At 42.9% G+C, this 72,089-nt stretch overlaps 2 protein-coding genes across 3 annotated transcripts; one reads left to right on the top strand and one right to left on the bottom strand.

Annotated features, from left to right (window-relative positions):
- Positions 1-3,551: 3,551 nt before the first annotated feature.
- LOC141800318 (teashirt homolog 1-like) lies at positions 3,552-42,282 on the bottom strand. 2 transcript variants are annotated; one of them, XM_074682755.1, is made up of 3 exons: positions 42,147-42,282; positions 39,571-40,130; positions 3,552-8,353 (listed from the first exon to the last, which is right to left on the bottom strand). In XM_074682755.1, exons 2-3 carry the CDS (start codon positions 39,608-39,610, stop codon positions 4,815-4,817), a joined length of 3,579 nt encoding a protein of 1,192 aa, XP_074538856.1. In that variant the 5' UTR covers positions 39,611-40,130; positions 42,147-42,282; the 3' UTR covers positions 3,552-4,814. The 2 variants fall into 2 exon arrangements, with proteins under 2 accessions (XP_074538856.1, XP_074538855.1); XM_074682754.1 differs by lacking the exon at positions 42,147-42,282 and adding an exon at positions 40,330-40,630.
- On the top strand, positions 41,387-47,496 carry LOC141800319 (prostaglandin reductase-3-like). The gene is made up of 2 exons (XM_074682756.1): positions 41,387-41,984; positions 44,207-47,496. The coding sequence occupies exons 1-2, from the start codon at positions 41,701-41,703 to the stop codon at positions 45,135-45,137; spliced, it is 1,215 nt and encodes a 404-aa protein (XP_074538857.1). The 5' UTR covers positions 41,387-41,700; the 3' UTR covers positions 45,138-47,496.
- The last annotated feature ends 24,593 nt before the right edge of the window (positions 47,497-72,089 follow it).

Here is a 72,089-nt window from a genome sequence, read left to right on the forward strand (position 1 = left end):
ATAAAAAAAATTAAAAAAATCCTGTTCAACAACCGTACTGATAGTGAAATATATTGTGCTGGTAGGTGTTGTATCACTTAGTTTGGTTTCTGAGCCTGCTTGCTTTCTGGTTTTCAAAGTGAAGTTAATGAGAGAGAGCTGCCAACAGTGGTATCTACAATACAGTTAACATTTCATGGTCTTTTTTTCTGTGAAAAACCTGAAAAGGGTTTTTTAGTTATTATTTATTTCATAAATAGTGTTATATATTTCATTAATAGTGTTATTATTTATTTTCTGATTTTTTTTCCTGTCAAGATCCCAGAAAGGGTTATTAATATATGGTTATGTGTGGCTTTCTGGGAAACAATAAATATTTATGTTTGGACACCTCTGTGATCGTCAACCCTTTTTTTTTTTTTTTTTACAGACTGACCCTGGCCCCCAATCAGAGAAGGGAAAAGTTGTTTGGCCCTCACGGGGAAAAGGTTTGGGGACCTTTGCTTTAAAGGATCCCTTTATCATGCATTAAAAATACTTACTGGTTGAATTGTGTGGAAAACTTGTATTCAATTTTCTTTGAATTCTTGTATCATTTTGTTGAACTGTCTGCAAAAAAGTTATTATTGATGCAGTTTTGACAGGTGCAGGCTACGTAAATAGATGTGGCTTACCTTTTATTTATCTCCAGTGATGAAGCACTTTAAGTTAACATTTTCAAAACAGCCAACAATGTTGTATTTTGTTCATTAAAACTCCTTTTTTTCCTTTTCAGATTGAAAAAGCCCTGCAGACCCAGCAGAACTTCTCTGGCAGCAGAAACCTGCTCAGTTGTTGTGTATGGAGAGCATGATTGTCAAAGATCCCGAGCAACAGCATTAATGAATCAAGTCCACAAACTGACTCAAATCAACATGAAAATAGAGCGAAGCAGGTATCTTTGGAAAAACGTGAATACTGATAACTTCTCTCTGAAAGCAGTTTCCACAATGAGCGGTTTTATCAGGATCCGAACAGATTTCTCAGACTTTAGTTCTTGATCCAGCACAGAAGCTCTCCGTGGTTGTTGCTTTGTTTGCTGATTCTCTGTCAGACATTGTTTGTTTGGTTTGAGGTATTTTAGAAGGGTATTAAACCATACGTCAGAGTTGGGTGCAAAGTTGGAGGCTTTTTATTCGGTAGACACACGCCAGGGTGCTCAGAAGGAGCTTTGTCTTTGTTTCATGGTTGACAATGATCCTCATGACGCTATCACATCCAAACCAGGAACAACATCCCTGAAAATATGAAGTCTGACAAAAGACTGGTTGACTGTTAGGTAATAACACACCTGAAAGCTTCAGAGGGGAAGTTCCCTTACTTCATTTCACTTCTCAGTGACTTAATACGGTGACACTTCTCCATGAGAAACTTAAAACACAGGAAGGTATTCATTCCCAGGCAAACACCAACATTTCTCTGTTCTATCAGGGCAGAGGCAGACACCAGTTATGCAGGTTAATACTCCCTCCCCGTGTTCCCACCAGCCCAGGTAATTTTGTTATTCCGATTGTGCCCTCTGTCTACACCCACCCCTGTCTGCTGTACATAATGGTCCCAGCCCTGAGAGGAAGCAGGCATTTACTTATACAAAACCTAGAGGAAATCCCTACCAATCCTCAGGGCTCACGTTCAGCAGCGCCCAAAACACAAAGGCTATGCAAATCTGCCCAGCCTGCGTTTATCTACCCTCGGTTTCCGTTTGCACCACGGGAACCAGCATTGTGCCGTGCGTGGCGATTATCGCATGTAATTTACATAGAATACGCACAGGAAACAGTGCACTGATCTCTAACAAAGCAGGAAAGAGTCTCTATCGGCTCAGCAGCTATCTGACGGCACAGCAAAATTACAGGTTTAGCTGTGGGGTATTAAACCTACAAGGTGTTTTTTATTTCTGGTGTGGAGGGAACACTATCTCCTCCAAATGTTGCTTGTTTATCTGCCTTGTTTGTTTTATAGCCCAAGTCTAGCAGCCCCTTTCCTGAGGAAGCTGCATCTTCAGCCAGGCTAATCTGCCCTCTGCCTGTGTTTCCTTTGTCACTGAATCCGTGTATCAACACAGCGAGGTGCAGCCAGATCGAGGAGGTGTGTAATTGCACAAAGACACTCATGCTAATATAGCCGGAAGAGTGAGTGTGTGTGACTGACTCAGCCGACATGAGACATGTTGTGAGTGTGAGGAATGGAAGTCATAACACTGCAGCATGGCGTCATCCGTACAAAGGCTGGTACTGTAAGTACTCTATCAGAAACTTGAGACATGAGGGCAAGATGAGAGATCAAATTCCTGATGAAGACGCTTTACCTGCAGGGCTGCCTGAGGAAGAAAACCCCACAACTCGCCGCTTACCTTTGGCTGAGAGTCATCCAGAGGTCACTTTACACAATGAATCACTTTCAGCTCGCTCTACAGCAACATTAAGGCTGTGATATATCTAAAAAAGGAGTTCGACCCAAAAGAAGACAAAATACTATGGCGCACAGAGCAAAGGAAAACTTCTGAAAAGCAGAAAGATGAATCAAAAAACTTTGGCTCAGGTGTTACAACAGAGTGAAGCACTTTGATGATGTATAACCTGCATGATTAGTTTAAAAGGTGCAGAAATGTTCTGTCATGCTCTGCAAGCAGCTATGCAAACATTCACATAAATAAGATAAACAATCAGTGCCATGGTCAAGGTGGTGTGATGGATGCCACCTTGTTTTAAAAACTGCTATCTGGAATAAAAAGAAGTCATACTATCATATGAGTATTTGATTGTTCGCAAATATCAGCGTCATTTTCAAACTGTGAACAGATCAAAGGCGATTTGCATGGAGTTTATTTCCTTGTCCCCAGTGGAACAGTTTATCAGAGAAAGGACAAACAGCAAAGCTTTCTGCTCATGTATCATCAAACTGGTTTTTGTAAATTATGGGTTTGTTCACAGTAGCCAGTCAGGAGGGAATCTCAAGCAGAACAGACACCCGTCTGATTTTGTTCCAAGAAGACAAGCTAAAGTACACTGCCGTCATTAATATAACACTGATTCTTTCAGAGCAGGCCCTCCGAAGGCCAGTCACAAGCCTAGCATGGGTTTCTTACAGTACAATAGGCACCCTCACATCTTTATCACTCCAGCCATCTTCATCATCATATTTATCATCAGCAGCATGATGCGGCTCAGTCATCAGTTTAAAGTATGACACAAGTGACTTTTCATTTTCTTTTGAAACATTGCAAGCACAAAATTTGGTCTGTTACAAAACACAAAACATGCACCTAAAGGAACTTAAAGATATTTTCATCGGAGCATAAACCAAAAAAAATTTAAAAAGGAAATCCTCTGCGGGTGGAGTGAGTTAGGATCTGATGTGCATGTGAGTGTAAGTGTGTATGTGTGTGTATAAGTGTGTGTGTGTGTGTAAGATTGCCGCAATGCAAATTCTAAATACAACAGCTGTATACATTTGATGTTTTATGCAACAGCATGACAAATGAACACACAACCACAAATGCATGACTGTTAACAACTGCTTTGGGGTTTATTTTACAATTGAGAAAGAAATGAAACAAACTAATTGGTGCTAAAAACTTTTTTTTTTTTACAATATTGTCGATAAAACATTGAAATGTATAGTCATTGTGCATCGCTTATTTATTTTCCACACCATTTCATGCATCAAATTGGATGCAAGTATAATTAAAATCATTTCTGTAAACCAAGCCAAAGAAGCTAAATTTGTATTTTCTTTAAAAAAGGACATTTTTGTAGCTCTACAGCATATATCTATATACACCATCTGTTTTTATTTTTTATCATTTTTGTATATAAAATGACAATATAAAAGTTAGAGAATGCACACACCTTAAGATACAAAGAATGTTGAGCCGTTTCAAATGGTAAGATATGTCTTATGGAGTACTGACATTTCACTGGTAATCATTTACATGTAACGGACTGTTCTCTTTACAGTTGAATAAAGCGACACAATTTAGAAAGAGAAAGTTGTAACAAACCATACAACTGGAAAATTGCTATAAGGTGATACTTCACAACAAGGAAAAGTTTTTTGAGCAAACTTGCATACTGACGGCCATTCATTTTCACTGATTGACTCGTAACCAGAAGCAGCATTTCAGTTTTTTGAAATGTTCACATGGTCTTTTTTCTATTACGCTGACAGATTTATTAGCAGGCCATTCATCATCAAAACATCGCAGTGACAGGAACCAAAAAGGAGAGGGGGAAATGATAAACTTTGATCTCTTAAAATCAATCTGATTCTGACAAATGCTATTGAAAGATACTTCAAAACATGTTCTCTTTACAAATTCAAAATTCATCTCTCTAAGGTGCTACTTCAGTCTTTCAGGGTATTCTTTCATTCTTTTGGTGTATACATTTAATTTTCACCTTCTTCATATCAAGTATTATACAGTTTTCTCTTCGACCAATTCTCTTTCCACTCCGCACTTTGACCATAGAAGCAGTAGTTGTATTTTTGCCATGAAAAGATTAAAATCTTGAGTTTAACCTTGATTCACTAAAATACATGCACAGATCAGACAAATAGCATATAAATATATTACAAAATAAGTGTAAAAAAGCTTGGCAAAATGAAAACAAATCAACATGAAAAGACATGGTCCAGTCAGGCAGTTATCACAACAAAAGAAAAAAATAAGACCGATTTTTTTCCTGGCGGCTCAGTTCGGCCCAGTGCAGTAACTGTGAACAATGTCATTTAGTGCAATGAAATTCTAATCAGTTCCACAGCTGTCAGTCTCTAACCTCAGCTCGAGACCCCGCTTAAACTTTCTCCATCTTGTCTAGCTTCTCCAGTTTCTCCAAAGCTGTGACAAACACCAGGTGGTCCTCTGGAGACTTGCCATGGGTCTTGCTGAGGTGCAGTTTGACTGCGTGTTTGCTGACGAATGTCCGATTGCAAAGTCTGCACTGGTACACAGAGCCTGTGTCGTCCTCTGGCGTGGTCAAGGCTGACAGGGGGCTGCCGAATGTCATTTTGTCTGTGATCACCTTTGAGGCAGCCTGCTGCTCCCGTAGGTGCTCAGCTGACAGTTTGGACAGGTCCTTCAAGCTGAAGCCCAGGTGAGACTCCAGGTGGCCGATGTAGGCGGAGGGAGTCCTGAACTGGGAGGCACAGTCACCACAAAGGAACACGGGCTGGCACGAGTCCATGTTCTTGAGAAACTTGGTGCCCCCAGTCCGTCTCAGCTGGTACTTCACGTTAGCCAGCCAGTGGGATATGGTAGTCATGGAGAGGCCTGTGAACTTACAAATGTGGACCCTTTCCTGGGGGCCCAGGTCAGTCATGGCGTAGCGGCCTTCAGGGGTCTCCCTCAGGCTGGAGGCAAACTGTGCCTGGAGGATGAGGAGGTGCTGGGGATTCCAGTTAGATTGCCTCCCTTTCCTTTTCTGCACCGGGGAGAGATCCTCCAGGGCATCCTCAAACGCACTGCCGTCAGCATCTGACTTCTCCGAGATGGAGGAGGGAGTTGAGGATTTGGGCGTCAGTCTTCCAGTGAGGTTTTTGACCATATCTGAAATGTCCATCAGAGCGTTCTCTCTCAGGGGAGAGGAGACCGAGTCAGGGAGGGAAATGAGGGGTTTGTTACCATTTACACTATTGTTGTTCAGGAGCACACTACTGTTGTTATTGTTGTTATTGTTGGTGTTAGTGGAGGTCTTGTTTTTACTAAGGTCTATGGGCTGGTCATTGTTTTCAAACAGCGGATAGTGGTTGACGGGCTCAGCCGGCTTGCCCTGAGGAGCTGGGTTGAAAGCTGGCTTATCCATCATGCTGTTGCTGATCTTGTAAAGCATGGATAGTGGATCTGCAGCTGGACTCACTGGTTTGGAGGCCTTACCCAGGTGTGTGTTCATGATTGACTGGAGTGCGCTGAGAGGGTTGATGAAAGGACTTTCTGGTGAGTGATCGGTGATGATGCCAAGACTGTTGCCATTAGTTACAGGGGACTGGCAGGCCTCTGAGCCGTTCTTTGAATGGCTGTTGTGTCCGTCTACTAGGCTCTCTTTAGGCTCCTTCTTGCAGATGAGCTCTGAATCTACACTACCTGGGCTGCTACTTCTCATACCAGATGGTTTACCTACAGACAGGTCATTTGGAGATGCTAAATGCTCTCTCTGCTCTCTCAGTGCAGGAGAGGGGGATTTGACTAAAGATGGGGGCCGGCATCGCTCCAGACTCACCATCTTCTCCTCCTTTTCCTTCTTCACAGTGGCAGATTTACCTGTCACCTTCTCCACGAGCTCCTCCATGGCAGTGACATTACTCCTGAGGGGGGTGGGGGAGGAAGGACTGCGGGGTGAGTGGATGACCGAGTTGGGGTCACCCACTAAGCCTCGTAGTCCGCTGTTAAACATGGGCTGCATCTGGACGCTCTGGACCATTGGGGGTAGAACAGTAGTGGAGCTCTTCATGGCACCCTGCAGCTGGTAGGCTGCATGGATGCTGGGATAGCCACCCCACGTGGGTGTGCCTGTCTGGGCTTTGCTAATGGCACTGGATACAGTGTTCTCCAGGGATTTAAGTATATCTAAACCCCCTTTTGGTGTCTCCTCCAAGTCTTCCTCTCTAAGGTATTTATACGATGTAGTGTCACTCTCAGACTTCTCACCCGAGTCATCTCTCTCCTCCTTGATTTTCCTCTCCAGTAGCTCACCACCTTCAACTTTTTCGTCCTCAGCCATGTCCCTCTTTTCCTCTGAGGCAGAGGACAGGGCAGGGGACACTGGCTGGGACTTTACACTAGGAACAGGGAGTCTTGTGGTGGTGGGTGGCAGTGGGATGGACTGAATTTTCTCCTCCACCACTGGGTCAAAAACAAGCTGTTTGCCCTTCTTGGATGCTGAATTTGTAACCTTTAAGAAGTGACCTGTGACCATCATGTGGGCAGTCAGCTGCTGCAGAGTATCATGGGAGCTCCCACACTCCATGCACTTGAGGATCTGAGCTTTACGAGCCTCAAACTGCCACGTATAGCTGGCACCATTCTGGTAACCATAGCGGTTGTTTGGTGTAACATAGGGGTTAGCTACAGCTTTTGAGTCTTTGCCAACATCCCCTAGGGATACACTACCACCACCACCACCACTACCAGCATGTAAAGAGTCTGGGGAGCACGGAGAGACTATAGCTTCTTGGAGAGCTCGTTTTTTAGCTGAAGTGGGCACCAGTTTAGTGGCCAAGGCTGGCACTGGTTCTTTGAGAGGCACTTTCTGGTAATGCTTGGTCTTGATCATATGAACACTGAGATCTTGAAGAGATTCAAATGAGTGGCCACAGTACATGCATTTCAGGACCTTCTGGGCATCCTCTTTTCCCTCCATCTCCATCAGGGAGCGCTTGCGAGGTTTAGACCAGCGCTTCCCGTGCTCCTCCTCTTTGTCCTTGTTGTCATCTCGGTAGTGGCCTGTCTCATTCATGTGGACCGTCAAACCCACCAGTGTGTCGTAAGCAGCGCTACAGTCTTTGCAGCGAAACTTGCTTGCACCAGTGAAAACAGAGCCGTACAGCTTGTTGTTCTGCCGGTAGAGCTGCACTGTGCTGAAGAGGCTGGGCTCTGGTAAAAGGTGATAAGGAGTCTGCTGAAGAGTTTTAGCGAGTGCTGCCTGGTGCCAGTCGTAAGCTACACCACCACCATTACTGGCCCCAACGCTGCTGCTCCCACTGCTGCTGGTTGCACTGTGGCTGCTAACAGAGCAAGCTGCTGTGCCATTAGTGCTGCCACTTGTGCTGCCTGTGTGGTTGACAGTGGTGCTAGAGCTCCTACCATTATGCTGACTGGTAGCCATGTTTACCCCGCTGCTCTTGTTTGTGGTTGTGGTTGTGGAGACAGAAGCAGTGGAGGTGGGCTCAGGAGTAGGGAGGGCACTGTTGACACTACCAGCTGCTGCAGGCTTCGCTTTCATGATGTCCATTGTGATACTGGACCAAGAGGCATCTGAGATGAGGTTTGCATAGACGGCTTTCATCTGTGCCAGGCTGTCCTGGAAAGAGAGGCCGTTGTTAGGGCGGAAGGGCAGACCAGTGCCTTCCCTCTCCTGACCGTCCCTAGAAGAGGTGCTCTTGAAGTCCGTAAGTCTGTCGCTGGCATCGCTGAGTGGAGACCCATATCCAGCATCAGGGTTAGTGCCATTGCTGAGCGGAGAGTCTCTGTAGCTCGGCGGCTGGCCTCCATCTGCGTCTTCCTCTTCCTCGTTGCACAGGAACTCATTGTCCTGGCCGTCTAATGAGAGGCCGTCATCCTGCAAGTGCTCTTCCTCATCTTGACCGCCAACCTTAAGCTCATCTTCGGGCATGTACGCTGGATATAGAAAGGGGATAAAAAAAGGGAGGGAAGGAGAAAAGAGAAAAGAGGTCAACTGAATGAAATAAAAGATTTACAGCACACTAACAGGACCACTGTCAAAATAACATTGAATGAATACTAAATGATGGGAAATGTAGGCTTTTATTCTCATCCAGTGTTAGTGTGTGTGTGTCTGTATGCATGCATGCGAGGCTTTGTGTATATTTTACACACATGTGGCTCTGGAAGTCAGTGGTGAAAAAAGCCTCCAAGGGAAAAATAAATCACTGAGCTTCTGACAGTTGTCCTTTTCCTTCCCAACTCCCTATTCCTCTGCACATGCCTGATGTTCCCCAGGAAATGACTGGCTCTTTGGCCTTGTTAGCCAGCTGCACGCTTGCATGTTCAACTCCCCTTGTCTCTTTCTTTCTCACTTCCCTGAGCTTTATTGCCTTTAACTCATTCACTCCAGAAAGTTCAGCTCCTCACATGTTCAGGTTATGCAACTCATCAGGGAGTGAAATAAACAAGACACTAACTCTGTGATGTTGCATATTTTCCAATCCCGAACTGATCTGCTTAAGGTCAAAGAAAGAATGCAATGGTACTTGGTTTGAGAACGCCACAATGACTAGTGAATAAATGAGTCTGAGGCCGACAGTTTATCCATTTGCAAAATATTCCCTTGTACTTTGATCCAAATGGCAAAGAAAGTACTTCAAAAAATGATGGATTCAAAGAGAAAAGTGAAAACAAGATCAAAGATCTGGGCATAGAAAAAGGCAACTAAACAATGCTGAGATGTAACAGGTTTACCTGCAAAATGTATAAAGGCAAATGAGATAGAAGGCTAGCACTGAGCGTGTGTGTGTGTGTGTGAGTGTGCATGCTAGGGGAAGACACAGCAAGCATCAGTAAGTAGGAGAGACAGGAGGTGGTTAGGGGGAGAACAAGTGAGTGAAGAGAAGACGTGGGGGAGAAAGAAAAAGTGAGCAGGAGGTGGTGGGTTTGATGGGTGGGGAGAGGGGGAGTACGAGAAAAGGGAGAAAGAAGGGGGGGGTGAGGGAGGCAGGGAGACAGGAAAGACGGCCCCCTAGCTTCTTCCTTTATCTCCTTCCTGCATGGTGAGATGTGTGTCCTAGATGCCAGTATCAGTCTCTCCTGATGAAACAGATGTGCTGTCAGCTTCAAACGGCACGCTAACCTGTCATATCATAATCTAAGTGGACATAATACCTGATATATATACACTGGCACCATTTACTGCTGCCTGAGAGGAGATGGGTGGAGGAGGTGGGGGAGGTGAGCAGCTGCACCATCGACTGTGACTGTGCGATGATGTGCATGCGTGTGCGAGTGAGTGCCTCAGTAAGTGCCTGTTTGCAAATGCATGTTTGTCCGCATGCTCACCTCTCCGTGCCTATGTGTGTACTTTACACACTCTGCAGCTCATACATGCTCACCCGCTCGGTGCAAACCTGTACCCACCGACCATAATATTGCCTATAAGTCTGAGTTGGCTGTGTGCTACTGATACACCCTTCTCCAAATGAGCAACATACTCCCCTAACGCTTGACAGGATTTCAGTGAAATGAGAGCACTACAGGAGAACCTGGCTGCGCTTCAATCCCACTGACAGACTGAGACCGAGACAGTTTCTAAAACTCCTGAAAATCCCTAACACAGCAGATTAGCATTATGTGCTGTACACTCTACAACACATCTGCAGAGTGTCTTCTGTTACAGTGCCTTCCCCCTGGCTAACCTGCCTCAGGAACAGGAGGCTATCGATACATATCAGGCGTGTAATATCCAAAGCATCCAGCAGAAAGGTTATCCAGACACAAACAGGGCACACATACAGTAGGAGTTACCTATGTGAGTCACCCTCAGCTGCTGCAGCCAAAAAGAGCTAAACCTTAATAATTGGCAGTGCTTAATACACACACACTCACACACACAGCAGGAATGAGAAGCAGCAGATCAGAAATATCCCTGGGTGAGTGACAAAACACAGACTGCAGCAGGGAGGGGCTTGGAACAATGAGCAGGTCGCCAGGGAACCCTTTGACGATCCCTGTCAATCAATGCCTGTCCTGCTATGTTGTCATGGAAACAACAAAGAGGGAGATATCAAAAGCACACAGACAAAAGACTGGCAGAGACAGACATCTGTAAAAATCACAGGCAGCAAGTGGACGGTTTTGCAAACCATAAATGTGAAATATTAGTGATGAAACGTGGCTAACGTCTGTCTGAAATAAATGATCTCTCCATCTATTTTGAGATGACGCATTTATTCTGACAGGATGCTAAAACCCCGAGCACCAAGACGGAGGAATATCAAGAGATACAAATCAGCTCTATCTGTCCAATCAGTGCAGCCTGAAGACGTGTGATTGTGACTGAAGACCAGATTAAGCTCCTTCTCTCGTCCTGGACGCACATATGCAGATCAACACCAGCAGTGGGAGAAGGGGGGGGGCGGGCTCAGGAAGGGGCAGGGCTGGCGTGCCGTCCCTGGCGGTTTGGTTTGCCGAGTGGGTGATGGCTGTGAGCAGGGCCATCTGCACGGGCGCCAAAGCGCCTGTCACTTTTGCTCGGGGACGTGCCGCCATCAAGGAGACAGGCGGCAGCGTGGCCAGGATAGCACTGCAGACTCACTGTCAGAAGCTGCAGCGATCAAGCCCGCCACCAGCCACGCCAGATCACCGACAACACACACACCGCAGCAGCGAGAATTAGTCATCCCACTGTATCTCGCAATACCTACGCATATGGTTATTTCACTGTTAATAAAAAGGGATCTAAAAAAAGGGTTTGTAGACTCCCCTTTGGTTGATACACAAAACCTTTTTAGAAACACAGAAAGCAAAGGAAAGATTGACGTATGCAGCTGTAAAACAAGTGTTTTCAAAGGTTTTTATGAATCGTGTGACCAAAAAGCTGGGAGAGACTCTTCTTTTGCAAGAAATAAAGGCCCAAGTTGGTGTGCCTCTTTTTGTTTTCTTTATCCATGTTTGTTTTTCAAAAATGAAAGTTCCCTCATGAATCCGATCCATTCTAACATAACTTGAAAGATTTGTTTGCATTCTTACAGGTTTCCCACCAACAGCCTCCTCGGGGACCACGCCACAGCTGAGTGTGAGCTCAGTCCCGTTTTTCAGAACACACAGTTTGACCTGATGTTTTCCTGATGAACCCACTGTGGTGAACGCCCTCAATCCTGCTTCAGTACAACGCAGGGCCTCACAACAGGACGTGATCGACCTATGTACTGATCATCCCTAAAACATCCTCCCTCACACACGGCCTGATGTTGTGCTTGATGTGATTTTTTTGTAAATGATACCTAATGAAATACAACCGTCAGATACGTCAGCGTTTTGGCACAGAGTGCAGCAGAAACATATCACTCCTTTTCAAAACTTTGCTATCTCTCCCCACCCTGTCCATTTTTTTCACCGTCTCCTTTTTCTTTTCTGAGAGTCTGCTGGTTGTTAAATCAATAAAACTCTCTGTCAGGCTCGCGGAGCTTCACCATTTGGCCGCTGTCAAAGCCAAACAAACCAGATAAGAAAGGCAGAAAGGCGATGAAACGAAAGAGAAGGAGAGAAAAAGAAGGGGATGAAACCAGTCAGCCTCCCCCTTCACCGCCGCTTCCACCACCAGCTCCATTTCTCCAACACCCCTCTTTCTATTTATTTACACACATTTCTTTATTTATTTGATGTGAGTTTGGGAAGAGGGGGCAATCACAGCAGTCATTTGCGGCACTAATGTCCAATCACGGGCCCCTTCACTCATGTGATTTAGGCAGTGCAGGAGTGGGCTCGTGGCAGAGGATGGTGGGGGTGTAGTTGATGGGGGGGGCACAGGCCGTTTAGGCCGGGCCCTAATAGGAAACTGGCAGTCTTATTCCTTCCCCAGATTCTGTTTGTCACCCTGCTCTCCATTACGTGCCTCTCAACCCTGATGGCTTTGGACAGGAGCTGATCAAAAAGCCATCGCTTGACCTACACGCCGTGGCAGAACGAGACTCGCGCCCTGCACAGGGGGGGAGGCGGGGGAGAGAGGGAGATGAGATAGAGGAGACGGAGGAGAAGGAGGAGGGGTGTACGGCAGTGTGTGTGCAGAGAGGAGAGGAGAGGGAGAGCGCATCGGTGAGGAGGGAGGAAGGAGGAGGCAGGAGGAGGGAGGGTAGGGAGGGGGTGATAGCTCTCGGACCGGGACAAGAGGGCTGTAAATAAAATGACATTATTATTTCCTCTGTCCCGTCATGTAGAAAAGCCAATTATGGTAATGCTGCTGCCGGCGTGTCAGAGGGAATGCTGGGATGTGCTTCCCGTGAAGCGGCTAACATGAGAGCAATGCCCTGATCAGGAACACAGGCCTCAGTTTGACAAGAGACGGTACAGATAGGGAGAAGAAAAAGAGACAGAGACAGGGGGGACATGAGCCAGGGAAAGAGATATGAAGATAACACAAAGCTGCATCTGGGCCTTGTTGTCTTAACAGATAAATATTTAGCTATCTGCAGGAGAAAAGAGTTTGTGAAACCCAACTCCTTACAGCTGACAAAATAAAATTGTGGAGACCCATAATTCCCTCTTGTTGCCACCCTAGTATTCTTGAGATAGTCGAGCAGTGTTTAAACGTGAAAATCTATTCTTAATTTGCTCAAAACCATAAAGCTACAAACTCCAGATAGTGCTGAAGTGTGTTGTGAAGAACCTCTGTGGGTGTAGCTCTGATAAGAGTATGATTGAGAAGCCCAAACCTAAGAAAAGCTATCAACCTGAAAAAGTTCAGGAGTTCGTGAATTATACTCTGTCACACCTCAAAATTTGACGAGATGAATTATGCAAAGATGACGGTAAGGGAGCCGGATATTGAGGGTGAAGGCGATCATTTACTTTAGAAGCTAATTCGTTCTCATCTCGTCTTAGGCTTCTCCCGGTATCCCGTTCTTAAAATTCCTCCTACGCCTGATAGGGGGGCTCTCCTTAAAATAATTCCTCAGCTACCTTTCTCCCCTCTCTTCCCTCTTTCTCTTTTAATTCCCACCCTCCTCCTCTCCCTCCTCATCCTCTCTCCAGCCTAGCTCTCATGCCCACATGGGCCCCTCCCAAGCGGAATAATGGGAGCATATGGCCTAGGCAGCACCTACAGGGCCTTAAATAACTGCTGCAGCATTCCAGCTCGCTGTACCAATTTATCTCTCAACCCCCCCTACACCCCATTTCAAAACACTTCCAGCCTGAGTCGAGCTCTGCAGACAGTGGCGGATGGGACATGTTGTTCTTCAGACACGCAGCTACATAATGGACTGACGTAGAAGGTGCTGTGAATGTGAATAAGTGCTGTGCAAACAGGATTAGCAGTGAAATTCTGTATTATTGGCAGATATTCAGTGAGTCAACCGGCAGCCTTTTCCGCTGATCGCTTGCGCTGGTGGCTCCATGCAAACACTTCAAGTCATGTTGATTTACAGTGGGCAGGTAGCATTATGTAAAGGCATCGCACTGATCTGCTAGAGAGCGCTTGGCTGCTGTGTTTTGCACTGCAAGCAGGTTAGGAATGTTCTAGTGGCTGTAAGTCCATCTGTCGAAAAGCTGGGATCTAGGAAAAGAGGCCACTGCACATCCATGCAAATAAACGCTTAATAATCTCCTTTTGTACTTTAAATGTGCACATTTGATAGGAGATTCCTTGCAAGACAATTTCACGACTATACTTTTCTCCAACAATCAAATGCTAAATTTAACATCAATAAATGCACAAATCTCAACAAATCTGGCTAACATTAGCAGAGCTGTCTCTATCCACAACCAACCACAACCTGATAAAGCCTACAAACAACTTTATTCTCATTTTTCTGGTTGAAAAAACACCAAAACATCATAAACTTTATAAAAAAAAACAAAAAAAAAAAAAAAACGCTATCTGTCCATTAGGGCTTACTTACAGCTGGATTGTCAAATGTTATACAAACACATCACCTGTGTCACGTTGGGTTGCTATGCTACAGCTATGACAACCTCCATTTGAGGTTTTCAGTGATAAAAATATGAGGAATTAGTTGGTGATAATCAATAAATAAATCTGCACACACAGTAATGTGGCTGTACTTCAATGTTCTTGTCTCACTTTAAGTGTTGATTCTTAACGTTTGGTCTATAGTTTACAAAGTGCAGGTCAGACACAGGTGAAGGAAAGTCTGTCTGGCCTTTTCAGGTAGGGTTCAGGTTCATCTGCTGCTCTTTCATCAGCATCATGGGGAAGATGATCATACATCGCAATGCTTACACTGCTTACACAACTGATGTCTTATCAATTGTTTTTGTCTTTCTTTGAGTAAAAATTGTCTTGCTATACTTCTTATGAGCCACATTCATCTTATCAGTCCAGAAAAATAACTTGTTTCAAGTGGTTTGGAGACAAAAATTAGGTTTGAATGGTTTGCAACAAGTTCCAAAAATCTGCCGATGGAACAAGAAAAATTTTCTTGAAACAAGAATAATGTCTTAACTCAAGTAACTTTTCTGTTACATCATAGGCAGACTTTTATAACTTGTTACAAGCAATTTAGATGAGACGTGCACCAAGGAAATTGTTACCGATCGATCTGTGACAATTTCCTTAATTTTGGGGGATTGGTGATCGGCCCATCCTTGCATATGAAACTGATCTTCTATACCTCCGGGTAGGTCTGACTGCCAGCCATTGTTGCCTTTTGCTCTGAGACCTAAAATTCACGACACTTTATCAGTTGTTAAAGTTAAAAAATAAAGATTTTTACCTGTTTCACAGGTATTGTTCAATGAACTTTGTTAAAATAAGATCAGAACATTAAAGGTTTATGCTGTCAGTTATATAAAAAAAAAATAGAAAAGAAAAAAAGAAAAAAAAGCATTGGTGCACCCCTAATTTAGACCTCATTTTTGTCTTTTAATGACTTGAAATAAAACATTTTTCTGGACTGGTCAGGTGAATGTGGCTCATATTAAGTCTAAAAAGACATTTTCTACTGAAAATAAGACAAAAACACTAGATAAGATTTCCGTTTTTTGCTGTGTTTAAATGACAGCATCATAAAAATACCAAACTTTGTCTGTCATGGATGTATTTGTTAAATTCAGCTGACGAGATTATTGGTCTGTAATGTAAGGTGGGGTCAGAGGTCAAACAGGTACCCAGTGTTAATCTGGTGCAGGTCGTGCTCTCATGTTGTTGCGTCAATACGTCCCTCAAACATCCTTCTACCCGACCTCCACACAATGACACGTGGATTGATTGGAGGTTTGTGTGTGTTTTTTCTTTTTGCATATGATGCAAAGCATCAAAGTGTACAAGCAGGTGTAAGATCCAAGAGGAATGTGGGCAGGTTTAAATGTGTGTGTATGTGTGTGTGTGTGGGTAAGAGAGGGAGAAAGGGAGAGTGTGAAAGGTGCTGCTGTTTTATTTATAGAGCAAGCGCTATTTATACCCAACTCAAAGATCAGTTCAGAGAAGCAGCTCGTGGGCCACAGCCAAGATCACTCTCCATTACTGTGCATGCACAAAACCAAACACACACACACACACACACCACACACACACACACACACACTTGAATCAAAGCTGGGGCTGTAAGCACTATCGTCTCCGCTCTCTTCCCATGCATGCAGTATCAACACACAGAGACATTTACAGTATATGCAGCCGTGTGTTAGTTTGTGAAGGGGTGGATGAGGGTGAGGGGGGTTAAGGGGTTTGAGGGGGGAGGCACAATGACTGACTGAGTGTTCTTCATGGAGTACAGCAGGCTTTAACATGCTGGGGGATCAATACAGTGAACCAGCGCCAATCGATTGCAATTCATCTGGCTTTTTTTTTTTTTTTTTTTCAATTTCATTCTCACCCACTCACACTCTGCATTGAGCTGCTGCTGCTGCTTCTACTGCTGTCCTGTGAGGCAATACATAAATAAACATACACACATATGCATACACATAAACACAATGACACACACACACACACCTGAGTGGCTGGAACGATCTCACCCTCTTTGCAAACACAGGTTCAATAAACCCCGTATGGAATTTATTTATTTTTATTGAGCATATCAGCCCATCCTGGTCTTCTCTGCATAACAAGGGCTGTATAATTAAACCATAAATTTCAGAGCGCTCCTTTAATTACCACAGACAATGTCAGGAGGCAGCAGAGTAAACAAATGGCTTTGAAGTGAGCAAGAAAAAAAAAAGCGCTTCGACACAGCAATGGAGAAGCTGTTCGTTTTGGTTGGGATGTTGTTGCACTTGAAAAGGATGAAATGTTCAAAAGAGTTTTTCTTTTTTTTTTTTCTTTCTTAACGTGCACAGGGAGTACAGTATGTGTTTTTCTTTTCCCCTCCCGACTTTTCCAAGAATGCTTTTGAGGGATGCAGGTTTGTCAAGAGTGAAGGAAGGAATAATCAGCGGAAGTGTATCGCTGCGAGCATGACGGTGTGCAAATATGTATATTTGGATGAGCAGGGCACAACTGCAACAACTATAAAGTATGTTAAGAAGTGTGTGTGTGTGTGTGTGTGTGTGTGTGTGTGTGTGTGTGTGTGTGTGTGTGTGTGTGTGTGTGTGTGTGTGTGTTTCTGTGCGTGTGCTCCTTTTGTCTTTCTGGAGCATACAGACACAGGGGGTGCGTTTGTATTTGTATGTAATTTACAAAGAGCCAGGGGTTCTTGTCCCTCTTGACCATGACTGGAGACATCTGTGTGTCTTATATAGTATATAAGAGCTTGTTTGTGTGTGTGTATTGTGTGTGTGGCAGTGTGTGTGTGTGTGTGTGTGTGTATGCTTTAGGTCAATGTCAACACACAGACCTGCTTCCCAGCAGCTTAGCTAATTACACAAGAGCCCTGAAGGCCACTTAGAACAGGTTAGCTAATTAACAAACAGGCTGATTGCAGATTAATTGAGAGGTGTTCCTAATCTTCACCCCTAAACGCAATGACAAACGCTAACTGGCGCTAATTAGACCGGTATGGAGAGCTGAGAGTGGAGGTTGTATTTACAGTTACTGAGGCTCATATGGACTGGTGGATAACATCCAGCTGTCTTTACACATCTGCAGGTTAAACAAAGAAAACCTGGGTGAGAGCACTGTGGCTGTTTGTTAGCAGCCTTTTTGGGATGGTGCATGTGTGTGTATCTTGTTAATTAGCTCTATAATTGTATACTTATTTTATTATCATCAATTCTTGGAACAAAGATGAGAATTCTTGAGTATCTTTTCTTTTAATCATACATGTTGACTTCTAACTTATTAGGTCATACTTTAATGCTTAAAGTTATCTGTGGTGACAGCTCATAAGCTGTACATTAGTTTAACACTTTCTCTGACTTCTGGCTCTGAGTGTTATATAACAGCAGCAGTAAACACTCAAAGCTCCATGTCAGCTGTGATGATAACGCTCTTCACTTACTTTGAAAACTCCCTCTTGTCTGTTCACTGATCGCAGCGTTAAGACTGTAATGTTTGCAGTTGACCTTTCATGAGCGTGTGTAGGGGAACCGGGGTCGATGCGTTTATGTTTTCTCTAACATGAATGGCTTGTGTGGAGCATGTAACTTGAAACGTCTGCAGCACAATAGGTTACAGCGCTTTGCAACGGCAAATTGAGGAGGAATAGGCCCCTCGGCAAGGATCAGAACCAGCACCCATCTGTGTGCTGATCACCTGCCAATAGAGAAAAAAAAAGACCAACCCAACCCCCCCACACACATGCACACACACACATACACACTCAATCTTGCAATTTTCACAGCCACTAAAACTACTCCCCAAGGCCCGACTTCTTCCAACTTCCATCTGCCGGGATAAATTTATCATCCAGCTCCCCTGTCTATCACACACACACACACACACACACATATACACTCAAACATACACACCTGTGCTCCTAAAGCTACCTACTTCCCTCAAACACACGCACACAATCATATCCCACCTGGCCTCCTTCAACCTCTGACCCCACCCTCACCTAAGTCCCCCCCCCCCACCTCCTTTAATCCCTCCCTTCATCCATCGTCTCCTTCACTTCTTTCTCTCCTCTGAAACACCTGCGCTTTTAAATCCCCACACCAGGACGGACCACTTCACCTGGACACACACATCCCCAGTAAGCAGACACACAACAGCAAACACACAAGCACATGCAAAGTACCCTCACCCACAGAACACACACACACACACTCACACAAGAACACACAAACACACATGTGCTGTCCCTGACAAGACAACAGCCAGCAGCAGCTGCTTCCATCTCCTAGCAACGGCCGGCCTGATAGATGACCCAACGATGGATAATTACCGTAAATCACCACAGCTCACACACTAAAAGAGAGAGAGAGGGGTGAGAGAGGTGGAGAAAGACTGAGAGAGAAAAAAAAGGAGAGAAAGAGAGAAAGAGTGGGGAGTGAAAGGGATCAGAAATAGGAGGCTGAGACTGGTCATGTGTGCACTAATGCACCTTGATGAGCTCAAATGTATCTGCCTTTTAAAAGAACACACACCATGTTCAAGTGCAGACACACACACACACACACACACACACACACACACACACACACACACACACACACACACACACACACACACACACACATCTATAACCATGCTTGACAAAATGAGACTTAACATATGCACAGACACTCTCATAAATACATCTGCATTCATACACATGTAGGTGCATGATTTGTCTTGGGGTATGACACACACACACACACACACACACACACACACACGCACACAGTGGCAGCATTGTCGTTGTAACCTGACACTATAAGCCCCGCCCCTCCACAGAGGGTCTTGTCTGTCACCGATTCACCTCATTCACACAGAGGCGCCAATCAAAGGCCAATCTGTGGCTGTGGGGCGGGTCTAGACGCTGCTGTGTAAAGCAGACACTCTGGAGATCTGACGAACAGATTCAAGAGAAGATTAAAGATTCTTTGTCAGCATAATAACTCCCTTTTTACAAGCTACATGAAAGTTATCCTTATCTAGATTAAGTTTTTCTGATGCAAAATTCAATTCAAATTAGAAAAGCACAACACTTAAGCCCTACTTTAATGTTATACTGCCGTTCAGCAGACTGTCTGCTACAATTTGGTGTTAGTTGCAGGTTTGTATAATAATTTGTTTCCTGACAGTGTTGAAAATTATCATGACCCAGTACATATTTCATATTCTGGATCTTAGTATCCAGAATATTGCCAGGATCTGGATCATACTTTTACATCTGTCAGAAATTATGGTGACCTTGTCTTGTATTGTTTTGCCAAGCAATCCGACCATTTATCATGGAGTTATATACACATATGGTGAAAACGGCCCTATCTCACAATGATAAAGAATCCTTTAAAGAAAATCCTGGATATAGACGGTGATCCAGATCACCTCCAAAATTTAATCACTTCTTCTTCATCCCATTCTGAACATTTCTCGAAAATTTCAACAAGATCCTTTTGTTACTTTTTCAGTTGTATTGTCCACAAACAGACAAACTCTCCTAAAAACATAACCTCCTTGGTGGAAGTAATGACACTGGTCATGACTTTTAATTCTCCACGAACATGAAGTAAGACGTAGTTGCGTAAAGGTATACCTGATTGACCATGCTTTCTCAAAATAGTAAGCCATAAACTCCCTCTAGAAGTTTTTAAGTAATTACTCTCTGCACAAAGTTAACTCCAAATCATCAACAGATCTTCGATATGCTCACGCAGCTGCTTCATTTACCTCTCCTTCATTTTCTACTCTCCCAGACATGCAATCTGTCCTTCTCTTTCCCTTCTTTCTCCCACCTCTCCTCCCCCTCCTCCCGTCCCTCCCTGTGCGAGTCCTGGCTGCTGCAGACATTTGATCTGGCTGCCTTGTGATAGATTGACAGGTAATGAGGAGGTTGAAGGGGCGTTGGAGACAGGAGCAGGTGTTCAGCACAGTCTTTTTGGCCAGCACTAAGCTGCCATGTCCTTCACTGCTGCACCGCACCACTCCGCTTCCTCTCCCCTCTCTCACTCATTCTTTCCCTCCTTCTTTCCTTCCTCCTTTCACCCCCCCTCCTCTTTACTCTTCCTGAGAAGAAGACTATGCAATCCATCACTCGGTGACACTTTCGGACATAGACTGTCTTTATATGGGGAAAAACGCACGGGCCATGGAAATAAATAGAGAAACGAACATCCAGTCCCATGCTGGCAGCAGCAAACTAGGCCTCGGACAGATCAGTCAAACTGAGTCGAGGAGAGGATGAGACTGATTTAGAGCATCCTGTGCAGAGGAGACCGATACAGATACCTCAGATCCTGATTCTGGTACCCACATGACTTCTACTTTGCTGTTGAAATCTTATCAATATCTTACTGAAATGGCATTTTAATCTTAACGCAGTCCCAGAAGTCTCTTAAATGCCACATAAATAGCATTATTTTGTATTAAACAGCCTCACAGAATGGGAAATGCAGGCTTCACTGCAGGGATCAAACACATATGTTGGTGAGTAAATCCTCCTACATCTTGCTGAAGTGGATTTTCTTGTCAGCCACCTGAAATAAAAACAAACCTAACACTTTATATTCACCTGCTACAGTTGATCTTGGCTACATCATACGAGAGGTGGGCAGTCTTCTCTGGCCACAATCCAACAACAAGCCGATACCAGGAAGCGTACAGTATATATCAGACTGATGCTACACCTATTTGAGTCACTCTACACTCTGACCTGTTTCAATCCTGCTGACATAGCGGAGCACCGCTGTGCATCGTACCTCGCAATGTAGGGAGGAGGAAGAGAGCAGAGAAGGAGGAGGAGGAGGATGAGTGGGAAGACAAGAGCAGAAATCTGAGGACGGGGGGTGTGTAGGGAATGAGATGAATCAACAGAAGGTCTGCCAGATTTTAAATGTGCGGTAGGTGAACTGTTTTGCTGTTTTTGCACATTTCAAGTACACATTTTAGGAGAAGTGAAATCCTTTGAAAGAGATCCTGACGATAGAAATGAAATGTTGAGAAAATGGTGAGAGATGTTTTTGTTTTTGGGGCTGCTTGGTTTAATTCAGAGAAAATTTAACCCAACACACTTTGATCACAATTCCCCAAACTCTAGTCCTTTCTTTCCAATGAATTTCTAATGTCAACAGACTGTTTGGTGTGGAGTAAAAGCTCTCTCCTACGGTCCAGTAGCTTTGCAAACACCTTAAATACATTAAGGTTGTTCCATTTATTGTCGTCATAGGAGCTGGTGGACAGACACATTGGTGGGAGAGACAGGGCTTGGGCCTATAAATCCACCCCTCCAGTTTATTACCCAACATTAAAGGACATGTCACCCCTCTAAATCAGCGGGCCCAGAGGAGACAGCGGGGCTAAAACCGGGAGCATTTGCATGTTCCCAACATTCCTGAGAGGTGAACAAAGAGCTCAGCCACCTTCCTGCTGTTATATCAACATCATACTTTGTGATTACTCACTTCATGATGGATGCCATCGGCTTCCTGTCAGGATGGACCTTCCTGAAGCAAAGCAGGGCTATAAAAATGAGGATGCGTGTCTGTGTTTTATCAGCATTTCTCTTCAAATGTATTTAAACATTGAAATCCTGCACCTGGTCAGACATCTGACCAGCTTTCTTACTTATTCATAGGTACAAATACAGCATCACCTGGACAGTCTTACAGACAGTTTAATTATTTATTTTAAAACTAGATAAGAGTGTGTAGAATTAAAGAGGAAGCCACCGAGCTTAAAATTAGCCTTTCCCAATTGTCACCCTCCTCAAAGAGAACCTGTTTCCTGAAAAAAGAAAAAAAGAGGAAAAACGCCATTGACGCGCAATCACATTCAAACACACTCGCCTGTCAGTTTATAAGTCTCCTAGTCTCTCTCACGCACACACAGACCAAACGTGGTCCAACACACAAATAGACACCCACACATACACACTTTTTAAGCCCTCGCCTGGCATCAGCTGTCACACAACCTGTCTCGGAGAACTAAGCAGAGACAGACGCTGTCAACTTAGAGTGCCTCAAATGCCCACATCCAGCCAGGCAGAGGAGAAATCAAGCCTGTCTCCCAGTATAATTTGCGCTAATCCTTCATGGGAGATAGTAAAGTCTATGGCATATCTGCCTAATAGCATCAGTCAGCGGCAGGTTCTAATCTCATATTTAGACCCATTTCCATCACGGACTGACGACAAAAGCACCAGCACAAAGTGTGATTACCTTCTTATTTTTTACATTTCTGCATGACTTGACTCCTGATAATGGTAGAGGGGGAGGAGGGGGGATTTTAAAAACACGAGCAGCAAAAACTTTGAGTTTCTTTTCAGAGTGGAAGAAGAAGAAGAGGAAGAAGAGGAGGAAAGTCATCTCAGGCGACTACAGAGACAGGTAGACGGAATAAAAAAGGAGGGAAGTAAGTGGCGAACTGTATCACAGGAGAGAAAAAGTGGAGGTACAGAGAGTGAAAACCTTTCAGTCAAGAGTCTACACACACATTCGCATTCACATTCACACATCCACACACACTGCTACACACTCTCTTCTTTTCAAAGCGTTTACAACCTGTGGTGTTTGTCCTGCTCGGCTGGCTGCTTTACCACGTGCATTTGAATGCCGACTGGAGTGCATCCCTCTCTTTCAGACAGCGCCATAAAAGACGACACACACAATGAGGGCTCTTTTCAGCCGAGCGGGGGCTGCCTTTGGGGGTGTGAGGAAGGGGAGGTGGGGGGGAGCACCTTCCAAAACCGCCACAGCACTTCAGCTCTCGGGGCACAATGAGGTGCTGAGCCTCGGTGAATAATAAGAGATTATTCAGAAAGATGACAAACACAGAGCAGAAACAAACTATACAAAGTGTTGGGATGAAAAGTCCTTTTGGTTTAGCAGCAAGCCCAAAACAGAGTGTGTGTTGTCTGCGTGTGTCCTGTGTGTGTGTGTGTGTGTGTGTGTGTGTGTGTGTGTGTGTGTGTGTGTGTGTGTGTGTGTGTGTGAGTGTGTGTGCTCAAGAGTGACCTGGCGAAAAGAGGGAGACAAAAAGAAAGGGGAGGTGGTGTGAGGATCCTAATGAAGCCGTAAATCAGAGTCCGATGAGAACAGACTCTGAAGGAGGATCACATCACTGGAGATCAATGCAGACAGCGACACACACACACACACACACTAACACAAGAGAATAAAGACGAGAAACAGTCAGACACATGCCAGAATTCCCAAGTGAGGCTGACTTACAGAGGTACAAGCATGTACATGCGCATAAATACACACACCAAAGTGACACACACTCTCATCTACAATCTATTAAAGTTCCTCCACCCTGCCCCCCCCCACCCAGAACCCACCCATGGGCTCAGGAGTCCCACCTCCTTGTTCAATCCGACTCGTCTGAATAATATCAGCTGTGATGAATGGAGCCATAACTCTGATATCCACAATCAATCTCTGCTTTAAAGAAACATCCATCTTCTGTAACGCTGATGGTGGAGGTGGGAGGGGCCGCCCGGCTGGCTGGCTGGCTGGGTGGGTGTGTTGGTGGGTGGGTGGGTTGGGGGTGCTTGCCTGACCTCCTAGTGCGAGGTTGGGGTGTGGGGATGGAGGGACTCTTGGGTGCCGATGGAAGGATGGAGGGGAGTGGGTGGTTTGTGGGGGAGAGAACTGAGTGATGTCTGTCGGCTCACATCTGGCTGCTAAAATAAATGAGGCTTATGAAGATGAATGAAAGGGGGCTCTCTCACACACACACACACACACACACACACAGAAATACACTGAGAGGCAACACAAGGAGGTGAAAAGACAAAGACAGGAGAGGAGGAAGCTGAATGGTAGAGGGGGAGATGAGATAGAGGATGTTCATTGATGTAATCATGTAGCAGGGATAATGTCGAGCTTTTCTGCATCTCAAAGCTACTTTTCTCGCTCTTGATCTCCTTATGAACACAGAAGTTGTTGAATACACATGTGGATTTAGCATCAACACCAGCTTAGATGCCAAAATATCCTCTAAACGAGACGCAAAACTGTGCAAATATTGTGGTCTTATTTTCTTCAGCATTAGTAAAAAGCTCCTGCGTCTAAAACTCCTTTTTTTTTAAACACAGATCAAAATGGCCTCTCTGTGACTGAACTCTCATACCTTTGAGTGTGTGTGCAGGGGAAGGGGGCAGGGGAGCGCTCAGCCAGCCGAGAGTGAACTATCCCTGACCTGTTAGCGGGGTCACCCCTCAGTGACACCACAGCTGAATATTCCTCTTAATGATGTACCATGTCTTTTAACCCCCGCAGACAAAGCAAGGAAACATTATACTATCAGGAGGTTCCCCCATCTCTGTCTTCTCCCCCGCACTCACTTACGCTCTCCCTCTTTCTCTCTGTGTCAGCTCGTGCTGCCCCAAGTCCTATCTTTAATTATTAAACAGAGACTTTCACCCAAAGTTTTTCAGCTGCTCTTCAGGCTGTCTGATCTGCACTGGCCTGGCTGGATTCACCGCCGACTGCTATGAGTAGACACTTTTCTCTGTTTGGTCTGACTTCAAGTATCAAGTTTCATACTTTTAAATCCCAGGCCTGTCATAAAAGCGTTCCTTTTACATGAAGTGTATTTCCATCAGTCATAACCTTGAGGTGCCATACCATCTGATAGTGATAGTCATCAAATGGAAAGACATTAAACTTAATTATTACTGTGTAAAAAGAAAAAGATCTAAAACTATAGAAAATAATTCTTACACACACATGAAAGTAGTTACTATAGTGTATCTTTTAGATTGAGATTTGACTCTCATGTGAGAAGTTTCTAACTGGTCATGAAACAGACTGAAATGAATACTGATGCCAGTCTGTGACCTATAAAACTAAACCAGACAGTCATTGATTGACTGCTGTACATTGACTGCTGAAACGCTGGAACCCACACTAGTCTGCCCCAGAACTACTGGTTGTTTTAATGAGTTCTTCCTATTTTTAATTATTGTTGGCCTGTCTGCCATCAAATGATTTCAAAGCTGTGACTAAATCACCTACCAGATGTTTTCTCGTAAATAAATACGCACAGATCACAGATAGGGTATTATAGCGCAGAGTGCGGCAGAGTGTGTAACCACACCATCAGAACAATGCGTAACCGGCACATACATGTGGACAGTAATCCGTTAAGAGGAAAAAAGTCTGGAGGTGCCAGCTCTGCTAATATTATTCACTACATTTCTGTTAAAACAGCTGGGATATAAGTCAATTCAGAAAAGTATATTTTCTATGAAGTAACTTTGATGTCTGGGGTCAGATAAATGATTTTTAAGAGTTCACTATAACCAATGAGAAATATATTTCACAGTAATAAACAAAGGAAAAGGAAGAAAAAATTATGTCTCAATTATAGGGATGGGTACCGAATTAGGTACTTTAACAGGTACCGACCGGATTCTGTTCAAAGGTATCGGGTACCGATTCACGTAAAATCAAAAGGTACCATGTCTAGGTACATAAGTGCAACTTTGTGACTGTGAGGGAGTGGAAGAAAAGGCGATCTTCCATGCAGGACATGAACACAGCATTGAAAGGTTATAGATTGAAGAACAAATACGCTAAATTGAAAAGAAGATATACAATTTATTATTCAACAAATTGATATTTTTTACCACGTAAACACAAAAAAGTACCGTTGGTACCGTTGAGTACCGGTACCGATTGCCAGGTACCAGGCATCAGTACCGGATCATTTTAAATGTGAAAGGTACCCATCCCTACTCAATTATGTGAGGACAATGTACAATAGTAATACAGGGGCTACTTTGTCCACAGGGGGCGCCAAAATGGTGCAAACAGCATTGTGATGTTTCTGCTCATCAATAGAAATACTGTGCCTGCATTAATGTTTTGTTTTAAGCTTTTTGAGCATTTTTTCATTTAGCCAGCTCAAACTCCTTAAACTTCCCAAATTTTTATCAAACTTAAACTTTTTTTAGGCTTTGAGATTTAAATAAAAAACAACTACAGCATTTAAAAACATTAAAGTAGTGGAGGACAAGCTTGGGCAACAAGGCCTCTTCTGCAGCTAATCACAGATAAAGACGCAGATTACAGAGTCGTCTCGATGCTTCTCCTAATGTCTGCTCTCTCCATGGAGGAGGGAAGGAGGGAGGGACCAGAGCCCAGGTGAGATAGTTTATTGATTCTGGAAGTGGCTGCGATGGAGTTAACCCTCGCTGGGGCTGATGATGGGGGTGGATGAGGGGTTGGGATGAAAGGTGAGCCGATGATGGATGAGAGGAAGCTGGGAATGGAGTGCATGCAGTGAGGTAAGACATTAACACAGAAAGTTGTAGATAGGCATGCCATGACTGGACTGACACAGCTTGCTATTGTAACTGACACATCAGTTACAACAGGCGTCCTTATGTACAAGCTGTTCTGCAGCGTAATGCGTTCTTAAACGGGCCCCGAGCGTTCAGTGCCGTGACCTCGCAGACCTCTGACTGGAGGCCCGAAAGCTGTAATCTCTCTGTCAAACAAGTCTTCAGTAGCAGGTATGGAAAGTGTGTGTGTGTGTGTGTGTGTGTGAGCATATAAATGTTTCCAGGCGGCTTGGACATAAAATGAATGACAGCGTAGAAAGCAAAGCATGGTATGGGGTGAGAGATAACAGCTAGGTGCTAACAAGGCTTCAATAACAAGAGACGGGAGAACTGGAAGATGTTGTTAACCAGATCAGAAACCACTGGAACAAACTGAGAGTTTAAGATATTAAATCAAAATGTGGTGCACAAACTTATGAACTGCCACATCCTTGTCTGATAATTTTAGGAATGACTTTTATGATGCTGTTGATCTGTTAGCTTGAAGGTGTTTTGAAAGTGATTAACTCCTGATCATATTCTTCAAAGTTTTTCTGCCATTAGCTTTAAGTTGAAGCAAGCGTCTGCGTTTAATGTGCCAACCATGTTAAGATTAACAAACACACACACACACAAACAAACACACACAGTAGGTGTGTGTAAGTACAGGAAAGACAGAAAACATTACAGGGCCCTTTTTTGGCACCAGGCAAAGTGAGCAAGGAGAGTGGAGGTGGTCGGAGGGGGGGGTGAAGAGGAGAGAAAACGAGGAGGAGAGTGAACGGCGGGGGCGGGCTGAGGGAGTAGAGATGAGGGAGGAAGGGAGGGAGGGAAGGGAAGGAGTGAGGGAGGGTTGAGCGTTGGAATGAACTCTCTCAGGCTTTGTGGTGCACGTTTCCCAAGGCCCCCGCCTGGCCCCTTTGATAAATGACACATGTCATTCTGTCAGCTTGTGACACTGCAGCTGGGAGGCCCTGTGATGTATGGCTCTGCTGAAAAAGGAAATCAACTTTTTTCCCCTCTCTCTCCTTCTCCCTGCCTGTTTCTGTCTCCCTCTCTCTTCCTCCCCCACCCTCCCTCCCTCCCTTCCTCCCCCCCCGGCCCAGGCTGAGTGCACGGCCTTTTTATATGAGGATTTAGGTTTCCTCTGGTCCAGTAAGTCCCCCCCTTCTTAGACAGGCATGCATGCAGCCAGGTTGCGGCTGGTTTGTTCTCCCGCACACACACACACACACACACACACACACACACACACACACACACACACACACACACACACACACACACACACACAGTGACGCAGCTATTATGATCGTGTACAAAACCGTAACCCGAGGAAAAGGGGGCAACGCCACATTGGAGGTGGATCCAGGATTTATGGCAAAATGCCGAGGAAGTAAACAAAGTGCACACTTTTTAGTAGGCAAAGAGGAGGGGGGGGCAGGTGGAGATCGGGGGGGGGGTTAAGATTCCGGTTGGGCAGGATGGCTGGTGTCTCCCACTGGGTCATCTGTCATCCATGTGTCTGAGTGCAGGACGAGCACACAACTCCACACACTCTGTCCCAAAGGAACTGGGATGAACTACACACACACAGGCTCTGAGAATGACTGTTTAGATGCAGGGAGATAAGTATTCACTCAGAAAGAGATTTCAGCGCAAAGACCCGCACTATCAATCTTCAAATGTTTGGAAAAAAAAAAAGAAAACAAAGACGCGATGAGATTTTATTTCACAGGGCAAATGAGTCCAGCCAATGAGCTGCTCCCATAAGGCCTGCCCTAACCCTCCCTTCCTGGCAGATTAGCCTATCACGGCATCCCATTGACCTCTCCACTCCATGCACCGCCCACGCAATGGGTGAGCCAGCATGAAGAAGACCAATGTCTCCTTTTTCCTTTTTTTTTTCTTTTCCTCCAGCACACACACTTTCTTACTCTTTCTCTATGATCATATCCTGATTCTTTCACTTCCTCACTCCACCTCATTCCCTCCCTGCTCCCTCCGTCTCCCTCTTCCTTTCTCCAACACCCCTCCTCCTCTCTCGTTTCTCTCTCAACGGCTGACCTGTTATCAGCGCTCTGGAGATTTAACAGCTAAAAAAAAAAGAAAAAAAAAAGCGGAGCGTGAGTCAGGCGTGACGGAGGGACGTTTCCCAGTGTCGCCTCTCAATCTTTATGTGATCTCACACACACATTCACACACACACAGATATTCGCCCTCCAGTAGAAGACAAACACACTGATTTTAAATTAGGCAAACGTCCAGAACACGTCACTGACGGTTGTTCTGCTCTCTCTGGTAAAATGATGACGAGGTGATGGATGTGTGGAGTGTAAAATCACAAGAATGAGGATCAGGATTCAGGCCATTCAGTCGGGCTCACACACACACACACACACTAATGAGTAAGAGTTCACCATGTGTTGCTATGGGGACCAGGGCTACTTTGACTAAAGGCGAGCAAAAAAGGGAGAGACAGAAAGACACAGGGAGGAGAAACAACAGGAATGAAGTAGTTGGTGAGGATCTAAGAGACGGTGGAGGAAAAAAAAATTGTGGATCAGAAAAAAATGCTTTATTTTGTCGCATTTATAAGTGATCAAGAGGGCCAAAATATTAACTGTAACTGAAAAATTCAATACTTTTATTTTGAAAATAAAACGTCACAGGTGTCTAAGGTAAGCTCTTTTAACTGTATTTCAAAATAAAGCCCGTCTTGGATTCAATTAAACAACAAACAACAACATTTTTAGATGCAATATTATTATCACCTCTGTTATTATTATTATTATTAGATTCTGGCTACAGCAGTCAGTTTTTCTGTTTGATACAGAAAACATTCGGCATTTTTAGTGGCATGAAAATTATTCAAATTAACACCATACAGAATTATAAATGTCAGCTTTCTGCAGCTTCAAGCACCAAACATTGATATGCTCTTTAAAAAGCTTTTATCTGTTTGAACTAAGAGTCAGCTGAGAGACGGAGGGGGAGGAAGACAGGGAGGGAGGGAGGGAGAGGAGACAAAAACATGCTGAGAGGTGCAGCAGTCGTCCACACCGCGACCACCTGGGGGTCACGACCTGCCTACGACCCCTTCAGATGTGCACTCCAGCCCAGGGTAGGGGTGTGTGTATGAGTGTGTGTGTGTTAGAGGAGGGGAGGGTGTGGGTGGGGGCGGGAAAACAAGGCATCATTAGGGCTGAGTGATGAGTGGTGGCCACGTCTGACGACTGCAGGGTAGAGCTCGGCCACAGGAGCGACAGTGCATTTATAAATGCCAAAGGCCTTCACAATGCCAGTAACAGCAGCAGTGCAACAGCTCAGTTTGTGTGTGTGTTAATGTGTGTGTGTGTGAGGGGGTGGGCAGAGGGTTGTGCTAGCTGAACCACCTCTGGTTTGAGCCCCCCCCTAACAAGCCACCTCTGTGACCCACAGGATATTGCTATACACATGTGGACAACAAACATATTGAAAGCGCACCGCACCGCTGCCACTCGTCCTGCTAATGTCCGTCCACATGAAGAGAGTAGCCACTGTAGCCATTTTGTTTTTGTTTAGTCTCCTTTCTGCCCAAAGTTTGGTTTGAGCGGTTTGATTTTCTCTTTTAATCACAGCTGGAGGAGAGGAAGAGGGAGGCATGAGGAAATGAAGGAAGCGATATGACAAGAGGGGCAGTGTGCGGAGGCAGGATCTTGGGAATGTGTTCTTGTATGTGTGTGTGTGTGTAAGAAAGCCGCAGTGTTGAATTCCAAGGTCAGCTCGCGAGCCGAGCGGAGGAAGGTGGAGAACCTACAAACTCCTGTTTTCCAACCAAGTCGCCCAATCCCAGCCGAGCATTCGCCTCAATTAATCACTGGGATTGTTACACCATGGTAATACCAAAAACAATCTCCATGATCACACGCACAAACAAAATCTCAAATTGCTATCATCCATCTCACCTGCCCCCGTTAAAACACAGAGGTGGAGGGGGTGGGTGGGTGAAGCATTCGCTCCCTCCCCGTTCCAAAGGCCTGGCCACTGAGATGATGGTGAAAAATTAACGGCAGGCAGCCAAACAAGTAAAGGCGCCAGGGCGAGGGGATCAATGCGCGGCATCCGCGGCGGGAACAGCTATGTAAAACACTTGCCTTAAGTCAGCCGCATCCGGTTAATATTTAATCCCTCCATCCATCTCCACAAAGAGCATTTCCCTTTTAGCTTTAGCTGCCGTTTACTTTGATTACACACAACCGTTTGGGGTGGCTGGGCTGGGGTGTGGTGGTAGTGGTGGTGGAGGGGGCAAAGCAGAATGATAAGAGAGCATGGTGGGTGATTTGCATGGGGATGGAAAATATTCTCAGGTTTGATAATCGCTCGGAGCAGTCTAGTGCCAGTGTGAGACAGAGGAGAGGAGGTAGGCCTGAAGAAAGAATTAAATAAAAAGAGAAAGGGAAAGAGGTTGAGGCATATTTAAAAAAGAAGGTGAAGCTCCGAAAAAAACAAACTGAATTTCACTCCGAGGGCTTGCCTTATTTAAAACAAGAGATATGCAAATAAAGCAGGAGTAGCGAAATAACACTGATATTATCTTCCTCGGTTATTTTCTGTGGCAAATGATTTCTAGGGAGGAAATCCAAAACTGTAACTCCCAAGTGAACATGCAAATCCATGTGTGTATTCCTGGGGAGCCGTCTGCGCTCACTCTCATGTTGCTTTTTCGTGTTGCTGTTTTTGCTTCCTGCTTCTACCGATTGAAGCTTCTCATGTTTATTCTGCGCCGGCAATGAAAACTGCATTTATTACAGGCGCCGAGAAATAACTAGACTATGCGAACAGCGTGAGCCACGAGCATATAGAAACTTTAAAATTCATACAACACGTGTGTATGTTAGGGTAAATTACAGGGTGTATTGTAGAATTGCAGGTATGTGAACTTAACGTACACAAACACAACTTCTGCCAGAAGAATTCCCGCTCACACCCATCATACCCTCTATCACATTTAGACTGCATGCTCCTACGATTGTTCAAATGCTTAAAGATTTACAATAAATGACGAATGCAGAACACACGTGCTTTAATTTCCTTTTTTTTTTTCTCACAGCAAAGCCAGAAGCCTGCCCGCCCCAAAACATGTGTTTCACAGCCAGCGAGATTACAGGAAGGGAGTCTCGGAGATGGGCAATGGCAACTGTTCATTTTCTCACTCATTGACCTCAACTCCCCACTTTACAATGTGGAATAAAAGCAGCCGTGTATCAGCCAACAGGGCAGGCAGCAGAGGATCAAAAGATCTGGGTTAGTCTGCAGCCTCTGCTCTGCAAAAGGTGAACACACCACACACTGTTTGTGCAAATGCAACCACACACACACACACATGCACATGCACACTCACAGACCAGGAATTCTAACTCATATAGTGGATTTTAAACCTTTAACTTTTTTATTCTAATATCTTTATGACTGTGTGTTCATGAGACGGTGATAATCTAACAGAAGAGGCTTCTATCTCCAGTTTTCTATGCGTGCGTCATTGCATAATGCTGCAGCTGCTGAGTTTTCTGATCCCATATTGAGACTGAAACTGTAGATCCCAGTTTAAAGAGCTACAAAAATGGAAAAACTGGCTTCCCCCCTCCTCTTTCCCTCCTCTCCACCTAAAACTGCATCTCTATGATCAGTAAAACTCTGAGCTATTGACCAGCGAGCATCTGCCGCTGGCTGCTGTTTCAAAGCAGGAAGAGAACCTGGGCTTCAGGGCCTGTAACAACACTGACAAGGGTAAAGTGTTATTTCACTCGCACGCCGACAGCTGGACACGGGGGGGTGTGGGAGTGTTAGAGGGTGGATGGTGGGTTGGTGGGTTAGTGGGGGGGCGTTCGGCCGGCCGGGCAGTAATTCTTAATTGACACCTGTCAGGATAATGGCGGCAGTCGCAGCTGTTGCGGCAGAATTTGTCCATCGTCCTGTTCATCTGTCAGCTCTAATACCCGTCCTAAAAGCTGCCCCCACCCCACCCTCATACAGCGTCCCACCGCCCCACACCTTGCCATGCATCCACCCGCTGAGACCTACAACCACTGACACCTCCTTCTTTGAAGACTCTGTTGGACTAAACATTGGTGCCAGCTGCTTGTGTCACACAACGATTCTGTGTGCCAGAATCGGCTGCATCCCATTACTGGACAGAGCATAAAGGCGACAGGTTTCGTTTTTTGTTTTTGCATTCAAACAGCGTTACGATGATTAAGTATTTGGCAAAAGAGAAACGCAAGAAATCAAGAATGCGCGGTTAAAAACTTTCATTTCCTCCATCATTTGTTTTTCTTTCAGCTTTTCCTTTTTCCCTCCGACAAACTCCACCTAACTTTTCTGATGAGGTACGGCCGACAGACAGAAGGAAAAAATAAAAGCACAGTTTTGGAAGAAAAAAAAATAGTTTTTTAAAGCGTTTTTCATTCACCCTCCTCCAGCACCAGCACTTCTCCCTCTTTTCTCTTTGCTTTTGAGTGGCAAAGAGCGAGTATTTACCCAGAAGAGAGGGGGATGTGAGATGAGAAACACGCTGAAGAGGGGAAAAGAGCAAGAAATAAAGGGATAGGGAGTGCCGAGGAATGAGAGGGGAGATGAGAGGTACGTTAAAGAGACGAGAAGAGAGAAAGAGGGAGAGGAGGAAGAGTTGGAGGAGAGGGAGGAGTGCGCTGGGGTTGGGTGTCCCTGGATAGGGCTTTTGCTCTTCTGTAGTGGGCCCATCTCGTTTGTCTTGTTTGTTTGTTGGCATCAAAGCGCTGCCTCTCACTCCCCCTGCTAACTGATGTAATGAGTGGGTAAGCTACATGTTTTTTTTCCTGTGCTGAGGAATTCAAATACTTATTAGACAAAATATTCGGTAATTGCTCATCTTTTATTGATAGAAGTAACATGTTAAATTTGGCTCTCGCAGACTTTCCCGTAGCCTCTCGAGGAGGCACTGCGCTGATCAAGAGAGCAAATTTACCCTCGGCAAATGTAATGCTTTACTTAAGAAAATTTAAGATGTCAATTTTTGTGTCTCAAATGTTGCATGACTACTTCTCTTGAACGCTTCCCCTCTCATCTTCCTCATGTCTCAAATTATGTTGCTGAAGTTATGAAAGCAAAAAGGAAAAAAAAACACACACAACATATGAAGAAGTTTTCATTAATGAGCTCAAAAGCCTTACATCCCCACTGTGGAGCCTTAACAAAATGTAATTACTCAGTACAGCACAAATATTACATAGTAATTAAGCACACTCAACAAAGAGCTGATAACAGACGTAACACGCCGTTTATCAAAGCCTAGAGTCCACACCGAAGTTTTATAAAAATCGAGTTTGTTATGCTGCTGCAACATTGAAAAATGAGAACAAAAATTCTTTATTTGGGGGGAAATTGTTTTTCTATGGCAGTCAGGAGTAAGACTGCTTGTCAGCCCAGTCCCAGAGGGCTGCTTTCTATCTGTTTCAGACTTGATTTTCTCAGACTAAGATTTTTTTCTCTCCCTCTCCTTTGGATCCCATGACTTGCTGCTGTTTTTATGTGCTGCAAGGCAGGCAACAAAGCACATCTGGCTGCTTTAATGATATGATTTCCCATCATACTAAGCCACCTCCATTATGACCTCCCACAGAGACATGCTGGCTGCACTTAAGCATTAGGTGTAGGTGTGTGTGTGTGTGTGTGTGTGTGTGTGTGTGTGTGTGTGTGTGTGTGTGTGTGTGTGTGTGTGTCTGTCAGTCAGTCTGTCTGTGTTTACGGTTGATGGTGTGTGTGTGTGTGTGTGTGTCTGTGTGTGTGTGTGTGTGTGTGTGTGTGTGTGTGTGTGTGTGTGTGTGTGTGTGTGTGTGTGCAGAGGGTAACACACTGCCAGTGATGGTAGCAGCGTGCCCTGAGGGCAGCTTTTGTTGAGAATGCCCCGGAAAGAATCAGAAAGAAAGAGGGAGAAAAAGAAGAGGAGGGGTATTACTGCTGTGCTGTGAAATATATCCTTATCTGTGGGAACAGGAAAAGCTTAACACATGCAGCTTAAACCTTGCTAATACCTTACATTTGATTATATTATGCATTCACTGATAATCAATATTAAAAAAAGCTTTTATGGTGATCTTAGAACTGTTTTCCAAATAGAAACGTGAGTATTTTCTGTGTGCAAAACGGACGGCTGATAGAAGCAGCTAATTCATGTAACTAAGAAGCTAATACCACACACAGACACACACACACACACACACAGGCGCAGACATAGGGGCACTTGTGGTGACTCGAGGCATTAGAAGAGCGAGCTGAGCATGTTTGACCTTTGACTACCTCAAATCCCCGATGTAAATTTAACTAATAGTTTCAGAGGGTGGCGCAGGAGCAAAAGTGGCTATCGACGAGGTCGATCGATGCCACCTGCTAACGACACCACCGCTCCAATTAGCGTAACCTCCAGCCAAACCCTGCCGCCATAAACACACACACACACACGTATATGCACACTAAAGGGAATGCCCAGGAAACATGGAGCTAAACTAAAAGAGAGGGGAATAAAGCAGGCTGGCGGGGATCAATATGAGTTCCTGCTCGGTCTGATATCTCTTGTTTAGTTTGGAAATAGTGAGCAGATATGACAGTCAGAGGTGAGAAATATGTGGAGCGGCTGTTGGAGGTTGTTTTCCTGCTCCTGTGGGGGGGGGGATCTGAAGGCAAGCCTTGCTAAAGAGGATGACTAACGCGGCGTGGTTACCGTTACACCCGTTCAAGTTATTCATTCCAGGAAAACTAACACCGGACAGCGCTAAGCTACAAACACACACAAGCTCTCTACGCCTCTGCTTCACTCTTTCAAACACACACACACACACACACACATGCTCTTTTTTTCGGTGGACTCTCACAAACTTCTTATTTCTCAGAAGCCATTCAGCCTTTAAGCCATCTGAAGTTATAAACAGCTCTAACTTTCAAGTCTGTTGTAAATCAACTTTTTTTATCAAAAAAACAAGACTGGTCTAATTCTCAGGAAGGAGTGTGGTATCCAAATCCGGCAACATTCAAAGAGAAAAAAAACACACACACCTAGAGGCTAAACACTCCTCAGGACGGCGGTGCAGACAGAAGGGTAGGGGGCACATAAATCTCAGCATGCTGATTATTTCGAGGGGAGAATATCACATAACAGCATCGTCAAGTAAGAGCACAAAGGTCGCTGTGTAATCTTAGCTACCCCGGGCATGCAAAATCATTAATCCCTGGGCACTGTGATTCTCCAGCTCAGAATAAACCGGAGGCCTTCAGCCAGGCGGCTGCAGCAGTACTAAGCTGGGAGGACGTTCAAGAAAAGTACGTCGAGAGCGTGTTATGATGTGCTGGAGATTTACTAGCAGGGCTGCAACACATGCTAAAGTGTAAAAACTTCAACTGGCTGTACATGTTTTTAAAACGGTTGCTGGGATTGCTTTGGAGTGGCCATATATCAAAGTGTTGAAGCAGGCTTGAGCTGTGTCAGTAATGTAAAAGTAAATACATCTTTGCAGGAGTTGAGAATGTTTTAACGAGAGGGGAAAGAAACTTTACAGAATGAAGCTGCTTAATGGGAGAGATTCAAAGTGGAAAAACAAAGTAAGGAAATGAAGAGAAAACCCAGGGGAGAGGTTGTAAGGTGCTGTGGCTGGTCGAGCTTACTTATTACAAGGTTATAAGGGTGGATGTGTGGTGGTGGTGGTGGGGGAGGCTCACCGAGGTCATTAACTGGCATTGTCTCCTGACGTGATTAGTCAGGTAGCAAAGTCCATTTGTCACCTGCACAGGCAAATTGAGTTGGTGCTGCACTAGGGGCTATGGGGACTGTATAATATCAACTTGATTACATCAAGGCAGCTGCGGACTTGACACCTTACTGAATTTGTCAGCATTAATCGTTAGGGCCTGTCACAAATCCATCAGCTCCACAGATAATTAGGGCTCTCTCTAATGAAGCCAACGAGAAGCAACCTTACCCCCACCGCCCCCACCCATACGCACGCACACACACACCCATACACACACACACACTCTCTCTTTCTCATAATTAACCACAGATATAAGAGCGACTATCTTATCTGCTCTTCCTCCAGTAAGACTATCTAAGCCTGCATGGGATGAAAGACAGCGTCACTCCCGTCCTGACTTTTAATTGTTCCTGACTCTCCTTCCTTCTTCTTCTCTTCCCTTCTTCAAAACGAGAGATAAGGTGAGGCTACAAGTGTAAAAACACACACACACACACACACACACAGGCATGCATCTGTGTACAATAAAATAAAGAAAAAAGAGGGAAAGGATAAATGCACGTGTGCTATTTTCACACACTTTCTAAAGCAGAAGTTTTTTCTTTCCTTAGAATAAATTATATTTTTCGCTAAGTGTGAACAGCCCTTTTTAAAGTGTTTAAAATCAATGCATTTTTTATCCATTTTCTGTAATCATAATATCACAGACACAGCCGCAAAACCACTTTAAAATATAACTTTACAAAACCTTCCAGGACGATTAAAGCATGGGGAAAAAATGTCATGGGTCAAAAAGTTTTTGTGGAACCAAAAAGTAAAAATTTTCCCAAATGTTCTCAGAAAATTGGACATTTTATTGAGAACAAAGAATACAAAAAAAATCTGTTTTTAAATGACAACAAAGGGAATTTAATAATAAGCTGCCTAAATAATGAGGAAATTAACTACATTTAAATTACTGACAGTAAAACTTCACTATTATGACTCCAGCAATTACTGGGGTTGAGAGATAATTTGTGCCGGATTCAGTCTTCAATCAAACGCTACGTCATAAAAAAATATTATTTCAAAGAGGCAGAGGGAATAAAAAGGAAAAGCCTGTCCAGACACGTCTGCTTTTGTTGTTTTAATTGTCTGAGCTCTGATTTCCATGCACAGTCACACCATGAGCAATTTCCTCTGTGAGCAGCAGCAGCAGCAGCAGCAGCAGAGTGAGGAAGCCACAGGTCAGTACCAGCTCCCAGTGGAGCATCAGGCTAGCCTAGCGTGTGTGTGTCTGAGAGAGAGTGTGTGTGTGTGTGTGTGTGTGTTAGTTATTTGTTGCTACTGGGAGCGTGTAGTGGAGGGCGTTATCTCTGACCGACTGTCATGTTCATGGAAGAATGGAAAGCATCCCGACTGCCAAGCTGTGATTGACCATTACAACCCATGATGTGCATAGCACTCAGTGGACAGTGTAACGGATCAATGGTGTGTGTGTTTCTGTGTGTGTGTGGGAGACAAGAGTGTGTGTTGTAAAAAACGAGAGGGAGGGGTCACAGAGATGTCATGTTTTCATGCCTCCATCTACATGCAGGAGTCACTCTGCTCGAACCGAGGCTGACCTTTTCCATGGGGCTATTTTCCCTGAACAATACACACACACTCACACACACATTTTAAAAAAGTAAAGTGAGACTCAATATCTAAATCTGAATCCTTTCTGAGTAGTGTGGGCCCAAATTTGTGCTAGAAGTACTTTGCTAGAAAGGCAGAAAAAAAAAAGAAAGACAGTAGCCGAGCACCGGTTGAATGTTCTCCATCCTACTCTCCTCCTCATCCTCCTCCTCATCACCACCACCACCATCATCACCACCAGCTCCCAGCTTTCAATGATAAAAACCTGCTGAGTTCAAAGTCTTCGTCGGCTGGCCCTCCTGTTCGACCCGCTTTGCACCTCATATTTCAGAATCTCTTTAAAATTCTGTAACTGTCTTTTGTTCACTGCAGTTGTTAATGCCTAACTTCAAAGGCTCGGCCTCATTAGCACAGAGGTAGAAACCCCTGTCACTCATTTACATTTGTTTAAAGGCTGCAGGGAGACGAGAGAGAAAAAAGGGGGAGTCCAAATCCAAACCACTAGAAGTCAACCTTGTCGGTCGTCTGCCAAGACCTGGTTTTATCAGTTGGTCACATTGCAAATATAATACTCCCCTCCAGCAGTGGATATTGATTTCATTACTGGGCTGATTCTTACAGCAAATGTGGGGAGAATTTGGATGGGAAAGTGCAAGAGAACCTCCATGTTTCTTTCTATGAAGAAAAGGCAGACAAGAAGAATCAAACACCTGATTAAAAGGGAGTGTTTGGGTAGATTTTGCCTCTGATGTATTCAACATACACACCGTCCTTTCATCTGCTTTTAGTGCCTCCCCTTTAAATATAAGCGAGGTGATTTTCTGCCATAATTTACAACTTTTTTTCTGCTTTTTGCTTCCTGGTCGAGACAACAGGAGGGTTGTGTGTGAGTTGTTAAACCTCGCAGAGGCTTGCCTGTCTTCATGGAAGGATTTATTGATGTTTATCAGGGATGAATAGATCAAAGACTGCCACATGACAGGCGATCAATCACGCATCAAATCAAGGATGGCAATCCTCTAATAAAACAGAAAGAAAGGAAAAACCGGCTCTTACCAGTTTTCTCCCCCTTTTTTCCCAGTCAATTATTCATCATTACTCACTCTTGAACCTCAAAAGCTCTCTTTTATCCCCATAACATGCCATTTAGTTTATCTCACCAATCTTAGGAGAACTTTCCTGGCAAAGGAGGATTTATATTAAAAAAAATCTCAAAGTGGCATTGCGCAGATATGTGCGTCATTTGCGCAATTAACACACATTTTCAACTCGAGCGTGGGTCAGAGGTTGAACTGCGCGCTGTTAAAAACACAACAATTTAAATTTTAATAACTGAGTTGTAAATTAAATCAAAACATGCAGAAAAACTTAGAGGTGGGAAATAGAAGTGGATATTTTCATTTGGCACTGGACACAAAAACTACTCAACTACTGGGATGGGAAATGGTCGCTGTGTAGGGGCGGGTTATACCTGCTGATCGCCGCGGCTCTTGCTGCTTTCTCCTCGGCATAGTGACCGTCACTTTCCACGGTGCTTCTCATGCAGGAATTAGAGCAAATCAAAGTCTGTCAGTTTTGAAAAATCATCCCGTTTTTTCGGGGAAGGAGGTTTCGATGTCGGAGCTGAAAATGTCTTCTTTCAAAGTGGCTGCTCTTTTTTGGACTTAATGGCTGGATCGGCTTCGACAACGAGCAGAGAAATTACGAAGGGATTCGGCCAGCTCCTGACACCTCCGTGTCCATCAAAGATCATCTTCCTTCATGTCTCCCATGGCAGGGGGAAAAATAAAGAAGTAGCAGCAAAGAAAGCACCCAAGTTTTCAGTTCACTCCCCCCTGGAAAAAAAAATCTTTCAAATCTCCAGTGCTGTTCGGAGGGGGGACGAGACTTTGCTGCGCCTTTTACGCACACCAGAACTAAAAAATAAATAAACTCTAGCGGTGAGCAAACAAATAAGTCCCGTGTGAGCGCAGCGCACTGCTCTAATAGGTAATGTATCCTCGTGTTCCCCTCTCTTCGCTTGCCAGAGACCTGAAAGAGAGACAGGGGAGAGGGGAGAACAGATAGACAGGCATTAGATGGGTTAATGTCAGTCCCGTCACCACCACGCCACCTCAGCCCGGATCCAGCCTCACCAGTCCGGCGGGGACTTTTTCCTCCCTCCCCTCCTTCCCTCTTTCTTTCCCATTGAAAAAATAAATGGGACGAGCAGGCTTTCCCTTCTACTTACGTTTTAAGAGTCGTGGAAATAATTTCCACCGCTCATCTCATCGCATCTTGGACGGAGTCGGGGTTTTTGGAGGGGTGGTTGATGCGGTGGAGAGGATATCACTTGAGAGAGAGGGGAAACAAACAAGACGCAGGCGCATCCAAGCTTCGCTAACAACGGATCAGGTCGACGTGGATTCAAATATTTGTCTCTTTAAAGGGGCTAAAAGAGAGAGGAAAACTCCAGGGACTGATCCGAGGGCTCCCAAAAAAAGAAAAAATGGAAACGCGGTGGATCCAGAAGCTGTTTCAGACAGTCTCAACTGATAGACAGACGCATCGAGTGGCTTTTCCTGCTACATTTTTACTCCTCCCCTCTCCACAAGCGTCACCCCTGACAGAGGAGCCTACCTGTCAATCTTTTTAATTGTCTTGTTTTCCCCCCTCTTTCTCTCTTTCTCTCCCTCTCTCCGTGCTTTAAAAATTCCCCAAACCACGACAAAAGCGAGGATCTTTCCGGAACTTAGATGGAAAACAACTAAAAACCAAACTTACATGAACACGTACCCTACACCACAACAAGTACTGATCAAGTATTAGCTTGTAACAACTTAGATGTCAAATTTAGCTTATTACAGCGTGGCTCTGACAGAGCACGAGGTGGAGGTTCGGCTCCCACTGGAGGTGGGACGAGGGTGCAGTGATCCAATTTGCAGCGTTTAGTTTTCTACATGGCTTTAAATAGATGTTTCCAGAAAAAAAAAATGACAGACATGTGACAGCAGATGATCAAACTGCGTGGTAAAACACGCAGAAAGAAATGTTTCATAAACCGCCTGTGCACGCTGTGGTTACAGGTGTACGTGTGGACACAGGCGTTTTGCCTGCAACCCTCCAAAATAAAACGCGAATTCAACGAGAGCGCATTTACAAAACACGTGCTGTGGGTTTAGTTTGTAGGTGTTTTTTTAGATGCTTTGACAGATCCGGAGAGGTCTGTGCAGTTTTCGTAGGAGGAAAAAGGGGTTGAGGATACGCTGGGAGATGAGGATTGATTTGTTTCACCTTACTAGGAAGTGAGTGCTGTGTCCGGGAAGGGGAGGGACTCCGACGACAAGTCTGGGGCGCTGCTGTGCTACTCACAGGGCTGCACCACAACACTACAGCGTTTTATTCCTGAATAATCGATTCTGTCTTTGTAATTTTCGCGTAAGTAACCACGCGCTACGCTAGACAGTATAATGGGTGTAATTGTGGTTTAGAGGCGCGTTTCTCCCGGTTCTGCCCGGCCTGGCCTGGTCTGAACGCGGCGAGCAGGCTAATGGCAGTGCGGTCTGATCACTGCCACAAACGTACGTCAAGTTGCCCGTGAACTTTGTCACATTTCGGAGCCATGACGAGCCTGCTATTGGTGAGAAACGGCAGGAGAGCGATATCGTTGATCGGCGGGGGGCGCAGAGGCACCGACACACTTTCAGGAGTTCATCCGGCGACGCGGCGCACAATCATAGATCTGTCCTACTCAGCGCACTTCATGGATTTCAAAGGATCCTCCATACCGAGCAGCATGAAAAAGCTGATCGTAAACAAGCTAAGTCCTAATTTCAGGGAGGCCGTTTCATTGCAAACCGTTGCTGTTCCCACACCCGGAGACGCGGAGCTGCTCGTCAGGAATCGGTAAGTTGTTGTTTTTGAAAGGTGGGCACGGATAACAGTGTGCTTTTTCTCCTTGCACGTTTGGAGCAGCGAAACGGGACCCACAAAGTCTATTTGTGTGTCAATATTTGCAGCCGATTAATCACAGTAACGTTGAGAAGTTGTAAAAAGGCTTCCCCTTACCTCGGTTTACCCATGTCCAGCACCTGCGATCAACATCATCATCACAAGATGGCAAAATACGTGAGGAATAAGCGCTGTACTGTAATTCCAAGTTCCGCCCTCTCTGCATTTGTCTATCAATCCATCTCGGCATCTCTCTCTCTCTCCCCTCTTCTCTCCCTCCCTCCCTCTTTTTCTCTCCCTCTCCCTGTCCTCCTGTCTCTTTACGTCACCAAACTGCAAACAGAAAGTCGTGGGGGGGTTCAGACGAGCATCAAGAGATGCAGATGATGGAGAAGGAGATGCAGTGTTTTACATAGCGCGGGAATACAGTCAGATTTCTCCTCTTCACAGCTGCAGAAGGCAGCAGCTTAGTCACAGATGAAAGGGAAGGAAAAACACTTAAAGTCAGTCTGGGTGATTCGTTTCATCCTGACAGACACAACCACTGTTTGATAGGATAATGATAATAAACTGCATTTTATGCTTAAGAAAAGACATTAATAATTTTAAGCTGTACTTCTGGATCCATACCTGACCAAATATCTCACTCTAACTCTGATTTATCAACTTAATGTTTTAAGATCTAATACCAAGTTAGCTGTATATCCCCAGGCTTATTCAGGTATTAAACCTACTACAGCAAAATGAGAAGTATCAGTCTGCTTCAAACAGCACCTGAGTGTCTCATTGCCCAGCATGTGATCAGCTGCACCTGAACCAAGACCTTTGACCGTCTCCTTGCAAGCAGAGTCTAGAAAGGCTTTACAGCCATGGGGTCAAAGACAACAAATGAATATTAAAAATCTTTGTGAGAAAAAGTAGATTCATAAAGCAGGGTGTCCGTTTTATGCTAATAACACTGATAAGAAACTGATAATAGGAATAATATTGATGTGTTTTTATGTATAAATGTTTCTGGTGATTCAACTTAAGGGGATTTTTTTGGCGTCCATCCTGAAGTTTCTAGAACGCTGAGGCCTCTGCGTGTGATATGATCATTGTGTAAACTGAAAGGGAGTCAAGTTACAAACACACAAGCTGCACATGGAAGACAAAGGTGGCATCATTAGGCTTTCAAAGATTTCCTTTAAACTGTATTATCATGATTACTGGTTAAGACATTTTTACTTTCTTTAATTATCATTTTAATATGATTTCACTTTAGTACATAATATGGGCATAAATGAAAATGTCATGTTTGCCTTTAAACCACAGTAGAAGACTTTAAACGTCACATTTATTGAGCAGCTTTTAAAGTGTAACAGTTGTATTCAAACAAAACAAAAATACCAGTGTTGCTAAAAGTTTCTCAGATCATTTTACATTATAATTATACGATTCATGAGTTTTACTGAAAATTGTTTGAAGAGTTTGTAGCTCTCCTGCCTTTTATCAAATATTTACAAAATGCTCTGTATTCTTAGATTTGTGCACTGAAACATTGGTGACTTTGATGATAACATAATATTTCACTAAGTGGGATCTGATTCAGTCAATGCAAAGTAGTCAAATCAAGGTGTTTTGTTGTATCATCGTGACCCATCTCTAAACCACAGAAGCATTATCTCCAAGCTCAAAGTACACATGTGACATGCACGGTAATGAGGCTCAGCATGCGTGCCGCTCCAACAGACAGTAAATGATTTATTTACGCATTCCTTTCTCACATATTTGTTTCCAACATGTTACCAAAGTAAGATGAAAACAGCCGTCTTCGTGTTGAGGCAAGAAGCAGCTATCTGAGATTTTTAAAGTGCAGTTTTGTTGTGGGTGTCTCTGAAGACAATGAATCATGACATCATGCAATGTGTTTTGTGATACAAACCTTCCCCTGTCAGTGCAGGACTGTTCTCCTACAGAGAAAGAGGAATCATTGCCAAAACAAGCCAGAGTGTTTGTGCCCCCGTGCAGACAAGGAAGTCTTGACCTTCAGACAGAATTCAGGGAATATTCTCTCATACTAATGTCCACATAAAGGCGTCTGTGAACTGTGAATGCAGTTTTTTCAACACTGAATAATAAAATGTGTTACTGTTTCTCATCTTTTGATACAGGATTCTTCTTTGTCTTTGTTTCAGGTTTGTGGGAATAAACGCCTCTGATATTAACTACACATCAGGCAGATACGACCCCTCAGTGAAGCCCCCCTTTGATGCCGGATTTGAGGGTATAGGTGAGGTTGTCGGTCTGGGCCTGAGCGCCAGCTCCCGTTTCACCATCGGGGACACTGTGGCCTACTTCAACAATGGTGCATTTGCTGAGTACACTGTGGTGAAAGCCAAAGAGAGCATCCCCGTCCCCGCAGTGAAGCCCGAGTTCCTCACCCTGCTGGTCAGCGGGGCCACTGCATACATCGCCCTGAAACGTCTGGGAGACCTGGCCGAAGGTGAGACAGTTCTGGTCACGGCGGCTGCAGGAGGGACGGGACAGTTTGCGGTGCAGTTTGCCAAACAGGCTGGCTGTCACGTGATTGGTACCTGTTCATCCAATGAGAAAGCTGGCTTCTTAAAGTCCATTGGCTGCAACCGGCCGATCAACTACGCCTCTGAAGACCTGGCAAAGACGCTGAAGAAAGAATACCCGAAAGGCGTAGACGTAGTGTATGAGTCTGTTGGAGGCAGCGTGTTAGAGCTCGCTGTGAAAAGTTTGGCCAATAAGGGTCGGCTGATTGTGATCGGCTTTATCTCAGGGTACCAGAGCGCATCGGGGTTCCCACCTTTCAGAGGGGACACCCTGCCCGTCAGGCTGCTCCAGAAGTCAGCCAGCGTCCGAGGTTTCTTCCTGCCGCACTTTTTCAGCGACTACAGAGAGGCTCTGGGTGCCATGATGCAGATGTTTGCAAAGGGGAAGCTGCAGTGTGAGGTGGACTGTGGGGATTTGTCAGAGGGGGGGAGGTTTGTGGGCCTGGAGTCGGTCTACAGGGCTGTGGACTACATGTATGCTGGGAAAAACCTGGGCAAGGTGGTGGTGGAGGTGGCACCGCCCACTGTTAGCAGCAGTAAACTGTGATTTAAAAGACTGTTAATGCACTAAAAAAGGACGAGTCATGAACCTGAATAATTGTTGGATAAGAAATGGAAAACTGTGGTGCTTAAATCAATATTTAACAGAGATTTTGTTCTTTATTTTTGTAAGCGGATGATAAAATCTGACAAGCTGAGCTAAATGATGCCTTATGTAAACGACTGATTTGCTACTAAATCTTGATTTTGAAAGCAGAGGTGTTTTTTATGTTAATGTTAAGCTGTCCCCAAAAAATCTGAAATTAAAACACTATGCATCACTGATGGAGTGGCACAAATGTCACAATTTCAAATCAAAAATGTAGGTTTGTTGTTTTTTTTCCTCCTCTCATTGTTTTTAATCTTGTGTGCCCACCTCCAGTCCATGCCTGATACAGTTTCAGACCTGCTGCCATTACATGCTTTCTTTTGGCTCTCTTAGGCACTTTATCAACTATAAATGTTTTATGATAGACTTCATTGTTTTTCTAATAGGGGCTTACGCTGCTGTGTGCTTGTCAAAAGTGAGTGCTGCTCCAGGTGTGCTTGGTGTTTCATTGCCTGTTTGTGGCTGACAGAAAAAGCATTCACACAATCAATCTTTTCATTCACATGCCCAGAAGCTGCACATAATAAAAAAAATTAGTCCAGCTAACCGGGTGTTGGACTGGAGAAGGCCATTACTTTTTTACCACTGTGAGTAAGAAAAACACCAATAGTGAATGTACTGTGAAATTCCCCTTGACGTTTTTTCTTTATCTTTATTTTTTGTATTTAATTCAGTTTTGGAACAATAAAGAAAGCAGAGTAACAAATATGTTTATGAAGTTTCATCACATGACGGATCATTTCTGATTATTTTCATTGTCTTACCAAAGATGTGATGTGTTTATGTTAGCTTTAAAAAGTCTCAGGATTCAACATAATTTAAAAAACAAACAATCCTTAAAAACAGGAAGCAGAAAGTCCATGTCGTGTGAATGTTCTGTGTGTCGTCTGAAGCAAACACCTGTTCCTACCTGGCAGGGAGGGCTGTAGTGTTCATGCACTGTGAACATGTTATTTCCTCATCCAGGTGGCCACTCAAAATATAACCCAGTGTGAAATACGTTACAGGTGTGACCCCAGCATGCAAAGCTGCTACCTTCACCAGACGGTGCAGGAAATCAGAAACACACCAGGCCAAGGCCGCTTTCAATCCACGGAGAGAGAAGTCATGAAAACAAGGGAAACTCTTTGACTTTTAGTCAAACTGATTGGGAGCAGTTTCTCTTTTATTGTCAATAAACACTTTTTCATAAAGAGTAGATTAAGATGTATAAATGGTGATGAAAAATGTTGAGTAACAGGTTTAAGAATATAACTGTAAAAAGGCAACAAAAAAGTCATGTTAATATTTTTACCCCTTTTCTTTCCAAACACTTAAACTGAGTGTTTCTGTCAAACATTTCTAACTGAAATGATTTACAACTTGATTTATCTTCCTTCAAAACTGATCATTTCTTAATTAAGTCACCCCCTTCTTTGTCTTCATTAAAACTACATTATAATACCGTGACTACTTTGACGGAGCTTTCTTCACTTCTCTCAACCTTTTGACCTTTTTTAATTGTTATAATTTGAAATATAAGAAATGCATCAGGTTAAGCTGACCGACAGTTAAATTACTGCTGTCAGCCCTGTCAAATCCTTGTTTGTTCAGGTGTTGTGATGCAAAAGCAAGCTCTTACATGCCACCCACATTAACAGTGAGAAGCGTGATGATGCACATGTATGTTCAGATAGATTTAGCATGCTTGAGTTCTGTTTGCATACATGTTTTACTGAGGAGGAGGAGGAGAAGGAGAAGGAGGAGGAGGAGGCCAGCTTTAGCATCTCTTCAATTAACAGGAGAGGCCTCGTCTGGGCGTCCTCCAGGGTCTACCTGTACCTCCGCTGATTAGTGAGCAGTCACAGCCCCAATTAGAGAACACAGGAACCTGGAGAGACAACACTCTTTATTTAATTGGATTGTGTTGCAGTCAGCGGCTGCTAACTGGCAACGTATTGAAGCAACCTGAAAACTGCGGAGCGTAAACAAGACATTAAAGATAGAGACGGTCTTCAGAAGAATTCTCAGACTTCTGTGTGATGGTGAAACTTTGGAAACATTTCTTCTTGTGAGGAATTATGCTAAGTGTCTCTTTCATTTTCAGAGGTTCTTCTACTCGGAGAGGGTCATTAATATGCCAGCTAAATCCAGACAGCAGTATATACATGGAAGTAATGGAGGGTAAACAAAGCTTATCTATGTGACCTTAATGCAAATGTAAATGACTAATAAGTACAACAATATTCTGTGTCTGTATACACATTATCTAATGATTTCAAAACATGGGAGAAATTATTAAAAGTTTTTATTTGAGTAAGATTTTTCATCTCCCTGTTAATGATGTTTTATAGTTTTTGTAGCTTAATAAATACTAATAAATTATATTTTTACAGAGGTGCTAGCAGATGTGTTGTTTTTTGTGACTTGCTGGGTGTAAAATGATACATTTTAACTTTTAGAAAAAGATATGATGTATTTTTGCCATTTCAAGTAAAAAATGAAGTGATAAGATTTCAAATGCACAATTGCACAACCAGTGACCTTTGGTGGCTAATGTTAGCTTATATCACCAAACTAGATCTGTACAACTGATATTGCTTCATAACTTTGCTGACTTTTTGACCCTCTTTCTTTTCGAGTCATGTTTCAGACTTGAGCATTTAGCTGTTTTTGATACATGTGGTCACAGAAGCTGCTCCTGAGTAAAGGTTAAAGACTCTGGGTTTAAAAATAAACCTGCCAGTATTTATCTTCCTCTTAGTAAGATCTTTTTAAAGCAACACTCTGTTAGATATGACTCATAAATACATTTTGTTGGTGTAAAAACATCAAGAATTTAAAGTCACAGCCATACTCATAAGCTTTACTGTTTTCATAATACGATTTAATCGTTCCAGCAGGGGCGTATCTAGAGGGACAGCCAGGGGAGGCATGGCCCCTTTTGGAAACTGATTGGCCAGTCCAAATGCCACATTAAAAGCCTTATCTTCTGTTGGCTAATAATAAAATCAACTGTATAGGTTGTTTTTTAACTGGAAATAAACTGGCTGGCAGGGGATTAATTTGTTTTAAACTCTAGCCTATTTTATTTTGTTGTCCCTGGACTTTTAACTTTGGACTGACTTAACAAACGTGTTTTTCATCCCCTGAAAAAATTAATCTAAGAAATGTGTCGGGACTCTGGTGTTTTCTTTGAAAAGTCAGAAGAATTGGACTTAGGAAAGTTGTGAAAGTACATCATAAAGACAGAGGGGGTATTTCCTAAATATTGGACACCCCTATGCCCAGGTTTGGCCACCTAACTCAATAGAAAGTCTGGACCCACCTCTTCATTCCTGGTAATAAAATCCTTAAAAAGTCTGTTCCTCTTTTTTTTCCACCAGACCCTCTGTTTCCACAGTTTCCCTCTCTGGAACATGTGCCACATAACAAAGACATCACCCTCATAGTGTGGGACGGTAGTCTACCTCTAGGCGCCTGAGGGACACTGGCTGGCTGCTCGCTCGGTGCTGCCAGGATCCAGACAGTCCAGTTTCTTTCTCTGCAAGTCAGTCAGACCCCCTCAACTCCCCAACTCCCCGAGCCCCCGTCACTCCTACCTCCGCCTAATTACCAAACCTAAAACCCCACTCGACTAATTAGCCACAGCAGACCCAGGAACTGTGAGTAAAGGTAAAGAGATGGCTTCATTCAAGTGTGTGTGTGTGTGTGTGTGTGTGTGTGTGTGTGTGTGTGTGTGTGTGTGTGTGTGTGTGTGTGTGTGTGTGTGTGTGTGTGTGTGTGTATGTGTGTTAAAGAGAGTGAAAGAAAGAGACAAGAAGAAAGGGAAATGGAATATTCAAGCCTCCTTTAGCGAGCACATCTCTACAGCCAATTAAAGTCATTTATTAAACTCTTTGCGAAACCTGAGTTGTGCATGACAGAATGATAGGGGAATGTGTTTGTTTGTGGCCGTGCATGTGTTCCTGGGTGTGTAGACGTGCGTGGAGTGTGAGCGCACACACACTCACGTCCACGTGTCTCAGTATGGCTGGCAATCTGTCGGCTTTTCTGTCTATCAGCGGCCTGAGAGCTCAGTGGGACATAAATTACAATATGCAGCAGAGCCACTTGTGTAAGTCTCATTGAAGGGGAGGAATAACTTTCTTAATCAAGTCCTCCTGATTAATTGTAATAAAGGTGTCATCCGTAAATGTGTCCTCCTGATTGAGTAATTCGAGGCCGGAGACAGTAAGCACATCCCTGGTGATGGAAGTGGGGGGGGCAAAGTAGAGGGAGAGGAGGGGGGTGAGGTGGGGAAGGTGTGTGTGATTGGAGGGACAGACTGAGACACAAATAGCTCCTGGGCACACTGGCAGCCTTCGTACAACTGACAGTTATGAAATACAATTATCAGTGTGATCTGCTTAAGAATTCATCAGCGGCTTCAGCGGCCAGTAAAGACATTTAGAGATGGAGGGAGGGAGGGAAAGAGGAGGGGAGACACTAAAAGGAGAGGAGGCCTCACTGATTAAATGAGGTTTTTATTTTGTCCAGCAGGTTGTTCACATTATGTTGCACTGTTGTGAGAAGATTAACTTTTCTGTTGTTTTCCTGAGCAGAGATCAACTGTTTCATCCCATAATATTCATCTGTCCTCAAGCCAAATCAGAACACCTTCAAAAAAATGTGATCATTACGATGCATTTTAGAGTTTGAGTTATTTTGAAGTTTTATATTGGTTTGAAAAGTAAAAGTTTTAAGACACTTAAGTTGTGTTTCTTTCTGTTTTGGAACCCTGAGATGAAGTAATGTCGACCTGTGGCTCCTTTTATTTCCTGCTTAAAATGACTGCACTGAACTCATTTTCGGAGACATACGAGGCCATCAGAGGGTAAACCCCATCTTTTGAGTTCTAAGTTTGTGTTTACATTAACACAAATCCGGACTTCTTTTAACTGGGTTAGTTTTAGCAAGGACATGGTAACTAACTTTACTTAACTCAGTTTGTGTTGTAGCTATGGATAGGTAACAAATCAGGTACTGTTATAGGTACCTACAGAATTCTGTCTGTAGTACCTAGTATTGATTTATGTAAAATCAAACGGTACCATGTTCAGGTACCTAAATGCATCCTTGTGATGGTGAGGGAGTGGAAAAGAATGCAATTTTCCATGCTGGACATGAACACAGCATTGCATTAAGTTAAATTGAGAATTTTTGAGGATTTATTATCAAACAAATTCATATATATTACCACATAAATACACAAAAAACTACCAAAAATTGGTACCATCTAGTACTGAGTAGGCCTACCATATCTGTTTCAAATGTGAAAGGTACCCATGCCTAGTTGTAGCTTGGTGTACAGAAGGTCAGCGCACTGTCTGGTTAGTGTGGACCACTGCAGTATAACTGCTGCATGTGTGGTTGTAACGCTCACTATCACACACAGCTCAGCCCGTGTTTAAGCCCGTGCTCTATCAACCTCCTGTTTAGCTTTCTCCTGATCCGACATCCTTTTTTCTTTATGCCAGTCAAGCTCTGGTGTCTACCACTACTATTGTCATCAAGGGGACTTTCAATCTACACGCAATAAATGAATTCATGTTCCTGCAGAAAAATCCGACCTGACCACAGAAAATGAGAAATAACAATTTTGTTTTACATCTTAATTTAAACGGTTGATTACTAACAGGCAATTATATTGTGAAAGTGAAACTTTTTCAAGATCACCACAGTGCCTTTAAATCAAAGCACATCCTACATTTAGCAGATGAACAACAACATTAACAGCATTACAGATTGACATGAAACTACAGGTGTTAGTTTGGCCAAATATCCTGCAAGATTTGTTTTTCATATGCTGGTTGTGATAAGACTATAGTGTTTCATGTAGTGACTAAAACCATCATTGAAAAAATGTAACAAGCTGTATTTCATCTGGTAAGATTTCCACTGTGTGTGGTTGACACAGGGGAGGCACTGAGTGTGTATGTTGTGATAAAATGAATCTAATCATTACGAATTACAAAGGTAGATTTCTCCTCTCTATCATTCTTCAGTTTTGAAATAACTTTTATATGTTATATTTATTTCCCATTAACAGCCTCAATCAACAGACAGACGATGATTGTTCCATTTTGTGTAGATGAAGCGTTAAATGTTGCTCTTAATGCTCACTTTTATCTGAGTACACACACAGCCTGAAGCAGAGTCAACAGAGAGAGTTCAAAACCAGCTTCATTTCCCCCATAACCTCAAATTGGTTTTGTTGCGCCCACTTACTGAAAGACAGACGTACCCTGTTGAGTGGCATACCATGTTTTTTGTTGCTTTTATGTGTGTGGTATTTCTTAACTCCTCAAAGGTTTTCCTTTCTACCCTCCTGAGTCGTCTTAGTGAGAACCACTATCCCTGTTTGCATGATGTTTTAACAGCCTGTTATACTCACCTGTCTGAGTACAAGCAGTGTGTAACCTTGATTTCACAGCCAAGGTTTAATCCTTCACATCATGACACCAACTCATCTCAAAATAAACAGACTGATATATTATATACTTTTAACTTAGCCAGTATTATTAGCTCAATTATCTGGAGGTAGATCTAGCCAATTACAGCAACCAAAAGAGGACATGGCTTTGATCTCATGATGTACCAGCATTGTAAAAAAAAACACATTAGAAGATTTTAAACCTGCCATTATGAAGAGAAGATGATTAAACTTTATTCTAGCTAGCTGCACTACCTGTAAATGTATGTAATGCTAACACTTCTATGTGACAGATAAAATCAGCCTGAACAACATTCATCATCTCTTTGTATACCTACATTAACCCTTTAGGGCCTCCCTGTGGCCTCTGGAGGGGAGTGAGGGTCCCTCTCTGTGTCTGTTAAGATGTAGATATATTTTCAGGTGAAAGGCAAGGGCAGTATTCAGCAGCTCAGGATTAATGACAACATCACTGACCAGCCCCATATTTCCATTGGCTGGATAAAGAGGAGAGGGGAGACGGTGGTGTGAGGGGAGCGGGGGAGTTGGGGGGTGAGCATCTTGTCGGAAGGATGACGGACAGGTCCTCAGTCCAGCTCCCAGAGGTCTCCCTACGTCCTCATTCTTTACTGGTCCGCGCTGGCGAGCGAGGCAGCGTCTCTGCGGCCAAGGACACAGGGGTGTCAGTGCGGCGTCTGGGTAACATCGTTCATCAGGCCGCATCGGTAATGGGTAGCTCTCTGTGACAGTGGTCATCAGGACACAAAAGCAAAAGGGCCCATAAACATCACATGACAGATGGCTGGGAGGACAGCGCAGGACAGGGAGGGAGGGATGGGGAGCCAGAGATAAAGTGAGATGGAGAGAGAAGGGGAGAAGGACGGAGGCGGAAGAGAGATCTCAGGCTGGATTGTTAAATCTGGTCTGAAAAGTCTCAAGCGCTGGATGCTTTATGAACGTTCGTGTTCAATGTCAGCTGTGGGGGAAAACTGGAGTCCCAGGGGAAATAGTTTGCAAGTGATGTCCAACAGAATGTCAATAAAAGATAACAGCCAAAGTGATGTGGTTTACGTGCTGAAATTAATCTGTATAAATATATGGTTGAGGAAACCAGTGGCATAAGTCAGCGCTGCGTCCTAATGTGAGATGGCCAGTGCTGTCAATAACAAAGCATCAGTATCTTCTGCCCAGTAGCTACAAAGCCCTTTGGTAGCCTACAGTTTGTAAATGTTAAAGATGATCCTCTCAAGTTTTCATATAAAGATTAGCCAAAAATGCCTCTGTGTGCATCAGATCAGTTTTAAGTTTAACTTTCATTAAATGTGCTGCTTTAGAGTTTTTATCATTTCTTTGATCAACAACTGGACCAGTCCACTCAGCTGTTTCTGTCCCGTCCTCAGGTAGGATTAAGCTTTAGTTTGTGAAAGGATCATCTCACAGTCTAAGTGCTTACAGGCTCCTCTCTGCTGCTGAATGCTGCTTCCTCACCCAAGACTTTTTCTTTTTGGCTAATGTTCAAAACAAAACAAAACAAAAACAGGCTTTTTGGCAGATTCCCATTCTTTCTTTTTTACTGTCTTTTTTAAATTGACTCCTTTGAAAGCTGCTGTTGTTGGTACTCCATGTTTATATCTTGTCTTTTTTTGTGGAATTCACTGCTCTGCTAAACACAGATAAAATATTACCACATTTTAAACTACATATCATCTATTACTTCCTAATTTAATGAAAAACATAGCACAAGGCTACAAGTGAGTGAAATTGAAGATTTTGTTTTTTGCTCAAAAAGTAATGTTTGGGATAACAGTGATGGGTCATAGTCACCATATCACAGTGCCAAACCCATCCTTTCAGTCTGCTGATATTTCAATTTTGCACATGATTCCAGATAATTATCCAGTTCTGTATCTAGGCTTTCAAGTTACTCTTTGAACTTCAACAATAACCAGTTTGAGAAAAAAAAAAGTCATGGCCTGAATTCTGCTTAGCCAAACAGCCACTAGCTACACCAGAAGCCCTACAATTTTGCAGTTCACACCAGAGGCTTTGTTGTCATCTGACTATAGCTGATGGGTCTTGGTATTGTGCTGTGAGTGATTAAAAGTACTTCACAAAGCAGAAATATCAATCTCACCCTTTTGCTCTAGAAAAATGAGATCATTTCTCTTCTTCTCTTTTCAAACATCAAGAAAGATGGTCCAAGATTTTATTGAACTTTATTTCTCTTCATTTAACGAGCTTACATTTTAGTGTTTTTCCTGTTTCCACTTTGGCTCCATGTCAGAAACTTTCACCTATTAGTGAGGTGAAGCCATTTAACCTCGAGTAATGGCACAGATGGTTAGATGCAAAGGCTGATTTGAAAGAGTTGTTTGCTCAGAGTCAGACACAGAGAAGAAAGTTGAGCTTGAACAGAGATTGTCGAGCAGACTTCTTCACTGAGTCAGCCCGCAGCGCCGATACGTCAGAAGATTTCATCAAAAGGATGTTTGGCACATCTCCGACTTTGAAGAGTTTGACAGATAAGCGCGGCGTGTCGGCGTGGCCTTAGGAGGAGGATGATGTTTTTCAATAAATTAAGCTCCATGCCAGCGAAGCCAGGGTGAAAGTTAAGGAGTAATTATGGAGGTGATAGCAATGACAAAGCGAGAAGCAGGTTGTGTGAAAATGAGGTGAGGTGAAGGTGTCGAGGGCTGTCATGGAAGTGACTGCAGAACCTGTTGTAGGTCCCAGCGGAGGGTAGATGATTGTTGTGTTAGCAACACCTTTGCCACCTTAGGATGTATACTTTGTCTCCAGGTGTTTACAGGGAGATGAAGTCCCAAATGTGAGGCATCATCTTCCAAATGCAGGGAAGTGTAATGTAGCTCCGTGCCCTCTGAAGAGACGCCCCAGGGTGCTCTACATCTTTCTTTGTTTTCTGGAAACGGCCTCGCCCGTCCATTAATCGTCATCCATCCATCCCGTGCACCTGTATATAAAAGGGAAATTAGAATATCCATCACTGCGGCGCGACGTCAGAGTGATTGATGTGTTAGTCACTGGATCCCCTCCGTTTCCAACCCAAGTCTGTGTTTCAGGAGTGAGAAGTGAACATTATCTAGCAGCATGATCAGATTTAGTCCGCACATTTCCATCTAGCTGAGCATTTTGAGTGGATGATACACAATCTGTACGAGGAGGCTGCCAGCAGAAGGTTTATGGAAATCTAATATCGTCGGGCTTTTTGGTTTGTTAGACTTGTTATTCATGGAGTGGGCCGGTGACACTTTTTGATGTAACAGTATAAGACAATGTAACGAGGCAGAATCTCATCTTGTTGAAGTGTTTCTGTCAAACTCCAGGCTGAAGGATGATTGGGAAAATCTGTGCAAACAGGTTTTGAGTGGGGTGTGCTAAGACTAAAATACCAACTGTTCTCAGAGAAAAGCCTTTGGTAAATAACAGGAAGTGTCCTCTGAGAAGGCGATATGAATGCCAGGGAGCGCATTTGCCTTTTATGTAGAGCAGACAGTATTTAAACAAAAGGCATAAATAGAGTCAGCGCAAACAGATGAATTAAAGTGATGTATCAAATCAGAGCTGGGCTTTTATTTAAAAGACTGCTGGCTGTGATTTGATACGATGATGCATATGCTTCGCAGAGTTGAATTCAGGTGGACGTGCTGAATTCTTGCTTTTATTTTGGTACAGCTGACTGAAAACGTTGCATCAGAACTGTCAATCCAAAATTATTGATGCTTAAAAACCACCATCGGTCAACTTAACGTCTCTCCTTCTCTGTCTGTCTGCCTTTGAGTGTGTTTTTTTTTTTGTGTGTGTGTGACTGTGTGTGTGTGTGCTTTGACGAGGTGCAGACAGGAGCCCTAACGCTGCAGGATGGAGAAAGGTGAACAGGAAACAGAAGGTGCCCATGGAGGAGGTATATGACATCTGTCAGGATCCAGGGTGGGTGGGGGATTCAGCAGCCCCCCTCCGCCGGCCGAGGGTCACCCATCGCACCACAGTCGCTGAAGTTGTCACGACACCCTGACACTTCCTTGGCAATGGTGGCCACAAGCCGGACAGCCTCGGACGTTCAAGACACACACGTATTTTTGAGTAAATTTGTCTGAGGGGGGATGGTTTGTGTGTGTGTGTGTGTATGTGTGTGTGTGTGGGAGGGGTGGGGTGTGTGTTCTGTATGTGCTGTTTGTTCTTTTCTCCGTGCAGAAATGTCAGTGTCCTGCCTGTTGTGGGTTTTTTCTCCTTCCCCTCTCTTCAGGGTCCTGGATGGAGGAAGGTCAGCTGACACGGCAAGGTCGACAAACAAACAAACAAACAGAAGGAATTAAAATAGAGAAAAACAGCGCAGATGAAACGTGTGTTTTAGCGCTGTGGGGCTGATGGCATGTAGCAGCCATTACTCTCCGCTGTGTCCTCTGCCCCCCATCGGCTGCAACAACACCGCCTGGCAAGGCTGCCAGCGTCACGTCAATATCACGCTTCTGCTTAACCACACAGACGACGAGGACCACTTCACACCAGGAATGCTTTACTCGTTCTCACTGATGTCTTTTCTCAAGGCTGCTAAGGTCATTCACACTCAAATAAGAATAAAACTAATTCCTCCTCAGCCAGGGTGAGTTCAAAATACTTTTTGTGTAATATTCAAGCTTTGTCGAGAAAAAGGTCAAAGGAACAAATTCAAACAGCCTGGTTTAAGATTTTTTGACTCACTGCAGAATCTATTTTTTAAATTTAATTTTATAGTTCAGCTTATCAAATCATCCTCACTGTTTTTTCTGAATTGGCAATGACCTTTTCCTCCATGTAACATGCAAACAAACCACAATATCTCAATAAAGTTGGTCTCTGCTGAGCTTTGTCCACAGATTGTTTTGATTTGGTAGCTTTTATTTTAAAAGTATTCAGATGCAGGAAGGCCCTCCACAAAATTTACAGGTGACAAAACTGTGAGGGCTAAACAAGGAAGTTACATCCGGTGGACAAATAGTGCTTTGAAGTATGCATTAATTTTCTAACTGATCAAAACTTACTTGCCAAGAGACTCTAATGCAACATTTTTTTTAAATTAAGGTGCATCCACGTCATGTCGGTTTGATTGAATTTGCTTAAAAATATAAAATACAGCAAATTCATTCACAATAGATCAAGTTTTTGCAGCATTATCTGATCATTAGTGCTGAGTTAATTGATCCCCTTGTGCAGAAGAATTAAGTTTTTTCAGTCTTTAGGTTTAATCTTTGATCCTCAGCGGAGCTCTGTTCGTCATGACTTTGAGTGTGCAGGTGAAGCCCAGGCCTCACCCTCACAGATCTGTATGCAGAGTGCGCCTTTAAAAAAGCATGTTTCTTTTGTTTATTCTTTGCGTTGTCTTTTCCTTTCTGTGTGGAGTTTTGACATTGGAGATGACAGGTGTCTGTGGGGTGGAGAAGGAGGAGGAGGAGGAGGAGGAGGGAAGAGGGAGGAGGAGATGCTGGTAAGAAAACAATCTTTGACTGCCTGTGGGTGAAGGCAGACTCCTCTAGGCAAGGCGGCCTTCAGCGTTTAGCTGGGGGCGCAGTATCAAAATCACAGCCACTGCTGTACCCCTAAGGCGCTAATCTCAACCAGTTACCGTCAAGTGCTGCTTCTTCTTTATATAATCCTTCATTCCCCCCCTTCCCTCCGCTCTCTCCATCTCTGCCATTCTTCCACTGATCCAGACCCAATCCACAGAGGTGAGAGGATAAATGACAGTTTGAGGAGGTGTAGAGGAAGCCAGGCATCTTGAATTGAAGCATTGTTTCTTTGCTTAGCAGGGTTAAAAACAAACACATTCAGACAAAAAAAAAAAAAAAATCTCTTGACTGAAAATGTAATATTGTAATTAGAAGAGCTTCTGTGCTCATCTGCACAAAACCCGGCGTCTCACCAGATGCTGAGGAGACCTCTGCCGTCATTCAGGCGGCTCGATGGAGAAGGGTTGTTGTTTGATCACTGGATGGCTGCTAATTTAATAAGTGTTAACTATGGAGCAGCCGAGCGAGAGAAAGGAGGGAAATGTAGGAGTAAAAAGCATTAAGATTAACTGATGACATGTTCAACTGTGCGCATAATATGAGGCTTAGTTAAGTACGCACATGCTGTTTGTCAATTATTTAAAACCCCAGGAAATTAAGTCCAGGTAATCTCACACGGTGTAAATAACATTCTTTTTCATGGCAGCTTAATTGAATTCATTTGACGCTATTTAGAAATAACAGAATTAGATTTGCTTAAACCTGCAACCAAAGACCATCAAGCAGCATTTTTTATTGTTAAGGTGTAAAGTATGATTTAATTCAGCTAATGCAAACAGATCTGAAGGGAGTGGAGTTCAGAAAATTGAAATTATATAGGATTTCTTAAGCATGTTGCAGAGATCTTACTCCTGTGCCAGAAAATCCAAATTCAGCTGTGAAACAGAACTTACAGTAAGAGCTTTTTCATGTCTGATATCATAATGTCCATGTTGGGAACCTTCATTTTCTGCTGTTACGTTTTAAGTCCCAGTAAATCTGCAGCCTTTGTAGACTGAAGCAAAGATGTTTGACAGCGGCTTGTAAGGACCAGGAAACCACACACAGACAGTGGCCCCAGGCATTTCTGATTTGGCCTTACTAGTGGGATGGCATGGCTTGATGGTACTAACACACACACACACACAAAGACAAACACACGCACAAAGAGTCTTGATGCAGACTGTAGGTGAAGGCCGGTATATGTCTGTCTGGTCTTGTGAGTGAGCGGGCTGGACGTGGAGGTGGGGGAGACAGATCGGAGGGACGGAGGGGGGAAGAGGGGAAATGGAGGGATTAGATGAAACCTTTCAGTGCGTGTCATCATCTCTGACATTCTGTAGGGCTTGACCTTAACAGAGCAGCATCGTGTCAGAGACAGGGTCTCATCACCACCAGGGAACACACACATAAACACACACACACACACTCAGACAACCCATCAGAGATCCCTTCCCCAACATCAACAACTAACACACATTCTCTCTCTTACACACACACACACACACACACACACACACACACACACACACACAGACACACTGGAGAAAATATCTAAGACGGAAGATGTAAAAACTCAGGTGTCAACCAGCTGACAGCTGACGGATGAGACGTTGATGAAGCACTCCGTAGGAAATCTCATTGACAAATGAATTGATAAGAAAATTGTTTCAAGAAAAGGAGGCAAAATGTTTAAAATCACATTATACATCCATATTAAAAAGTTCTGATCCAAATTGTGTCCAAACTACAGTAAAAGTAAAAAAAGTAAAGTGAGTAAAAAAAAAATCACCTCATGAGTTGAGGCTATTTAGCATAGAAGGTAATCTTTGCTTCTTTTATTGTTTGTATATTTAAGTTTCACAAAGGGAGTTTTTCACTAAACTATACCTATATTTTTTTAATTATGTGTAAAGCTTTCAAAATGCATTGTCTCACCAATCTAACTATTGCCATCGTGCAACTCTTTCAGCCTTTTTCAACAGCAGACTTTTCACAGTAACAACAATTACTCTCTATCTCCTCATATCTTCACAGAGTAGTGCAGGCACTCCACTAAAACTTTTAAACCATTATACGACAGTTTTCACAGGCGTAGTAGTCCTCCTTGTTACAAGTGGTCTTAGGCAGAGTGCCCCTTTTGGAATAAAATGCTGAATCTGTATGAAGTTTAAGTCTCATCATCACTCAGAGGTACTGCAGTGATAAACTTAAAGTTATATTCAACAAAAAGAAAACTGAAGCTGAAGTGATCCTCTGAAACTGATGTTTAACTGCACTACTGATTAATCTGTGCCTGAGCCTTGTTCTTTTTTCTTTTCCTTTATTTGTTTTTTTAATCTTTTTATTTATTTATTTAATCTTTTTAGTTGTTGTTGTATGTGGAGCCTGCTGTTACTTTTTATGTCTCATTTTTTTGGCCAAGGACACCAAACTGATTACATTTGTAGTGTTGATTTTCATTTAATTTTTGTTTGCTTATTTTGTTTGTTTGTTTTTTGTTCCCGTGTATGTCCAGTGATCCTTCATGTAACCATTGTTGCATCATTTATACAAAAGATCTTGGCTTTTGGCAGCCTGTAGCATGTCAGTGCTAACTGGTGCTAGGGCCAATGTTCCCTGCAAGTTGAAAAGAAAAAGGCAAAGTGACGACGTGCTTGTACTGCAGTGTGAACTAAGAAGAGGCAAGAAGAGATGAGATCAACTTGTTCTTCTGTCTATCATTATGGAGAATCGATGAGCTAATCATAATAATAATACATTTATTTCTTTTTCAAGTACTCAGACACATCTTAAAGAATGCAAAACAAACACAAAAAGACACATTAAAAACTAAACACAGTAACACAATTGTAAGCATAAAAAGTTAAAAGCAATTCAAAAAGGATGAGTTTTCTGGGTTTAAACGTGGAAGGGTCAGAGCAGTCGTGGGTGTGTTTGGGTAAGAAGTTTAAGGGGGAAAGGGCAGCAAAGGTGAAGGTTCCTTCAGCCCAGATCGTCTTATTGAAGATTTGTCTTCATGAACGTCACATTGCACATTGAGTTCATGGTTGCATGGTTAAACAAACTGTTGTAAATGATAACTGTAACAGAGCAAATGAACTTTTTGTGGGTTAAACAATTGAAAGGCCATAATTTAAAGCATTACAGATTCTTTGCTAGCATTAGCATAATTTCGATTTATTCAGTCATTTATTGCTAATATTGGGTTTTGTCCTCACTTTTGTGTATGCTTTGGCATTTAGTAATATCCCAAACTCACATGGTTTTTGTTGAGCCAAGTATTTAACGTCTTCTTTGGCCACAAAAGCACGTACCAAGACTGAGGCAAACTCATCCTGCTACTTCTTATTTCCTCACCTGACAGAAACTGACTTCAAGCTAGCCAATAAAACCAGAAAACCCATCTTTCAACCCTTGTCCCCTTAAAAGATGGCGTCATAATGACTCCTGGTGCAGGTAACAGACTTTATCTCCCACACCTTCTCATCAGTGGGCCTCCATATCCTGAGGACAGATTTAGGCTTGGCCATTGGGCTGCTATTATAAAAATATGGTTGACCTTTGAGGACCAGGGATGGTTTAAAGCAGGAGTGTTCCTCTCTGCTGCTGTTTGGACAGCCTGCTCCTCTTTGTCTTATTAACATATGCCAGTCTCCCTAAATGTTCTCAGTCACTTTATTAAAAAATTTAAGTACAACAGTATAATTTTTATTATGCTCATAAAGGAAGCGCTAGCTCACATTAATTTTTTCATGAACAGTGAACTTTCAGAGTGAATAGCAATGGGTTACATAATTAATATCTGCTTCCTGTTAACCCATCGCAATATATCCCAAAGTCCTGCTCTTTTGGTTTTGTTTTAACTTTATCTTCCTTTCTATCTCTGCCTATCCATCCATCTTTACGGTGAACTCCACTTTTTTTTTTCTGTGCATTTAAAGGTATTTCCAGGACTGCATGTTTTCTTTATTTCTGCCTTTAAGTTCTGAGATCTTTTTCTGTGTGGATTCATCACAAGTTAGACAGAAACAGCCTGATGGAGACACATTTTGTTGCCTGCATTTCTCTGTGATGCTGCTGGAGTTTGCAGAAGCAATGCAGTGGTAGCAGTGTGTTTCTGACCCCATCATGCTATCTGTTCTAATGATGCTCAGGCCTCCATCAAAGTATGGACCCCCTGTGGCTCCTGGGGGCCCCTGGGCTCAGGCACAGTTGCTCCAGTTTGGTTTTTTTCCCCTCACTGCTTGAGGCTCGGCACAGTAATGAGAAACAGAATTTGAAGAAAAGCAAAACAAAACAACAAAAACCCCTCCATCTTAGACTGACATCCAGTCTGTGCTCAGTCAGCTCGCTCCTTTTCTCCTTCTCTGTATCAAAAACAAAGATTGTTTTAATGGAGCAGTTCAAACAGGCCGGGCAGCTTTTGTTCAATGGAACATTTTTCTCTTCCCTTGCTGCACACACACACACACATACACAGACGCACACACACACAAACGTGGAGGATTAGTGTAGACTGTGCGCACATATGGATTGATATGTTACAGCTTAGTGAAGCGATGCAAGACAGAGGGAAAAAGTATTGATTTTTTGCCAATATAGCTGCGTGTTGATCCTGGGGCCACATTCATTTTCGTCTCTCAGATACAGGGGGGAAAAGCAGAGAAGTGTCAACTTGTTTTGCCAGTCCCCATGACAACCAGGATCATACGAGTCAGAGGAGGTCAGGCTGCTGGGGAGAGAAAAATCATTCAAGAAATGGTCTTCTCTCTTTCCCTCTGTCTCTCCTTGTGTCCGTCCATCACCTCTGCTCACTTTGCTCTTCTCCCCCTCCACAGGCCTCATCACTTCTGTTACCTTTGATACAATTTTCTGTTCAGGTGCAGCTCAAACTCCCACAGTAGCTACAGGAAAAGCCTTTGATAAGTATACTGTTGAATAAAGCGCTGATCCCTCAGCTGCTCCCATGGAACTACCCAGCAGCCACCAGTAAATCACTGCAGACTTTCCCTGGTTGAATGAAGTTTAAACACATCACTCATTTCTCTCATGTCGCTCCACTCTCTACTCGCTGTGCTGCGGCTCTCTGACCAGGCTGCATCCTTCATCCCTCATTCTTCCTGATAGATTAGAGTTTATTACCCAGACCTCAGATTTCTTGTCACTGTGCATTTGAGTAGCAATATGTTTCCTGGATACAATCCAATTTGCTTGTAGCTGATGGGCAGCTGATTTTTGGGGACTGCACGAGAAGAAAGACGGGATGCTGCCAACAGTTTCTCCTCAAGGTGATAACTGGCTGCTGATGCAACATTCAACCCTTTGTAATTAATCTCAAATGTGTATGTGTGTGTGTGTGTGTGTGTGTGTGTGTGTGTGTGTGTGTGTGTGTGTGTGTGTGTGTGTGTGTGTGTGTGTGTGTGTGTTCATCACAAACAACAAGTGTTCACCTGTTCATATGTCAGGATGAGCACATTTCCACACAGCAGACAGAGATGTTGATTCTGATGTTACTGTTTAATGTCTGATGCTAACATTCAGTGTTAACAGGTAGGGTGGAGGTGAATGTGTCAAGGTTGGTCTGTTAATGAACAGTGCTAATTGTTCACCATAACACCATAATGTACATTTGTCAACAGCTTGGTGATGGCGCTGTTTATCCAGAATCGGCAAGGTTCTTGGTAGCCTCGCTGTCTTACTGATAACACAGTGTAGCTGGTGGATGTACCTGTGGAGGACTATCTACTTCCTGTATGCTGTTTTTAAAGTAATTACCCAGAAGTCATTGTCTTAACTTGAAAAGACATTTTTTGAATAAGGATAGGTTTGACTTTAGTCTGGTTTATGACTGAATTAAGCCAGATGCATCTGCAGTCCATCTTTGCTCCATCACAGCAATCGATCAGATAGGTTTCCATTCAAGTCAATGTGTCAACTTACACTGGATCTGCTCTGTTGCAGTCCGTCTGCGTCACTGGTCCGTCATATAGCCATCCTATTTTTCCCGGATGCAGAGTGGTGACGCATCAATTCAATATATGAAAGATTAAGAGGGGCAGGAAGTTGTGGAAAGTACCTAAAGCATCCAGTGACTTTCAGAATAAAACAAACAAAAAAAATCAGTTTGTATTTAGCTTGATTACCACAACAAACAAACATAATGAGTGGAGCCAGACCAGGGGTCAATGGGTTTGAAGTTTTACAACCCAACTTGAATAAAAAGAGACTTATCAAGGGAGTGGGAAGCGCAGGAACTTCTCAGGGTCACCACTCCATCTGTCTGTCAGTCATGCTACTTGATGGACTGAACACGCAGCTGGTGTGAGTTGGCAAATGCAGTCAACACGCAATGGAACAGAGTCAGACTGCAGACATATCTGGTGTATTTGAGGCGTTATACTTCTGTGTTGAATCAACATCGTAGCCTACACTGTAGGTCTGCAGCCCTTTTCCTACGTAAAGCCTGACGTACAAGTTCTCCCAAATGCAACTACACATCAATACGACGCGGACCGTAACCCCCCAATTCACACATACTTCATGTGCACCGCGACCTGTCAGTGTCACACTGTGCCGTACTTAGCTGCTACTCTACTAGTCAACCACTGTGTTCATCCAGTGTGCTGGTGGTCCACCTCAGATGCTTGCCACCAACAGAACTACGTCTCTGTTTACTGTTGCTCCTCGAAACAGACACGAAGACGAACAGTGTATCTGGTCAATTTCAAAATAGAGCATTGTGTTCTGCCATCCAATTATAAATCTCATCATTGTTTATTAAAACTACGTCACTACTGGTGTCACAGGGCCAGAAGTCATCAGCAAGTCAGAGAGACCCCGAGGTAACTTAACGCCATGGACGAAGACAATTTTAACTTCAGGTTCAAATCAACCTCTAATGGGTTGATTGCCCTTTGTACATGTTGTTGCTTCTTCATATATGGTTGTTATTGCGTAGTTTCACGGTTTCTGCAGGAACGTGGTTCCCCTGTAGTCTTGTGTATCCTGTCGCTAAGGAGTTTGCTTCACTGCACTCCGCTTCAGAGACAGACCAAGAATAAATAGGCTTTCGCCAATCAACGGAACAAAAACCCCACCCTGATGGACCATGGTGCCCATGTAGTAGGTTTGCAGCAGCAGTATATTTCATGTTGTCCAACGTTGCCTTGTTAAAGTTCCTGTATGGTATGTGGCAACATGTATCAGCGTGAATGAAAAATAAAACATTGTAAATCTCTGAGAAAAATGGAGCAGAAAACATGGCAGATGATGATCATTATAGAGACCGCAGTGCCCCCTTGCATATTGAAGCAGTATTGCAGAGCAGTGCAGACACATAGCTGTAGAAGTGATAAGCACTACGGACGCAAACTGGAACTTGAGTCCAAATTCCCGGTTTCCTCCTTCCTATAGGCGGCGTGTAAGCACAATCAAGCTTTGTTTTAGAGAAGGATGTGTACCACTTGAAGAAATACAGCCGCTGCTGCAAGAGACGGTTCTTTCAACCACTCAACGGACTGCAGTGTTGTACCTCCACCTTTGGGATCAGATCGGTTTAGTCTGGCACCCCTACGAAAGGGTCCCAAAAAGTGGGATGGCTTGTCTTGGTTATTTGTAGATCTCTCTAAGGATTAGTCAGTGAAAACTGTAAAATGTGTGCCGTGCCAAGCCAAGATGAACCAAACTGCTTGGTGGAAACAGAGCTTAAGTCCCCAAATGTCCAGGTCTTACATAAAGTCAGATATTTCTAAAATGACCTATGGTTAAACTTTCAGAATCATGGTAATTTTCCAGGAAATCTGCTGCACGTTTTATCAAAACAACCCCTAATCTCTGAGTCATATAAAAAAGCCACTACACCAGTACCGTTGCAGTTGAAGCTGATATTTAATTGATTCTGTGTGTAGCACAGTGAACTGTTTCGTCTTCCTATTTCACTGGCAGCATATAGGACATCAGTCAAAGGGATCTCCTTGAAATTAAATTGGTTTATGTAAATAACTTCACAGAGAAGCCCTCAAAGTTAATTAGAATCCATTTTTGGAAAACAATATTATAGTGTAACATCTCACATAATACACACCAGGTAGTCTATGTTTTTACAATGCAGTTGGTGTGAAGCTGAGAAAATAACTTGACAGAAGAAGAGACGGAGATAAGAGGCTGATAGAATGAGCATCTATCTCACTGAGTTAATTAAAGATAATCAGTTCGTCAAGACATCCAACTCTTTAAATTAACTCAAGATGGTGAGTTCTGCACCTTGGAGAGGAAAAGACAAAGACGAGCGAGGTATATAAACAGACAGAAGCTCTTTCCATCCAACTGTCGAGCAGATTTGAGACAGCTTTTTTTAATGTCACTAAGAATAAAAAGTTAATTAAGTGTTTTACTGAGTTGAGTCAGTTATATTCAATTCATCAGTGGACAACAGAGCTGAGGTAAAATTACCGTTATGAGTCTATGTTTTATCCAAGCAAGAAAGCTATTGTTTTAAATCAAAGGTATTTTTGATTCAGTGTGCTTTGACATAACTCTTCAAATCATTTGAGCTACAGTCAGTTCAGTGAAAGTCTTAGGATAGACTTTCTTTTACACCAAACAACAGTGAGTTGGTAATAGTTTGACCTTTTTGTTGGAAACACAGGGAATCATTGGAGTGTAGCGTCTTCTACAAAGAAACCCTGATCTGAAAGTGTTAGTACAACCAAACAACAAAATGATTATGTGTGTGTTCATCAAACCAATGTTAGTGTCTTATTATGAAAGACGAAAGCACTGTATGTATATAAAGTGGTCCCAAAAAGTTGGGAGTCATAGGAAAGAAAGCTTAATGCTGAGAAGTAAAATGTCCCCTGGTGTGGATTGAAAAAAAAAAAAACGTGTTTCTTTAAAACCATGGACATGTCAGAGAAGTGTCTGGGCATCATTTATATCTTCATATAGACCACAGCTGGGTCCGTCCAGGTCTTTCTGCTTTTTTCCACTGACTCTGGTGGTGAGCAACAGTAGGAAGCAGGGCTTCCTCACCAGGCTTTGTTCTCTGTGACTCCCCTACGGTAGCTTTCATTTGACTCTCAGTGTGAGCTCCGTGTTAATTAGGTAAATGAATACGTGTGTACAGACGAGGCCACCCTGCACTAATAGCGACACCAGCTCAATCGCAACAAAAGGGCCCCACCAGCTAAGGCTAAGTTTGTGATTAAAGGAAAGGCCTCTATGGCGAGGTGTAACAAAACGGCATACAGCGAGCTTTGAAGCTTATTTATGGCGCTTTATCTAATCCCTACCACCCGTGGCTATGGAGGAGATATGGATGTATTATTCATGATAATGTATGGTGGTGACTCTTATGCAGATTCAGAACAAAGGCAAACTTTCTTTTTGTGCCTCTAAACGGCCAATTATTTTTTTCTTTCAGACTGATGCAGAACGGATCAAATGATGGATAAAAAAAACTGTGTTTCTGACACTTGGTGGGCCAGTTTACTGTATGTTCTTGTCTGTCTTTTGCGTCTCTCAGCCCTCAAGCTATGGGCTTCCTTGGCAGAACTTCTGACTACAAATCACAGTTTTATTCCTGAGATCCCCTGTAGTACTAGTAGTAAAAATTTGAACTGAGTCCAAACCCACATCATGAACACACAGGTCGCAAAATGAAAGGAGATCCTTAAAGAAACATGTAGCCCAAGAAACAGCAGAAAATAATTGGCGGTGTACCTTGCACTCCTGAGCTCTTTGTATTATTCCTTCCCCCTCTCTTATTCTGTTATTATCTCTATTAACAACGTGACTCTGAAAAATGATGTGAATGTTTGGTTTAGCACTCAGATATCAGAAAGTGTTAGAGGATACAGTGGTTAATAACTTGGAGGGTATCTTTTTTACCAACACCTGACATGACTGGACCTCAAACGGTTCATTTATTAACCAGCTTTCTTTTGTATCACCTGACCAAAGACGTCATTCTGATTGGTTATCACCCCAAGAAAAACAGGTGATCAGTGAGATCTTGAGAACAAAACCAATAATAAAGGCAGCACAAACACATTTAATATCAAATCAATCATCAGGATGAGGTCCAGCACATTTAACCCACAGCCTGTAAAGACTGCAAACTTTTGCATTTAAAGGTCCCATATTATGCAAAAATCACTTTATAGTGAAATTTGTGGGTCTTTGGCTTTCCTCCCAGCCCACAAAAGTTGATATTTAATGACAAAACCTGTACTTAGTCGTGCTTGTGAATGTAAAATCCTGACCTAAAACAAGCTGTTTGGATTTGGGGGATTTGCTGATGTCACCGATTCCCTTTTTTGACCTATCAGGATCAAGCCTGACTTGATTGGTCCACCGGAGCAGGTACCCTCCCCACCCACTCCTCTCCCCGGGAGGAGAATGCCAAAGTTGAAGAGCCATCACTGCTCTGTTTTTGGCTGTAAACAACCACATAGTTCCATGCTCATGCCCCCCATTTCGAAAGAAGACAAGACTGAGTGGCTAGAGTTCATTTATCAGGGAAATGTGCCAGCTACACTCAGTAAAACTGTGCATGTGTGAGCTAGTCACTTCACGGCCAACTGCTTTTCCAACTTTGGACAGTACAACAGAGGGTTAGAGAATAGACTGGTCCTGAATCCAGGCGCATTACCAACCATCCACCAACAAACCTGGGACCCTGGAAATGTGAGTATTTTAAATGATGTGAGCTGTGGAGCAGATGTAAGAGCTTTTCCTCAGTGTCCCCCTGTCTCTGTGTTAGCTTCAGAATGCTAACTTTAGCTGCGGTTAGCCTGTTGTTTTAGCCTGTAATGTTACGGTAAACGAGCTTTGCTGTTTTCTAAACATTGTGCACTCAGAGCTCGTGGCGCCGCTCTGGGGGCGGTATCAGCTGTGGCTGCTCATTTACATATGAAGGCCACGCCCACTAAACCAGACCATTCTGAACAGAGGGGCTATGAGAGCCTGGAAACAATGCTGCTGTGCTCGATTTATTGGCTTTTTGGACCGAAACCTGTTACTACCATTTCATGAAGACATCAATAATCCATATTAAACTGCAGAAAAGGAGCATAATATGAGATCTTTAAAATTGATGAACATTGTGTCATGAAAACTGCAGGAACAAAAGAGAGGAGAACCCAGTTGTAGATGGAAACTAAAAAACTTTTATTTTAACTCAACTCGAAAAATCCAAAACCCAAAATCAGAATCTCGAACAAAAGAAGAAACTGAAAAACTCACACCAAAACTCTTTTTTGATACTTTATTGCAGGACTTTACAGTACATTTCAGAGTTCATTTAATTCATGATTACAAGCTCATTTTTAACTTGTTTCATTTCATCCTGTTACATTTATTATCATCATCTTTTCTTTTTTTGAGAAAGAAAAAGAAACAAAACAAAACAAAGCAAAACAAAAAAAAACAAACAAACAGGAAAAAAAAACAAAAAAAAAAAACGCAACAACAAGAAAAATATACGCAGTTGCCAAAATACTACAAAAAAAAAAAAAAAAAAAAAAAAAAAAAAAAGATAATAATAATAATAAATAAAAATAAGTAAATAAATAAACAAATAATTACGAGGAAAATACAGACAAAGGGGCGGGGGGGGGGGTTGCTTTCCGATGCATCTCCTTACTCATGCATGTCTGAGACCCATTTACTCCAGTTCACATTGAACTGATCTTCAAGATTTCTCATTTTATATGTAATTCTTTCCATTTCTTTTATCTCCTCAATTGTTTTTTTCCAATTATTAACAGATGGTGGATTTACATCCAACCAATTACGTGTGATTTGCTTCATCGCAGCGATGCGCAATATGCTGTATAGATATTTATCTCCCTCCCTCTGGATTTCTAATGGGATAAGGCCCAATATGATATTGATTGGATGTATGGGGTTTCTTAATCTGAAAGTATTTTTTATTTTCACTTGAACTACCTCCCAAAATCTTCTCAACACAGGACATGAGTAAAAAATATGTGTGTGGTTAGCTTCTGGTTCCGTACAGTTCCTCCAGCATTCTGCATTACCTGTTGGGCTATATTTTGACAATGTTTTCGGTGTTAAAAAAATCTTCATATTTACTTTCCAAGCAAACTCTTTCCAAAACTTAGATTGTGTTGTTTTAAAGATTCTTTTGCATGCTTCTTTCCAGTCATCATCTGAAATTTTTACTAATAATTCATTTTCCCATTTTTCTTTAGTATTGTCTTCTTGTATCTTGATTTCTTGCATGATTTTATAAAGTTTCGAGATTTTTATCTTTTCACTATTTCTGTTTTTACTCAAGAAATCCATTAGTGTATGTGTTATTTGATCTTGACTCCTCTGCTGTGTTAGAAGATAGCTTCTAATTTGTAAGTACTTAAAAAAGTGGTTGTTATTAATATTAAATATTTTAACTAAAGTTTCAAAAGGATCTATCTTATTATTTGTAATTATCTGTGAGTACACTTGTAATCCCTTCCTATCCCATTCTTGTAATATTTTATCTGTTTTATTGGGTAAAAAATCTGGATCACTGGCTATCTCTCGCAAATAAATAACTTTATCATTGCATTTATACTTATTCCGAATTGTTTTCCAGTTTGTAAGGGTATTGTCTATGCATCTATTATTTCCTTTGTAGTTTTGAATATCCTTTGGATTCAGATAAGGTAATGTTCCTATTGATATTAATATTGATTGTTTTTCTATTTCTTTCCATTTTGTTTGAACTGAGTTATTCATCCATTTCATTATTATGCCTATCTGAGTTGCATGGAAATACGTCATTAAATCTGGAAAATTGAGCCCTCCTTTTTCTCTAGTTTGAGTTATTGTACTGAGTTTTTTCCGTTTGCTTTTGTAATTCCAAATAAAGTTTAACAGCATTGTGTTCCATCTTTTAAAACTAGTGTGTGGAATGGGAATCGGTAAGGTTTGGAATAAAAACAAAAACTGTGGAAGGATCATCATTTTAATGCTTTCTACTCTGCTCATTAAGGATTCAGGTATTGTTTTCCATCTATTGAGGTCTTCTCTTATTTTATTTTCAAGGACTTGATAGTTGTCTGTGTACAGTGTTGTTATATCTCCGGTAAGGTATATTCCCAAATATCTAATTTTCTTTACGTTCCATTTCAGGTTATATCTTTCCTGAATGTTCGAGGCTATCTGTTCTCCGATTGTTAGTGCTTCACATTTATTCTCATTTAACTTATATCCAGAATGTTTGCTGTATTCAGAAATTATTTCCATTAGACTTGGCAAGGATTGCGTTGGTGATGTTAAATAAACAACAACATCATCTGCATATAAAGCCAATTTATGTTGTTCCTCATTTATCGTTATTCCTTTGATGTTATTACTTTTCCTTATGCTTTCTGCTAGACCTTCTATACATATGGCAAATATTACTGCTGAGAGTGGATCTCCTTGTCTTGTACCTTTAGAAATTGAAAATCTTCTAGATATTGTGCCATTTACTTTTACTCTTGACATTGGATTTCTGTACATTCCTCGCAGCCATTTATTAAATTTTTCATGAAATCCAAAGCTCCGTATAATTTCAAACATGAATGGCCATAGTACTCTGTCGAATGCCTTTTCTGCATCCAGCGTCAAGAGTAGTAGATTTGTATTGTATTTCTGTGCATAATCTATAATATTTAACGTCCTCCTTATATTATCTGACAGCAATCTACCTGATATAAAGCCACATTGGTCATCATCTATTATATCAGGTACGATATCCTTTAATCTATTGGCTATAATAGCGGTTATTATTTTATGATCTGTATTCAATAGTGATATTGGTCTGTATGAAGAGCATTCAGTTACATCCTTACCTTCTTTATGAATTACTGTTATTATAGAGGAGTTCCAAGTGGTTGCCCAATTTTCAGTTTGTAATGCAAATTTATATGCTTGTAAGAGTAGTGGTATCAGCTGTCTTTTGAAAGTTTTGTAAAATTCATTGGTATATCCATCGTCACCTGGTGTTTTCCCCATTTTAAGGTTATTTATTTGTTGTAATATTTCATTTACTGTGATATCTTTAATTAGCTGCTCATTTTTTGCACTTGTTACCTGCTTTAGATTCAAGCTATCTAAGTAATCTTTCATCAGGCTCAGGTCACTATCTCCTTTGTTTTTATAAAGGTTCTCATAATATTTTGCAAATTCTTCAGCTATTTTATCTTTTTCTGTTATTATTCCAGAGCCATCTACTGTCTTCAATTTCGTAATGTATGCTTTTTTACTCTGTGCCTTGAGTCGGTATGCTAGGAGTTTTAGAGACTTTGGTCCTCCATCGTAATATTTCTGTTTAGTATATGTCATTAGCTTTTCCACTTCCTCTATACGAATTTTATCCAACTCTTTATATTTCATTTTTAATTCATTTTTGACACTTATTTCATTTGTATTTTTTAGAATATCTTCCAGACTTTGTATTTGTTGTTCAAGCACTTTCTGTTGTTGTTGTCTTTGTCTTTTCTTTTGTGCACAGTATGCTATTATGTGTCCTCTTAATACAGCTTTAAGGCCTTCCCATATGATGATTGGATTAGTATCTCCGTTGTCATTTATCTCTACATATTCTTTTATGGCTTTATTGATTTTTTCGACAAAAGTCTTGTCTTGTAAAAGTGAGTTATTTAATCTCCATATCGTTTCTCCTTGCTTTATATTCAACTTTATAGTTATAGATACTGTAGCATGATCTGATAGATCCCTTGTACCAATTGTACATGTTTCAATCATCTCTACATCTTTTTTAAACATGAAGAAATAATCTAATCTATTAAAAGTTGAAAATCGTCCAGAGTAATATGTATATGTTCTTTTAGTTGGGTT

Source organism: Halichoeres trimaculatus, unplaced genomic scaffold (assembly GCF_033239565.1).
Source record: "Halichoeres trimaculatus isolate MK-OKI-2021-1 unplaced genomic scaffold, fHalTri1.1 fHalTri1_scaffold_12, whole genome shotgun sequence".
In the NCBI taxonomy this organism is placed as follows: domain Eukaryota; kingdom Metazoa; phylum Chordata; class Actinopteri; order Labriformes; family Labridae; genus Halichoeres; species Halichoeres trimaculatus.

Excerpts from the sequence above, each read along its gene's own strand:
- LOC141800319 (XM_074682756.1), top strand. The coding sequence starts at position 41,701 with ATGACGAGCCTGCTATTGGTGAGAAACGGCAGGAGAGCGATATCGTTG. Across the intron at positions 41,985-44,206 it reads GAGCTGCTCGTCAGGAATCG|GTTTGTGGGAATAAACGCCT; the intron begins GTAAGTTGTTGT and ends TCTTTGTTTCAG.
- LOC141800318 (XM_074682755.1), bottom strand. The coding sequence starts at position 39,610 with ATGCCGAGGAGAAAGCAGCAAGAGCCGCGGCGATCAGCAG. Across the intron at positions 8,354-39,570 it reads AGAGCCGCGGCGATCAGCAG|CGTACATGCCCGAAGATGAG; the intron begins GTATAACCCGCC and ends TTCTATATCCAG.